A 69,422-nucleotide genomic window follows, 5' to 3' on the forward strand; every position below is an offset into this window, starting at 1 on the left:
CCATGCCGCGAGGAAGCTCAGGACTCCAGGAGAGTCCACACGTGGGTGCTCCGGCCAACAGCTTCAGCTGAACTAGTCTCGATGGCCAGACGTGTAAGGGAAGACGCGTCTAGATGATGCCGGCCCCCGGGGGTGGGGGGTCACCTCTGTCCAGCTGAGGCCCCGGCCACCGTAGAACAGAAGGAAGTCAGGTCCGGTGTGCCTTGTGTGAGTTCCTGACCCCTAAGAATCCGTGAGCCCGGGGAACGTCTTGACAACACTGTGTTTGGGGGGTTGTTACGCATCAGTAAATAGCAGGAACCCCCACACTGCCTCACTGAAACTCTACGACAATAGTAAGCTGTTGTTCCAATCACCTCCATTTCGTAGCTAATGGAATTAAGACCCAAAATGCTTCGGGAAGTTGCCCGAAGTCACAGAGCTCTTTTTAATTTTTTTTCTAATGTCTATTTACTTTTGCAGAGAGAGAGAGAGAGAGAGAGAGAGAGGACATGAGTGGGGGAAGGGCAGAGAGAGGGGGAGACACAGAATCTGCAACAGGCTCCAGGCTCTGCCGAGCTGTCAATTCAGAGCCCGACGCGGGGCTCGAACTCACGGACCGCGAGATCGTGACCTGAGCCGAAGTCGGATGCTTAACCGACTGAGCCACCCAGGCGCCCCCGAAGTCACAGGGCTCTCAAAAGCCGGGATATGTGTGTGTGAATCTGACTTGGAAGCTGTGCCCTGAAGAATCATGCCATGTCCTACAAAACCTGATGGGCCAGAGGTGACTGGATGTTGTCTTGAGGGTCCTGGGGGACTGTGGGAAGGCACTGAGGTGATTTGTGAGATCAAGAGAGGACACTAAGAAGCTCTCTTGGGTCAGGGAGCCTGGGTGGCTCAGTCGGTTAAGCGTCCGACTCTTGATCTCGGCTCAGGTCGTGATCTCACGATTCGTGAGTTTGAGCCTCGTGTCCAGCTCCATGCTGACAGTACGGGGCCTGCCCCTTCCCTGCTCATGCTCTCTCTCTCTCTCTCTCTCTCTCTCTCAAACAACAACAACAAAGCTTCTTTAAAAGCTCTCTTGGGTATCGTGTGGAAGGTGGGTAACAAGGGGCTGGAGGTGGCCCACAAGAATGGACAGTGCCATTCTGCCATGGCCCCTGTCCTCTCTGCCCTGCCCCTCAAGGCTGCGAGGAAAGCAGTAGAAGCCCTGGTCTCAGGCCCGCAGGAGCTCTGCACCTGTCCCAGCTGGGTCCAGCCAGGGACGCCAGCCAATTGGGCTAATCCAGGCAGCCTGGGCCAGGAGCTTCAGGGCTATTGTGAGCAGGACATCGAAGGCCAGCAGAGGGGCACCTGGGTGGCTCAGCTGGTTAAGCATCCAACTTCAGCTCAGGTCATGATCTTGTGGCTTGTGAGTTTGAGCTCTGTGTGGGGCTCTGCACTGACAGGGTGGAACCTGCTTGGGATTCTCCCTCCCTCTTTCTCTCTGCCCCTCCCTTGCTTACACGCTCTCTCTCTCTAAATAAATAAATAAACTTCAAAAAAGAAGACCAGCAGAGTCCTCTCCCCCATTCCCCTGGAGGTAGGCCACAGAGCTCCGAGATCATTGGTGCTAACCGGACCTGTTTGTTTTGGAATTGGCCATAAGTGGCAGAGAGCCCAAAAGAAGAGTGACTTACAGGAGACAAACACTGGTTTCTCTTTCTTATGAATGGTCTGGAGGCAGGCAGCCCTAGGCTGACAAGATGGGTCCTCAATCCCCTGGGACCCAGGCCCTTCTTCTGTCTTGTTCCACCATCCTCAACACCTCGTGGTCCAAAGTGGCTGCACATTCTCCAGCTATCATGTCGACATTCCAGCCAGAGGGAAGGAGGAAGAGGCAAAGAATATCCCCTCTCTCCTTGAGGATCTCTCCCAGAAATTGCAGGTGGGTAGTCTCCTTACTCCTCTTGGCTGGACTGGAGACACACGGCTATACCACTAACTACGAGAGTTAGTGTGGTCTTGATTCTGGGTGTCCACGTGCCCAGCTCTATCTAGGGGTTCTAATACTGGGGGGGGGGGGAGGAAAGGGAGGTAATGAGCATGGGGAGCCGCCTGCCGTACCCGGCAACCTGGCAGCCAGAGCGAGTGTTTTGAAAATCAGACCAGATCATTTTACTCTGCTGCTTAAAATCGTTCCCTAGCTCCGTCTGCTTCCAGGATAAAGGTGACATCTCCATTAAGTTCCCAGGGCTGTCTGCCCAATCTCACCGTAGCCCACTTCTCCAGTCTCACCCCCAATCCGCCTCCGCCGCTGAACTCAAACCGTGCCCACCCCCACCCGCACCTGGGGTTTCCCTTGTGCTCTGGTCATCGGGGAAATCCAAATAACCCGGCAGGATTAGCTACAGAGGCAGTTAATGACTATAGGGCTGTGGTTATAAAACCCCTACCGCGTGCCCAGTGCCTACGTACATTTTCTCATTTTCGTCCTCACAGCGGCCCTGGAATGGGCCACAGTCCTGCTGAAAGTGGCGGGGATTCCACAGTCCAGCTTTCAGATGGGGAGACAGAAGTCTCCGGAGGGAAGGAACCTGCCCAGGGTCCTACACCCCATCAGCGGCACCCCATCTCTGCGAGACCCTTGCACGCTTGGCTCATTCATGCAACAGATATTTACTGAGCACCTACTGGGTACCAGGCACTGTGTTAACTCCTGGGATCACAGCCATGAAGAGAACGGGCATATAAATCCCTGCCTCTCGTGCAGCTGACGCTCTAGGGCAGGGATGGGGGGAGGGCGAGACCAACACGAACCGAACAAATCAGCAGCAGCTACCGGCTTCCCTCCTTTTTCATCCCTCCCACAAATATTTCTTGGGGACCTCTATTTCTGTAAGACACACACAGTCCTGACTCTCCTGGAGTGAGAGTCTAAGGGTGGAGACGGGCACTACATGAGGAGGCACGTAAATAAGCCAGATACATTCAGATTGAAATAACGGCCGAGGAGAAAAGACGGTTAAGTGCCAGGGAGTGGGGGGCGGGCAGGGGGGTGGGGCAGTGGTAGTCAACCTTAGATGGGGTGACTAGGCAACGCAGCAGGGTGTTCCAGGTAGAGGCGCCAGCACATGCAGAGGTGCAGAGGTAGGACAGAGCTCGGGGCATGGGAGGAGCTGAGAGAAGGCCAGGGTGGTCGGAGCAGGGTGGGAGGGGGCAGTTCAGAGGGAGAGGTTGGCAGGAGGGAAGGGGCTTGAGAAAGCCATCGAGGGGCACTGAACAGAGAGAGGGATGACCAGCCCCCTGCAGGGCACCGCTCTGGGAGGCCAGTCATAGCTGCACCTGGGGGCTTCCCAGCCGGATCCCCAAAGGGTGGGGGCTGAACGCCTTGCTGGCCTGGCACGCCTGCCTCTGCAGAGAGAAAGCCCCCCTCCCCCAGCCCCCTGCAGTGGAGTCCCCCTCGGCGGTGCCTCCACCTGCACAGCCGGGCAGGGCATTGTGTGCCGGCTCTGACTGGCATACCTGGTGCTCTCACTAGCCTGCTGGCTGCCTTGATTTAGGGGCTCGTGCTGGCTGGTTCTGGAGACTATTCCGTGAGGTCTAACCAGCTGGCACTAGGGTGGCCGAGGAGGAGGAAGCAAGCTCTGGGGATGGCCAGGGAAGAAACCATCCTTCGTCCTGGCAAGTCCACGGGACCAAGAGAGAAGTGTCTTGAGCATCTTTGAAATCGCGGCTTTCCCTTCTCTGGCCACCCATCCCCTTGACAGAGAGCCTGGGGGCTCAGGCAGGAAGCAAGGTTCAAGTGCCAGTTTAGTGGCTATGCTTAGAAACGCTCTCTCCCTCTCTGAGCCTCAATTTCATCTGTACAATGGCAGAGGTGACCTGGCGAAACCCATGGTGTAAATTCTACAGCCAGACTGACTCTTCACTCTCCCATCCGGTGACTGTTTGAACTTAGCTAAGTTACTCAACCTTTTGGTGCCTCAACTGACCCACCTAGAAAATGGGGGGTATAGTAACGGTATTTATTTCCAGGGTTGCGTGAAGATAGAGTTATGTGTCTCTGTTGCTTGGAACAGGATCTGCCACACGATACGGGCTACATGTTTTAACTCTGATTGTTACTGCTGTTCAAGTCTTTAGAGAAGGTTGTGCTAGAAAGACTTGCCGGAGACAACTAAGTCCGTTTGTTTGTAAACTTTTGGTCTTTGTTTGGAACAGAGAAGCTCTGCATTGCTGAAGAGAAATTTTACTCAGAGCCCCAGCTGTTCGAAAGGGATGGGAGGGGGGCGCCTGCCCCACCTGCTCCCCCGTCTCTGTGTCTGCAGCTCCCAAGGGGGCGACTGGAGCATAATTTGAAAACCCTTGCTCAGTTTGTCTCCTTGAGCTCACAGTCAGGGAAACTGAGACAGAGAGAGGCAGGGACTAGCCTGGGCCCCACAGGGAATAAGTCGCCCAGCCTAGCTCAGAACCCAGATTTTCTGGTTTTCTCAGTGCAAGGCAAGGGGCAGGGGCTAGGAGAAAAGCAAGGACCAGAAGCTGCTTAGGGGACTGGGTGCATTGTGGCATCGAGTCATTAGCATGCAAATGACATGCAAATCGATGCAAAACAGCATGTTTTATGCTAATTTGCAGAGTCGAGAGCTTCGACATTTTTGGTAACAGGGCAGCAGTCCTGGTCCCTGGGCATTGCCGAACACGCGTCCCTTTTTTCTTTCTTTCTTTCATTATTATGATCAGGGGCCCCTATATCTTGGTTTGGTTGTAACCCTGCCTCTTTCCGGCCAGCCTGGCTCCTGTCACCCTCGAGGGCTCTCTCCCTAATCCCCTGATCCTGCCTGGGCCCAGGCACAGGCCTGGGCAGTGGGTCAGAGAACCAGGACTCAGGAGTCGCCAGTCAGTGCCAGGAGGTAAATCCATCCTGGAAGCCACTTTTCCAGGAGTCTGAAGGGGCTGCTGCTCACCTGTGCCAATTGGTCTGTGGACATTTGGGACACAGCCTCCAGGACCCCCAAACTGTCCTTAAACCCTGGTTTGGTGCTTCCCCTGAGCAATCATGGCTGCCGTGGCTCTTGTGCCACTGTCCATTTAGGGCTGGCCTGCCTCACAGTGGGGTGGACTGTCCAGGGTCTCCTTTATTTATCAGATCACCCCGTGCCAGGGACACAGGTTTGGGATGTGTTTGGGAGTTTGAGGACTGAATCAATACATGGAGGTCTGGAAGTAGCGGATGGTAAGCTTGCAGTCTCTGAACCCAGACAGCTTGAATTCAAATCATGACACCACACTTTTTGAGAAAATAGTTGTACTGATGGGTAACATTAATTGAGCACCTACCGTGTTCTAGGTGCTTTGCTTTGTGTTACCGGGCGTGCTGTCTCTGATCTAGTATCCTGTAAGGTGGGATACTATCGCTCCCTTACCTAAGGTCACGTGCCCAGGGAAATGACTAAAAGGGCATATCTATTTGCTGAGGATGAGGTTCCTCACCAGGCAGTGGCTCAAAGCCATCAGGGTGCCAGGCCTCTACCTACACTATCAGCCAACCTTTTGACACTGTTAAACTTGACCCAAGCCCTGTGCTCCTGGAAAACAGTGACGGTTAAGAAATCCCCCCAACCTTTGTTTTCTGAAATTCCACTACTCTTCTCTGTTCAGAGAAATGGTTTACCACAAGCAAGCACTTTCCTCACGTGACTTAGACAAGACCCTTGTCCATCTTTCTCTCCTAAGACTCAGATGACTTCCTTGTTTGCCTGTGACCTTTCTCCTTTTGCCTGAACCTGCTGTTCAAGCCAACCCCCGACTTTCCCATTCTTTGTCTCATGGTTCACTAGCTGAGATTAGAACTGTTTGTCCCATCTGAAAGTGGAAACAAACATTTAACCGTTCAGCTGACCAAGGAGCCTTCCCCCCGCCCCCCCATTGCAAGACAATCCCAGCTCTAAATTCCCCGCCTGTAACCTGTGTGCTCTTCCCTGTAAATCTTTAAAAAAAAAAAATTTTTTTTTTCAACGTTTATTTATTTTTGGGACAGAGAGAGACAGAGCATGAACAGGGGAGGGGCAGAGAGAGAGGGAGACACAGAATCGGAATCGGGCTCCAGGCTCTGAGCCATCAGCCCAGAGCCTGACGCGGGGCTCGAACTCACGGACCGCGAGATCGGACCGCGAGATCGTGACCTGGCTGAAGTCGGACGCTTGACCGACTACGCCACCCAGGCGCCCCGTCTTCCCTGTAAATCTAAGGAGAACCCACCCTGCCTAGACATCCTCCTCTTGGAATCCTGGGTGCCCTCCCTACTTGCAATAGCTTGAATAAAATCACCCCTCCACATTACCGGGTGTATTTGGGCTTTGACACTTTCCACTGCATCATTTTCCACCTACAGCTTCGGCCCGGTAAGGGTCCTGCGTGTGACCTTGGGGCACTTCCTTAGCATGTCTGTGCCCCCGGGCTCCTCCTCTGCAAAACGGGATGCTCAGCTCACTAGCCCTACCTCTCAGGTTGCGAGACCAGAGATCACACCAGGAAGCGCTTGGCGCGGTGCCCGGCCCAGAGCGAGCGCTCCAGAAATGTCAACCATTGTGCGCGCAGGAGAGCGGCCTGGACGGGGCCCGCGGGGGACACACGGCAGGCGGAAGTGGGGGTCTGGGGGTCGAAAGCTCATCTGGAGATCTATGCTTCCCTCACACGCTGGGGTGTGTGTGTCTGGGGGGGGGGGGGTTGCCCGGTTCCTTACCCCCGCCTGCCCCCCCCCTCCATCGCAAGCTGGGGCGGCGGGGGGGGGGGCACACTCCTCACTGCTCCCCTCCTCGCCGCCCGTCTTTGATTGTGGCGAGCAGCGAGTCGCGGAGCAAATTAACTTTTTGCACACTTCATTATGCGTCGCCCGCGTCCCCAGGGGCCGCGGCCCCGCCCCCGCCCCGCGCCGACTACTTGATTGGGCAATTAATCTTCGCGCCCCCCGCCCCCCGCCCCCCGCGCGGCCCCGGGCCTTTGTGCGCCTGCACGCGGGCCGCGGGCGCCCGCCCGGCCGCCCGGTCTGCTCGCGCTGATAAGGCGCCCCGCGCCGCAGGCCCCCGCCTTTGTCAGGGCGCCGGGAGGCCCGGCCGCCGCGCTGCCGTCTCGCACCCCGTCAGCGCGCCCCCGCCCCTTCGGCTCGGTCCATCTGTTTGAGCTGCACAATCCTCCAGCGGCCGGGGGCTGGGGGGAGGGGTCCCGCTCCTGGGCAGGGAGCCAGCACCCCCACTCCACCCGGCCGCCCCATGTGTGAGGAGTGACGCCCCCGAGCCCCCAGACACACACACACACACACACACACACACACACACGCTCGCGGGGCCGCCCAATTAAGCAGTGAGGTAGTGATGAAGAAGGGGGGCCGCGAAGGAATGGGGAGGGGCTTCCCAGCAGTGTCCAAAAGAGGGGACCCGGCCACCCATCCTGTTCCCCAGGTGTGTGTTCCCCAGGTCTGGCTCTTGGCTCGGGGGTCTGCAGGCTCCAATGGCTAGAGTGGTGGTGGAGGCGGATGGAGGGTGGGAGGGAGAGTCCCCGGGAATTTATCTGATACATTGTGCCTCTTTGTGCATTTTCCTGGGGCTTTGCCAACCGTTGACCCAGCCTCAAAAAGGCAGCCTGATTCCGGTAATGTTGAGAACCCGGGTCCTACATGGAGGGTAAATCCGAGGCTATCGTGGAGGCCAATGGCAGGGGGTGCAGAATGGGGTTCCGAAAATCCTCCCTGCCCACTACGTGAGGTTGTGTGTCAGAGAAGGACTCTGTGCCCAGGGGTACAGAGGTGATGGACCAGGTTGGTGCAGCGCTGGGCGCACAGCAAGTGCTCACAGGTGTTGGCTCTTGGTATTTCCTGTGGTTTTTCCTGGATGGGCACAGGGCCACAGTTGAAAACTGATGGCTAATGGGGGGTGGGAGGGAGGAGAGGGTGGGTGATGGGTATTGAGGAGGGCACCTTTTGGGATGAGCACTGGGTGTTGTATGGAAACCAATTTGTCAATAAATTTCAGAAAAAAAAAAAAAAAAAAAAAAAAAAAGAAAACTGATGGCTAAGAGATGGTGCCGGAAAGAGGCCCTTGAGTTTCATCACTCTCCTGCGCGGTGGGGTAGAGCCGTGTCTGGGCATGAGGTCAAAATGTGTGGTGTCTGCAGAGCTTGGGGTTGGGGCTGGGCAGCGTGGGGAGGTGGGTGTCTGAGGTCCTTGGGACGCGCCTGCACCCGCGTGCCGGTCTGTGGGTAGACAATTCACCCACCGTCTTCGCTAGTTCTCATGGAGGGTGTGACCCAGTGTCCAAAGAATCCCTGCACATGGGGCCGGAGAAGCGCCTTGGTCCAGGCAGACCACCGGCAGCACTGACAGAGCCCTTGCTGTGCACAGAGCCCTCAGTCGCACCACCAGATGAGGCCGGCGTGAGCAAAGCAGAAGCTGTTGGCTCTGCCCTCACGGAGTCCCAGTCCGGTTTGGGAGGTGGATGAGAAATAAGAGAAACACATAAGACTTGAGGTTCAGCGGGCGATTAGAGCTGTAGATAAAAACAAAGCAAGGCAGCTGATCATGTGTGGACCCCACCTGCTGGACCCCTCCCTCCCGCCCCCACCAGAACACCCCATTCCTGGAGCAGTGAAGGCTGCAATCCTGGGCTTAGAGAGCTACCCCCTGTGCACCCTATCTCCCACGCCCTAGGACCCAGCTTTCCTAGCTGGTCTGGGGCTGTGGGGCAGGGTTCCCTGGGATGACGGGCAGGCCTCAGTAGGCTGCCGCCTGTCCCCCCATTCCCGTGAAGCTGGTGGTGGTGGTTTCCTCTGATAATGACAGCCTCCAGTCTTGCGTGACTGAAAGACCTCACGGGCCTACCGTCCAGAAGGGGCCCCGTGAGCGGGAGCTGAATAAAAATGGAGAAATAAGAAATACAGCCTCCCTCACCACCCCACCCCCCCTCACTCCCTTCATTGCTACAGCCCCTGAGGCCGAGGGTGGATAGCTTCTCGGTCCTTTGCTGAGCTGAGTTAGTTAGCTGGGTATATACACCTCTGTATGGGTACTAAGGTTAGGGGACACTCAGAACCAACAGAGGAATTACAAAAATTCTGTTTGACTCTGAACAGCCCCCCTCCAATCCAGGCTCCCCCCACCCGCCCAGGTTTAGATCCCTCCTCAGCCCTGGTCCCTGATTCTGATGTTCTGGCTCTAAACATCCCCACAGTCTAACGTTGTAGGCCTTTGAGTTTCTAGACTATTAACATTCTATGCATCTTGCTTGAACATTCTGGATTTCTGCCCCCATGCTCTAGAATTCTGGGCCTCCAAGATTAATTTTGTTGGGTTCTAACCATTGAAATCACAAATAAAGTCTACATGCAAAGTCACATAATACTAGTCATAATAATAGCAATTAACACTCTTTCAATCATGTTTTTATTCAACAGTTTGGTTTTTTTTTTTTGAGAATCTTCTAAGTGTCAGACACTGTTCTAGGCATTATACAAATAAATAAATTGAAATAAATAAATAAATATTTATTTATTCATTTATTTAGAAGGTGATGTGTGCAGGAGAGAGGGATAGGAGTGAGGGGTTGCAGTTAAAAGTGATGATCAAGGTAGGACATACGAAAAAGGTGACATTTGATTTTCTATTTGTTCTTTTTTTTTTTAATGTTTATTTATTTCTTGAGAGAGAGAGACAGAGTGTGAGCAGGGAAGGGGCAGAAAGAGAGGGAGACACAGAATCCGAAGCAGGCTCCAGGCTCTGAGCTGTCAGCCCAGAGTCTGACGCGGGGCTCGAACTCACAAGCCTTGAGATTATGACCTGAGCTGAAGTCAGACGCTTAACTGACTGAGCCACCCAGGAGCCCCTCTATTTGTTCTTTCAATTATTGAGATTTGAAATCTCAGTCTATAATTGTGGATTTCTTTCTCCTTGCAAGTCTATCAGTTTTTGCTTTATGTATTTTGAATTTCTGCCATCAGGGGCATAAACATTTAAAATTGAGATATGTTGGGGCGCCTGGGTGGCGCAGTCGGTTAAGCGTCCGACTTCAGCCAGGTCACGATCTCGCGGTCCGTGAGTTCGAGCCCCGCGTCGGGCTCTGGGCTGATGGCTCAGAGCCTGGAGCCTGTTTCCAATTCTGTGTCTCCCTCTCTCTCTGCCCCTCCCCCATTCATGCTCTGTCTCTCTCTGTCCCAAAAATAAATAAACGTTGAAAAAAAAAAATTTAAAATTGAGATATGTTTTTGATTAACCGCTTACTCATTATAAGATGACTTTATAAAAAAATCACCTTATATCTATCCCTGGTCAGAATCTTTGCTCTGAAATAACTTCTTAACTTTTGTTTAATATTAAATTAGCCACCCAATGTTCTTTCTTTCTTTTTTTTTAAAGTATATATTCTGATCCTTTCAGGAGTTGGATCACTGGAAGGTCACAATGATTTAGTATTGGCTTTCTCTAGACTAGGTATTCAAGTGAACTTTTCTTTTTCAGAGTGTGTGTGTGTGTGTGTGTGTGTGTGTGTGTTGTGTTTTGTTTTGTTTTTGCCATCCTTTCTCCTTTCCCTTTCTGTTATGAGCTGAATTGTGTCCTCCCAGAATTTGTATGTTGAAGGCCTGGCCTCAGAATGTGACTATATTTTGTTGATAGGGCCTTTATTGTGGTAAATAAGTTAAAGTGAGGCCTTTAGGATGGCCCCTAATCCAATCTGACTGGTGTCCTTACAAGAAGAGGGACTTTGGATGCACGAATAGACACAAGGGATGGGTGCACATGAGGAAGGACCATGTTAGGACACAGTGAGAAGGTGGCCATCTGCAAGCCAAGAAGAGAGACCCCAGAAGAAACAAACCTGTTGATATTTTGGTCTTTGATTTCCAGCCTCCATACATGTGACAAAATAAGTTTCTGTTGTTTAAGCCATCTAGTGTTCTTTTGATTAGTGTTAGCATGGTATATAGTTTTCCATCCTTATACTGTTGACTTGTGTCTTTATATTTAAAGTGCTTTTTGTTTTGTTTCCTTTTGGTTTTTGTAGGTGGCACATATTTGGGTCTTTTTAAAAAATCCAATCTGACAATCTCTGCTTTTTAATTGGAGGTGTTTAGACCATTTACATTGAATGTGATTATTGATATGGTTAGATTTAAGTCTATTTGCTCGTCATTTGTCCTATCTGCCCGTTTCCTTTTTCTTATTTTTCTGCCTTATTTTTGATCAATTGATCACTTTTTATTATTCCATCTTACCTCCTTTGCTGGTTTATTAGCTATAATTCTGCAATTTTATCATTTCAGTGGTTACATTAGGATTTATAATATATATCTCTAACTGACCACAATCTATTGTCAAATGATATTATACCATTTCTTGTATACTATAAGAATCTTATAGTAGCACACTTCCCTTTCTTCCTTCCAGATTTTGATTTTATTGTCCTACATTTTACTTATGTAAATGTTACAATGGCACTTGTTGTTCAACCAGTAAATTATCTTCTAAATACTTTAAAATAATAAGGAAAAATCTTATATATTTACTCATGTAATTAACATTTGTGGTGCTCTTTATTCATTTGTGTAGATCCACATTTCCGTGTGGTATCATTTTCCTTCTGTCTAAAGGATTTCATTTATCATTTCTTGTAGTGCAGATCTGTTGGTGAAGAATTCTTTCAACTATGTGTGTCTGAAAAAACATTTTTATCTCACCTTCATTTTTGAAGGATATTTTAACTGGGTATAGAATTTTATGTTGACACATTTTTTTTCTTTCTTTGAGTTCAAAGATTTGCTCCACTACTTTCTCCCTTAGCTCATGTCCAACAAGAAATCTGCCATCATCCTTATCTTTGTTTCTCTGTATTTAAAAAAATATATATATTTATTTTGAGAGAGAGAGAGAGAGGCAGAGAGGGAAGGAGAGAGAGAATCCCGAGCAATCTCTGTGCTGTCAATGTAGAGCCTGAAGTGGGGCTCCATCCCACAAATCGTGAAATCATGACCTGAGCCAAAATCAAGAGTTGGTTGCTTAACCAACTGAGCCACTCAGGTGCCCCTGTATTTTTTTTTTAAGTTGAATTTCATACCCAGCACAGAGCCCAACATGGGGCCCAACTTGGGGCTTGAACTCATGACCCTGAAATCCAGGCCTCAGCTGAGATCAAGAGTCAGATGCTTAACTGACTGAGCCACCCAGGTGGTCCTTTGTATCTCTCTTTTTAAAATATTTTCCTCTTTGTCACTGGTTTTGAGCAATTTGATCATGATGGATAATTTTCTTTCAGTTTCTTGTGCTTGAGATTTATTAAACCTCTTGCATCTGTAGGTTTATACCTTACATCAGATTTGGAACATCTCAGCCATTCTTTTTCAAATATTTCCTTTGGGGACTTCAGTTACACATTAGGCTGCTTGAAGTTGTTCCACAGCTCCTGATGCTTATTCTTCTTCTTCTTATTATTATTATTCCTCTATGTGTTCCATTTTGGATAGTTTCTATCTGCTATCTCTTCAAATTCACTAACCATTTCTTTTGCTGTGTTTGGTCGGCCATTAATCCCAGCATATTTTTCATTTCAGACATTGCAGTTTTCATTTCTAGAAATTCAAGTTGGATCTTTTACTGTCTTCCATGTGTATCTTTAACTTTTAAACATACAGAATACAGTTTTATTAACTGTTTTAATGTTCATAGTCCACTACTTCTGTGTCAGTTCTGGGTCAACTTCAATTGATTCATTATTGTCCTCATTATGGGCCATATTTTTTGTTTCTTTGCATGCCTGGTAACTTTTGTTTGGAGGCCAAATGCTACGAATTTTACCTTTGTTGTCTGCTATATATTTTTATATTTCTATATCTTCTTGAGTTTTGCTCTGAGACTCAGTTAGATTACCTAGAAAACTTAGTTTGATGCTTTCAAATCTTGACTTTATGATTTGCTGAGTGGGTCCAGAGCTGTGCTTTGTTGAGGGCTAATTCATCACCAATACTGAGAAAAGACCTTCCTGAGTACTATAAACAGTGCCCCATGGGTTATTAATTTTTTTTTCTATTTGGCTCTATTTTTGGTCCCGTGTGACTCCTGGACAGTGTTCTCTAGTCTTCTCCCATGTTTTTTTCCCAACCCAGAATAGTTTTATCAGACAAAAGCATCAACCAGTGTTCAGCCTAATACTCCAGGGGGACTTTCTGCAGCTCTCTGGAATTTTCTCTGTGTTCAGCTCTCTCCTTTCTGATACTCTGTCCTGCAAACTCAGATTTCCTTGGTCTTCCTGGATTTGCAGCTGAATTTCCTTAACTCAGGGAATCTTCTGGGTTTCACCTGGGTTCCCTTTCCCTGCGCTAGGATCTGGAAACTCTCCCCAGGCAGTAAACTGGGGACTTCATAGGGCTTTACTTTGTTTGCTTTCCATCTGTTACAGATCACTATCCTTTATTGCCTGGTGTCCAGTGTCTTGAAAACTATCATTTCATATATTTTGCCTCGTTTTGTTTGCTTGTTTCAAATGGGAGAGTAAATCCAGTCCCTGATGTTCCATCTTGGCGGGAGCAGATGTCAAAGGGGACATTTGAACACAAACCGGAGGGGATGGGATGAGCCATGACAAAATGGGGGCTGGGGGAGAAGAGTATTCTAGGCAGTGGGAACAGCAGGTACAACAGCTCTGTGCATGCGTGCCTGAGAGTGTTGGAGGAACAGAAGGAGGCCAGTATAGATGGAGCAGGGATGCTGGGGGGAGGGGGCAAGAGGCGGATGAGATACCAGCTTGTGTAGGACATTACAGGCCACGGTAAGAGCCTTGGCTTTTATACCAAATGAAATGGGAGCTATGGGAAGGTTTGGGGCAGAGGAGGAACATCTTTTGACTTACATTTTACAGCATCTCGGAGTTGACTGAAGTAACTGAATTAATTGAGAGACGCAAGAGTGAAAGCTTGAGACAGCTGGGAGCTGGTGCACTACAGCAGGCAACAGATGATGGTGACTCGGATACACCATTAAGGGGGTTATTAATTAGGAGGAGGCTTGAGGGAGACTTCCGGGGTGCTCTCATGCTTCTCTGTCTTGATCTACGTGGAGGTTACATCATGTGCTCACTGTGTGAAGATAACTGTTAGATGTGAGGGAAAGGAAGGGGTCCAGGATAATGCCATGGGAGGGTCTGAGAATCTTTTTTTCCACGAGTGTAGTTTGTGTGATGGATTCTGGAGCTACGGGTGGCCCACCTGTGCCTCCAGGAGGTCAGAGTCCCTGAGAGTGAAACTAACAATGAAGAAATCAAAGTCAAGATAGAGGGAGAGACGGGGTCCTCACGTTAACATGTCAGCACCTGGATCCAGCCATGCCTGAAGCCATACCTGAAGTACTCTGGCCTTCTCAGTTATATAAATCAATATTTTTTTTCTTTCTCTCATTTGCTAAGGAGTTCAGATGGACATGACTTCCTTGCATGCTTTCCTCTGTGTACACCATCCCAAGGACCCTCCATAGAAGCTATTTCCTGTCTCTTTTCAACACCTGCCCTGTACTTTCTTTCCTTTGGACATTTGCTCCTGGGGGACCCTATTTCTAGAATGCCGTTCTCTCCTTGCCTCCTGCTTTCCAAAACAGTCCTCCTGTTCAAATCCATCCCAATGTCAACAGCTGAAAGCCAGAGCTGGCAGGGTCCTTAGGTACCAACCCTCCACTATTGTATGGATGGGAATATCGAGGTCACTCTGTGAGACATGGGCAGATTTGTGGCCTAATGACGCCAGGGGCCTTCTACGATCCTCTGTTCAGCCTTTTCTGTCCTTACCCTCGCTCAGGGCTGAACAGAACTCTTTTATTTATTTATTTATTTATTTATTTTAATTTATTAAAAAAAATTTTTTTTTAACATTTTTTATTTATTTTTGAGACAGAGAGAGACAGAGCACGAACGGGGGAGGGGCAGAGGGAGAGGGAGACACAGAATCGGAAGCAGGCTCCAGGCTCTGAGCCGTCAGCCCAGAGCCCGACGCGGGGCTCGAACTCACGGACCGCGAGATCGTGACCTGAGCGGAAGTCGGACGCTCAACCGACTGAGCTACCCAGGCGCCCCTGAACAGAACTCTTCATGACAGTTTACATTCTCTCTCGCACTGCTGGACTTTCTACGTGCATTTCCTCAGCTTGGGATGCCTTCTTCCTCCCTATCCTCCTGGATAACTTCCCACTTGAACCTGGAGACTCTACTCAAAGGTCGGACCTCTGGAAATCTTCCCTTATTCCCAGGGTAGGTCAGTGTCCCGCCAGGTGCTCCCATGGCCACCCCTGGTGCCCCCATGAACCTGTTCATCCCTCTGTATTGTGGGTGTCTCTTGTCTTCCTTACCTTTCGGGCAAGGAACCCGCGGTGGTTATTCCTACAAAGAAGGTTCCCAGTCAGCACTTGTAATAAACAAACATGGACTGAGAAAGGACCCTGCTAGGGTGGGGGACCAGTCTTGGGCTGGAGGCAGGAGTCCAGCCCCCCCCCACTAACTAGCCCTGTGGCCTTAGGCAAGTCATGCCCACTCCTGGAGTCACTCAGGTTTGTTTGTTTGTTTGTTTTTGTTTGTTTTTTGTTTCTTTAGCTGTAAAAAGGACAGGACATCGTAGTGTTTAAAACCTCAAGCAGCCTGAATTTGAATCCTGGCTGTGTGACCGCAGGCAGATTACTTAAGCTCCCTGGCCTCAGTTTCCTCGTTTGCAAAATCAGAATAATAAATGTACCTGCCTTGTAAGGTGTTTGTGAGCGTTAAATGAGTGAATATTTATCAATCTTTTAGAACTATATTGGCACATCACAGGAGAATCCCCAAATGATAACCATTAAACAACAGAAACCCTTGCCTTCCTGAGAGGAGAGGAGAGGAGAGTCACAGACCAGAAAGTACTGTATGAATGGACTCTGCTCTCAGTAAGTCAGCTGCCTGAGAAAGCCCCATTCTGACCCTACTTAGGTGTGGGTCCTCTCTGGGCCTCAATTTTCCCGTCTGTAAAATGGAGGGGTGAGTTTAGGACCGTTAGGGGTAAGATGCTTAGCCTCTCTGAGGCCCATGGCCACGTCTCTGGATAAGTGCATTTCTGTCACGGGGTCCTGGCGAGGATTCCATAGGACAAAGTCTGCAGAGCACATGGCAGCCAGGCCTGACGTGGTGAGGGCTCAGCAAGGATGCCTGTCCTCACTGCCACTGTTATTCGGGCCCTTGCATTCCAGCATGCCCTGAGGCAGAGCCGGACAGGGGATACGCTGGGTACCCATAAAGGAAGGTGCTAGCACATCACTGTACTGCCAGTTTAGAAAAGCGAAGGCAGCTCTGTGAGGTGCCCACCTGCCTCCGAACCTTACCCGATGGGCGGTGACATCAGCGAGGACAGGATCATGCCCACTAGAGAAAGAACAGGGTATTACCGAGCCACAGGAGTGGGCTGTGGCTGCTTTTGTGAGCCCACGAAGGCCTTGGGACCGACAATATCCCTGCCACACGTGACCACCTCAGAGTGGTCACCTACCGCCTGCTGGGGCCTGGGAGTGGGGGGCTGAGGTGAAGAGCGAAGACAAGGTCCGTATCCTGGCTGCTCCCCCTTCTTGCTGTGTGACCTCGGGCAAGGCAAGTCCCTGCACCCCTCTGTCTCCCATCTCCTCACTTTGCCACATGGTGAGGGTGTAAGCACCTTAGATGGGAGAGTGTGGCTCCAGATCAAGAGGGGTGACGGTTGGCTTAGGCTGGGGCAGGGAGGCCAGTAGCACGAACCATTCCCAGGCCCTTCCCCAGAGTAAGTGAGAGGCAGTTGGGAGCCCAGGGGCCTCCCTCCAGGTCCTGAGGTGGAGCACAGACTGGCTGGCGGAGGCCCAGGGCTCATCTTGGGATGGAGACAGATTGGCAGACAAAGGCGAGGCAGGCAGGCAGGGCTGGGGTGCCCCTGGGGAGGGAAGGGAGAGGGAGGGGTGGGGAGCACGAGGGAAGAAGCAGGGCTGTCTGCAGCGTCACAAACCCAGGGCCTGTGAAGTCTCCAGCTGGGGACTGGGACAGGACCCTTCCCCTGAGTGGGGTGCGGAGGGGGGGCCCGTTGGCTCACTCCTCTGGATTTTGGGGATCATCCAGGCAGGAACCCGGGGAGCGAGGCTGTGATAAAGCATTCTCGCCTTCCCACAACACACACCTCCGCCCTGGCCACCCTGCTACCGTGGTGTCTTAACCACAGCCCTCCTCGGAGACAGCAGTCCTCGAAGTTCGCGGACGTGCGTGTCGTCCAAGTTCCGGGAGAGGCTGCTGCTGCCGCCTCCGGGATACGCTTTGAGAACCACCACTGTATCGAGTGCCCAGTCAGTTTGGGTGCCCCTAGGTGCAGACACCGGGACGGAGCTAGCATAGTAGGAGGCTGGCTGGGTCACGGTGCTTGCGGAAGAGGGAGAGGGAGAGCTTCAGCCACTGTGCAGGGCTGGCGACGTGAACCCAGCGGAGAGTTGCAGAGAAGAGCTGTCGCCTTACAGGAGCCTGACGTTGGACAGCCGCGGCCAGACCCGGGTTCCCGAGCCGGCTCGGACACCGGCTGGGCTTGCCTGGGAAAAACATGGCCTCGGCTCAAAAGCCGAGGGGGACCCTGAAGGTGCCATAGCTGGAGGCTGTCAGCTCACTGCTGACCTTGCCCCCGAGGGACACGTCCTTCTTGAGGAGAGACTGAGCGCCCCTTCCGTGGCTGCCACAGGCATCTGTGCTGTGCCAGGCTCTGGGCAGAGCATTTTCCTGGATGAATGCAGTTTCAGACCCAACCTGCTAACTCACGTGTAGCTGTCCCCACTTAATAGATGGGAAAAGTGAGGCACTGAAAGGTTAAGTGACCTACGTGCCCTGTAGCAGAGCCAGGATTTGAACCCTTCTCACGCCAGAGGGTTCCTCCCTTGCAACTACCCTGGAAGCTGAAGAACGTTGGCCTCTTTTACCGCTGGGGAGTCTCAAGTATGGAGGGGTCAGTGACTTCCCTGGTCCCGCAAATAAAGGAAGCGGGAGCTCTGGGATTTGAACCGTGCTCTGACCCATCTCGTCTAATTTCAAGGGACCATCTGCTGAATGTTTCCAAGGGGACGTAGTAGCAGAATCTGGGGCTGGAAGGAGCCTCCCTAACAATCTGCCGGTGGGAACACTGAGGCCTAGCCATGTGTCAGTGCTTTTCTGAGCCCTAAAAGGGGCCCCTGTTGTGTGAGGGGTCTATCCACCCATCATCCATGCATTCAGAACACAATGATGGGCACCTGTGGGTCAGCCCTCCAACCCATGGCACTTTTGGTGCAGTGGGGAGGCAGACATGGTACAGGGGGGTCTGTGGAGACATCGGGGCTGCACTGGGGATTGGGCAAGGTGACGGACACATTTAGAGGTACGTTCCGGGAGGCTTCCTGGAGGAGGTGGCCTGAGAGGAGAAGTGAGAAGGGCATTCAAGGCAGGGGAAAGAGCAGAAGCAAGGCTTGCAGGTGAGGAGAATTCATATGACTTTGAGGGAATTGATCAGAAATCAGCAAGTCTTGGGGCGCCTGGGTGGCTCAGTCGGTTAAGCATCTGACTTCGGCTCAGGTTATGATCTCGCGGTCTGTGAATTCGAGCCCCGCGTCGGGCTCTGTGCTGACAGCTCAGAGCCTGGAACCTGTTTCCGATTCTGTGTCTCCCTCTCTCTCTGACCCTCCCCCGTTCATGCTCTGTCTCTGTCTCAAAAATAAATAAACAGTAAAAAAAAGAAAAAAAAAAAAGAAATCAGCAAGTCTGGCATGCTGAGATAATAGGGGAAGGTGTGACCAGGAATGAGGTAGAAAGTGGAAGACTGGCCTGGCCAGTGTGGTCAAGCACTGGACTTGAAACATGACCCCAGCTCTGTGCGGGGTAGGGCCACTCCCTGAGGGAGAGCTGTGAATTCCAGAGTTCTGAATTCCCCAGAGTTTCCTCTCGCTTCTCTGACTCCTCTGTGGGTTCTAGCCCCCATAGGATGGCCCCCATGATCTCTTCTGACTTTGAAGGCCTTGTTGACTACTAATCAAGTTGACCTGTGTAACCAGCAGGGTTTTGTGGAAAGTGGCAGAGTGTGACTTCCAAGGCTAGGTCACAAAATCTCTCGCGGCCTCTATCTTGGTCTTGGGTCTGGTCCCTCCAGGGGAAGCCAGCTGCCATGCCATGAAATTACTCAAGCATCCCATGGAAAGACCTTCATGGAAAGGAACGGAAGCCCCACCTCCAGCTGTCACCAACATGCAGCTCTTAGGAATGAGCCACTTTGGAAGCAGATTCTGCGAGAAGCCCCAGTCAAACCTTCGGATGAGTGCAGCCCCAGGACCAGCCAGCCACACTCGTCCCAAATTCCTGACCCAGAGAAATCACGAGGCCTGTTACTATTGTTATGAGTCACTTAGTTTTGGGGTGATTTGTTCTGCAACATCAGATAAAGAGGGCTTCTCTACATCCTTTGTTGGTTCCTTCTGTTGCTCTGCCTTGTGTAAATTGTTCACCCATTCATTCACAAATACTTACTGAACACCTACTATGTGCCAGGCAATGGAGATTTCAACAGGTTACAACTCATTGGCCCCCCGCCCTCAGAGCTCCAAGATTCAGGCCTTCTATTCTATGATTTTCTAGATTCATTAAGTCACTGTTCAACTGTTTGAGCCGAATCTCTCTGAGTGACCTTTTGGGATACCTAACTTCTTTTGAGAGTCTGATAAAAACCAAAACCTCTCCTCCAAAAAGTTCAGATACACAGAATTAAATTTGGGTGCAATTTCAGAGGGATCCCAGGCCATCTCAAACTGGACCTTAGGTCTCCCAACTCCAAAGTCCCCGGCTGGCCCCCATGGACATGTAGCCCCAGTGAGAAGTCAACAGTGCCTCAGCCTCTGAGTTTCCAGTGGCTTCTGCAGGTAACGCAGGCCATGCAGAGAGCTCGGTGGAGGTTGAATGCTGGGCCTGGGCTCTCTTCCCCTCTCCTCTGTGCTCTCCGAAGGCTGCCCCTGCAGGAGGCTGGCAGGCCTTGGGCTGCCCTGCCTGGGAGGCATGGTTAAAAGGAAGAACGTGGAGAGGGGGCACCTGGGTGGCTCAGTCAGTTAAGTGTCGGATTCTTGGTTTAGGCTCAGCTCACGATCTCACGGTTCATGGGTTCAAGCCCTGCGTCGGGCTCCGTGCTGATGGCACAGAGCGTGCTTGGGATTTCTCTCTCCCGTTCTCTCTGCTCCGCCCCAGCTGGCTCTCTCTCTCTCTCTCAAAACAAACAAACAAACAAAACAAACATAAAAAAAAAGAAAAAAGAGGAAGAGTGTGAGAGCCCTTTGGTTGGGTGCAGGCCCATGTGGGGCCGGCCTGCTGCTGAAACTGAGGGCTCAGCCTTATCATGGAGGACAGAAGCTAGAGGGTACAGAGTCTGAGAACACAGCCTCAGGGCCAGACGGTGGGTTAGAGCCCTGCACCGAGAGCTTCTCAGTCCCGTTCTGACCTGGGCTGCTTCAACTTTGAACTGGAGACAGTCCCCCTGCAGGGTGGCTGTGGGGCAGAAAGAAGCCTTCTGAGGCCAGGCTAACAGCGGGGCGCCATGCCAGGAGGCCCCCCAGTTCTGCGCCTCCCGCCTGCCCCCCCACCCCCACCCCCACCCCCAGCGGCTCTGGGCCGTGGCTGGCTCAGCAGCCCCTCTCAGGGAGGCCACTGTTTCCAGAGGACCAACTGGGTCTGGTGTGGTGGTCAGGGCTGTCCCCAGCCCGGTGTGTGACTCAGGAAGTAGCTCGTGCAGGTGGGAGTTGGGTGCGGGGGAGAGGGGAGGGGAGGGGATGGAGGGACGGAAGGTGGTCTTGTCCAGCCCTCCCCCCCACCCCCCGCCGTGCCTACTTCTCCTTCCTCCTTAATTCTCTCCACTCCATCTTTTCTATGATCTTTTCTTTCCTTCCTTTTCTCTTTTCTTCCTTCCTCTCCCTTTTCTCCTTGTCTCCACTTTTTTTTTGGTCTAGTCTTTCTCCTTCCCCCTGCCTTTCCCACCTCTTCGTCTTCATGATGATTAAGAGCTTGGATTCCTGCTGCCCTGGGCTCGAATCTCAGCTCTGCCACCTACTGGCTGTGTGACCTTGGGCAAGTCACATAATCTCTCTGGGCTTTGGTTTCCTGAGCTATAAAATGGGATACTAACGGTATCTGTCTTGAAGGTTCCTCTGAGGAGTAACTTAGACCAGGGCCCGGCCCCTTGGGTGCTAGGTGGGTGTTAGCTGCTCACCCTTAATGTTCTTCCCTCCCTCCTTTTCTTCTCCTGTCCGCGCTGTCTCCCTCCCTCCCTCTCTCCAGACCCTGTGCCCTGCGCTTACCCCTTCTCCACCAGGCATCCTGGGCTCCTGCCCCTGCCCTCCCTGCTGCCCTGTCCTCTCACTGCCGGGAGGGGAGGGGGGCCCAGGCGCGGGGCCAGGCTGCCCCAGGAGCAGTTGCCAAGCCAGGTGGTTGGAGCTCTTCCCCGGGCCCCGCCCACCACGAGTGCGAGGAGCTGCCTTTGTGCCACCGAGTGACAGCCTCTCTTGGAGCATTTGGCAAAACCATGCATCTGGCCTGGGTACAGCTGAAACACTCAGCCCGGGAGGCAGCGGCCTCAGGAGGCGGGGCGCTCGGGGGTGCCCTTGTCCTCCGCTTGCCCGGCCCTGCATGAAGGGTGTTCCCAGCCCCACAGGGACCCCCGGTGCCCGGCGTGGCGCCCATCACGCGGCAGGAGCGCAGTCAGTGGGTGTGCATGGATAGCCACACCAGCGGCCGGAGTCCTTGCGCCGTTCCAGTCCCTGCTGTAAGTGCAAATTCCTTGCATCCTCACAGCCGCCAGCCACGGCAGGGACCGGTATCCTTCCCCATTTTAGAGATGGGCAATCCGAGTCGCAGAAAAGTGGAGGGAATTGCCGCAGGTTGGACGAGCAAGTGAAAGGGCAGCTGCAGGGGGAAGGCGTCTTGTGGAGGAGGCAACAAGATGAGACCGGCCCACAGCCGTGAACCCGGGAATCGGCCGTCAGGCCCACGGAGCTGGGGCTCAGACGCGGGGTGGGGGACCCGTCCTCCTCCTGCGGGGCTAGGCTAGGAAAAGCAACAGGAACCGCCGTGCCCAGGGCGGTTCAGCGAGTGTCTCAGTCTTCACGGTTGTTTGAGAGCTTCGTCCTTATTTGCCCGGTGAGAAGGCCGAGGCCCAGAGAAGGCAAAGGCCGCGCCCGAAGTCACACAGCCAATAGGCGAGACTCCGAAGTCCCTCTTTTCTGTCTTCCAAGGCGGAGGCCTGGGCTGCGGGGCGAAGAAAGGGCCACGCCCCCTACCACCCCTCCCTTCGGTTATTGCTGTCAAGGCCAGACCCCAGCGCCCTTCTGCCCAGCATTTGCGGAAAGGCCTCTTCGCTTCCTTCTGGAAGCCAGGCCCTGCCAGGGATCACTGTGCTCATCTCTCTTCCTTCCCTTGGCTTCTCTTCCCTCCCGCCTCCCTGCCTTTTAATTAAGATCTGAAATACAGTAAAGTACCCGGAGCACGCGCCTCTAACGTGTGCAATTCAGTGAATTTTTATGCAAGTACACACCTGTGTAACAACCATCCAGATGCAGATAAAGAACATTCGCAGCCACCAGCACACTCCCTCCTGCCCATCCCCCGGGTAACCACTGTTCTGATTTCTGTAAGTTGAGGTAGAGTTGACACACGATGTCACATTAGTTGCAGCTGTATCCTTCGTGTCCGTTAGACGGGTATAGACCAGAGAGGAGAGGTTGGCCTGCTCAGGTCTCAGAGCCCGGCGCCTGTGCACGTGGCTTTGAGCGGAGAGAGGTCGCAATGGGCACTCGCCAGTGCCCCGCCCCCCCGCCCCGCCCCCTGCCCGCTCCCCGCCTGTGCTTTATTTGTCTGATCAGAGGAAATGCCAAGTCCTAGCTCCCTGGGCTACGCCCTAATATTGCTTATCCAGAGGGTCTCACAGGGATCCTGGGATTTTTGCAATCCAGAAAACGTGAGGAGGGTTGACTCCCTGCAGGAGCTCCGGGAGATGCTCGCTGTCTGTCCTGGATTGAGTAACGTGCTCCCCCCAATTCATATCTGCTTGGGAACCTCAGAATGTGACCTTATTAAAATTTTTTTTTAAATGTCTTATTTATTTTTGAGACAGAGAGAGACAGAGCACGAGCAGGGGAGGGGCAGAGAGAGAGGGAGACACATAATCCAAAGCAGGCTCCAGGCTCCAAGCCATCAGCCCAGAGCCCGACGCGGGGCCTGAACCCACAAACTGTGAGATCATGACCTGAGATGAAGTTGGACGCTCAACCAACTGAGCCACCCAGATGCCCCAGAATGTGACCTTATTTAGAAATAGGGTCTTTGCAGATATAATTAAGGTGAAGTCATACCGGATGCGGGTGGATCCAAATCCGACTCATGTCCCTGTAAGAAGAGGAAAATCTGGACACAAGCACAGACATACAGGGAAGAATGCCATGTGGTGACAGGGGCAGAGATTGGAGTGATGGGCCTACAGGCTGAGGAGTACCAAGGATTGTGGGCACCCCCCACAGGGCCCCGCTGACGCCTTGATGTCAGACTTCCGGCTTCTGGAACTTCGAGATAATACATTTCTGCTGTTTTAAGCCAGTTTGTGGCACTTTGTTACAGCTGGCCGCCGCAGAAAACAAATACAGTGTCCAAGCCTGAGGTCTGGGGTCTACTGCCTTTGACCCTCAATCTGAGTGGGGTCCATCTCAGGAAAGAGAAAAAAAAAAAAACCCGAACACACAAAGAAGCTGCCAAGGATGTCCCAACAAGAGCCGAGAGCTCAGGGCACTAAGGCTGGCCTTATTGGGGGTAGAAAACAGAAAAATACCTCTCGGATGACCCTGACATGACACAAGCACATTCCAGAGTGTGACACAACCACAAAATGAACAGTTTGCAGCTGCCACGACGGCCGAACCTTCTGCCAGGCAGATCTGCTTTCTCCTGGCGACAGCTTCTCCTGGTTTTATTGTTCCCATTTTACAGATGTGGAGATGGAGGCTCTGAGATATTAAGCGACTAAAGCAGCAGGAGTGACGGCCCAGGCTTTGGGACCTTGTGACCGTGGGTGCATGACTCCCCCTCCCTGAGCATGCTGTAGCTGAACCACAAGTGACGAGATGCACTCCTGATGGAGCTACGTTTTCTAAATTTTGTTTTTAACGTTTATTTATTTTTGAGACAGAGAGAGACAGAGCATGAACAGGGGAAGGTCAGAGAGAGAGGGAGACACAGAATCTGAAGCAGTCTCCAGGCTCTGAGCTGTCAGCACAGAGCCCGACGCGGGGCTCGAACTCACGGACCGCGAGCTCGTGACCTGAGCCGAAGTCGGACGCTCAACCGACGGAGCCACCCAGGCGCCCCTGGAGCTACGTTTTCAAGCATTGTCACAAGCATCTTCACCCAATCCTGGCAGACAGCTGTTACCAGTGGAGAACCCCGAGGCTCACCGAGGAAACCGACTGCCGCAAACTGGAAGGCGGTAAGCAAATCTCATCCTTGCAGGGTTTTTGAGCAATCTGAGTTGGATACGCGATAACAGCGAGCATGGACGTGATACGCAGTTGGTGCTTAATAAAGGCTTGCTTGAAGTCTCACAGTGGGTCAGTGGCGCAAGGAGAATTCACACCTAGATCTGCCTCACCCCAGAGCCCCTTCCAGCCCCTCCTTCCGCGTGAAGCCATCGGTGTCTGTCACGGAGTGAGCCTTCAAGAAGGTTAACTGAGTCAAAGTATTACTTTCAGAAAGTTGCAAACGTGGGTCTTACGCACATACAGCGAGCCAGTGTCAAGGGTTTACTTAAGTCATTCATGAGGGAACCGGCCCGATGGTCAAGCTGGTTCAAGGGAGGGCAAGACGGCAAAGTCAGGTACAAACCTGGTTAACGTCTTACGGGACGACAACACCGTGAGTGTTAGCATTGTTTTACGTGGGGACAAAAATCATTTGCAGCTGTGTGTCCTTTTTTTTTCTTAAAAAAAATTTTTTTTATTTATTTTTGCAACAGAGAGAGACAGCATGAGCAGGGGAGGGGCAGAGAGAGAGGGAGACACAGACTCCGAAGCAGGCTCCAGGCTCTGAGCTGTCAGGACAGAGCCTGATGCGGGGCTCGAACCCCAGACTGTGAGATCATGACCTGACCCGAAGTCTCCGTGGCTTAACCGACTGAGCCACCCAGGCGCCCCGCAGCTCTGCCTCTTTCACCGGTTAAAGTGTAACTTCATGGAGCAGGAAGTCTGATCAATAATAAACAGCAAAGTCAAACAAAGGTACGTCTCCCGGGGAATCAGGTGACTGGTTCTCTGGGCGGATCAGACAGCGTCTCAGAATGACATTGAAAGGGCACATGAACTTCCTTTTGTCTCACTTCTAGGTTTTGGATATTTTTCTTTGCGGTGGTTACCTCTACTACTGCGACTAGTACTAGTGTTATAAGTTCCCTTCTCTCTGCTGAAAGACAGCTCACCGACCTCACAGGTTGTTCAGGAGGAACACACGGACCCCAGCGCCCCCTTCACCCAGGGACGGAGGGCGGAGCCTTGGCCCCCAAGGGATAGTCAGGGACACACTCAGGCCAGACAGCAGATATCCCCCCAGGCTGAAGCGGGGCGGGGGACCGCCTTGTTGTGTTAACTGTGCCAGGGAAAGATCTGTAGCACGCGCCTTGCCGCCGAGGGGAATAAAGCAGCCCGTATGTGATAGGTAGTGGTGATACCGCGTAGGTTCCTACATGTGCGTATATGCGCTTGTGGCGTAGATACATTTGTAAGTGTGCATGTAGAGAAAGCCCTCCGGAGAAATACCGCCCGCCCCCCCACCCCCCAGCTCGGTCACGGTGTGGGGGGTGTGAGGATGAATGGGGAACAATGAACCCACTGCATTGTTTAAGTTCGTTCCCCCCAACTTGTTTTCCTGTGCGACTCTTTTCCTGTATGTCTTTAAAATGTATTCAGATACTAGTATACTGTGTCTGAGAGATTTCTGGGAGCTTGTCCCGGGGCTTGGAAATGGGGGGTGGGCTTTCCCACCGGTTGGTTCCCCTCCCACTCTCTGGCTTCTCATCATCCTTACTATTCCGGACCGAGAACCCCCTTCCGGCCGCGCTGTCCCTGGGGGACACAGCCCAGGCTTGCAGGCGGGGATCCCGGAGGCCGGCTCCCCCCCCACCCCACCCCCCCGCCCGGGGTCCCGCGGGAGCGAGCGGGAGGAAGGGGTGCGGGCTTCGCAGGACGCTCTCGCCGGCCTCCGGGGCTGGGCCGGGTCCGCAGCTGACGGTGCGGGTGGGGGTGGGGAGCAGATGGACGGGGCGCCCGACGGCTCGGGGTCCCCCGGTCCCGTCCAGGTGGCTCCGACCGACTCCCGGCCAGCTGCGGGGGCCGGGGAGGGGCGGGCAGCCCGGATGGGGAGGGGACCCCGTTTTCCATGACAATGCCAAGGCGGCGCGTACAAAGGCGCCGCAATCAGCGTTTTATTGGTTCGAGTTAATTATCTGAGGCGGGAAGGGGGCGGGCGGGGCCCGGCGATTCCCTCGTGGGGTTGGGGTGGGCTGGGGTGGGGCGGCGAGACCCGAATGGGGGGGGGGGGCGGGGAAGCGGCTTTTCCCAGTCTCTGCAGCCGCCGCCGGGGGCTCCGTGGCAAAGCGCCGTCGCCCCCTGGTGGGTACCTCATTCATTCGTTCCCTCCCTCATTCATTCGTTCACTCTCTCGCCCATTCGCTGTGTTGCCCTGCGGAGCATTGCATGAATTAGCATAAGTGCTGAGAACAGGGCCCAGCAAGTGGGGCGCATTTTATTAAATGCTCCGTCCTGGACTGGGCCCCTCCCGGCTGCCATTTTCACCAGCGAAAGGCTCTCAGCCTAGTGCTGCAGGCAGACTTGTAAACAGACAATTATAATGCAGCCTGGCAAATGCGGGAGTAAGGGCTGCATCGCGGGATGCCCCCCCCCCCCCCAGGAGGACCTTCGGGAGGGAATCCCAGAGGGCTTCCTGGAGGAGGCCCCGTTTCCGGTAAGGCGTGACTGACAAGTGGAAATTAGCCAGGTGAGGGGCTGGACGGGCACAGGAGATGAGGACTTGCCGGAAAAGTGTTCAGCAGGTGCAAAGCGGTTGCAGTAAGAGCAGGTAGGGTGCACTCTGGAAAGAGCAGCTTGCTGGGGGAGGGTCCTGGAGCTCACCTTGCACACGGGGAGGGGGGCAATGAGGTGGATAAATGGGCTGGGGTCAGATGAAAGCGTGGGCTGTGGGTGGGGGTGGGGTGGGGTGGGAACACCTGTCAGATCCTTTCCTGTTTATCATTCTCTCCGTTAGGTTTGGGGAGAGTTTGGCTGCCCCACCCGCATCTGAGTCGCTCCCATATGGATTCATTCAGACCTTATTATCCCCCCTTGACCACTGTCCCCTTGTCTCCCTGACTCCCTTTGACTTGCTCTTCACGCTGCCTGCGCTCTAGCCCCCAAAGTGACCTTTCTAAAAGCAAAACTCACTACTTTTCAAAGTCACTAATGCACGGGATTTATAACCCGGTGGCTGTGAAAGGAAACCCTTCATAGTAGCTGTTGAAAAACAGTAGAGGCATTTCTCTTTCATGTAAATAAAGTCTGAAGGTAGCAGTCTAGGGCTGGCGGGGTGATGGTGCTCCATAGTGTGGGGAACTAGACTCCTATCTTATTATTCCACCATCCTCAGTATGTGGCTGCCACTTCACGGCCCAAGATGGCTGCTCGAACAGTAGCCATCACATCCGCATCCCAGATGGAGAGCCTTCCAGTCATCAGAAAGGAGAAAGGGGTCAAGAAGGGAGGGAAGTCCCTATAAAGACCCTTTCTGGAAGTCACAGATGATACTTTTATTTCTATTCTATTGGTCAGAACTTGGTTGCATGGCCACACTAAGCGCTACAAGAGAGGCTGAGAAATACGGTGTAGATCCAGGCATCATGTGTCCGGGTAAAAGTTGGAGTTCTCTCTCACCGGAAGACACGGAGTGTGGATATTGCAGCCCAACCATCCGTCTCTGTCACACTCAAGACTTCCACACCTAGGAGTGTGCCCTACGGGTGCACGCACCCACGTGCCGTGTCTACAGGGCTAATATTCACGGCAGCATTGTTGATGGCCGCAAACAACTGGAAACAACTTCAACAGGGGACTTGGCAAGCAAATTTTGGGACGTCCATGCAACGGAGCACTCTGCGGCCATGAACACAAATGCACAAGCTCTACGCCCTGATACGGAATGGTATTTCAGACATCCCACTTTGGAAAATAGGCTGGCAGTTTCTCATATGCCTGCTCATGACCCCGCCACTTCACCTCTAGGTTTTTGCCTCCCCCCGCCCAAAATAAAAATACACAGCCCCGGAAGGACTTATACGCACATGTTCGTAAGAGTTGTTTGTAATAGACAACAACTGGAGACAGCTCAGTGTCCGTCAACTAGGGAATGGATAAGCAAACTGGTGAGCCCACGTCTTGGGATACTACTCTGTCGTGAAAATGGGTGAAAGATTGGAAGCATCTCAAAGCATGCGCGGCAAACACAAGCTGACACAAAAAAGAACTTGCTATACTGATGCTATTTGTATCAAATTCTAGAACAGGTGAAATAAATCAACCCATGGTGCTAGAAGCCAGCCCTGTGGCTTCCTCTGGGCATAGAGGGGATCGATTGGGAAGGCATGGACAAACTCGGGGAGCTGGGAATGTTCTGTATCACAGCTGGGTGTTGGTTACACCACCGCATTTCTCTGTATGTCGTTTATACCTCAGGGAGACACAGAGTCCGAAGCAGCTCCAGGCTCTGAGCTGTCAGCACCGAGCCTGACGCCGGGCTCGCGCTCACGAACTGCGAGATCATGACCCGAGCTGAACTCGGACGCTTAACCAACTGAGCCACCCACGTGCCCCTTACCTCGATATTTTTAAAAAAGCAAGGTGCAGAACAGTGAGTAAATTAGGCTATCTTTTATGTTTGAGATGGAAAGAAATTTGCTTGTGTCTGCATAGACTCTGGGACAGGCTGGTAACAGTGATTGCCCACAGGAGGGGAGTCGGGGTCTAGGGTGGCCGGAGGAGGTGGGGTGGGGGGTGGGCAGGCTTTGCCACATCCTGTTGTACCTGTTGACCCTTAAAGACACAGGTGAATGTACTACATAAATAGAAACTAAAAAGGAAGAGATCAGTGATGTGCAAATTTGATGTTGACAAGCCCCAGCTTTAAATCCCCCGGTGGCTCCCCCTTGCCATCAGGGCAAAGTTCAGGCCGAGCTGTCCCCACCTTACCTGGCCCTATCCAGGCACCACTGGCAGACCGCCCAGCGCCAGGCTCTCTCCATCCCTAGTGCCCATGTTGCTCCCTCAGCCGCTCCTTTCCCAGAAGGCTCAGCTGCTGGTGAAGCTCTCCGTGGTCCCCAGTCTGAGTTGGTTCCCTGGCCCCCACGGTCCTGCTGCACTCCCCACTCTTCCTCAGCTGTCCGGACTGCCATGATTATTGGTGCTGACTGTGAGTTGGACCCAAGGGTCCCCAGAAAGAGATGGGAGTCATCTTCAGGGACAAACTTGCTTTCCGTGTCCATTCTCTACCGGACAGAGGGCTTCTCCTGCCCAGAGATTCTGACAGTGGCCCCTGTCCCCAGGCCCAGCTCAGGCTTGGGACAAAGGCTATGATACAATATGTTGTTTTAAAATTAAGTGCCTGCTGCCCAGAGACTATGTTCCATGACAAGACCACCAGGGCCCTGCTCTTTTAGAACATGAAGAATAAAAACACGCCATTGTGGGATTATGTGATATGCCCAAGTCCTAACTCCTGGTTCCTGTGAATGTGACCTTGATAATAGGGTCTTTGCAGGCGTAAGCAAGTATAAGGTTGTGCTGGGTGAGGGTGGACCCTGATCCATGGGCTGGTGTCCTTATAAGAAGAGGGAAATCTGGGGCAGCTGGGTGGCTCAGTCGGTTAAGCGTCCGACTCTTGGTTTCAGCTCAGGTCGTGATCTCACAGTTCGTGAGTTCGAGCCCCGCATCGGGCTCAGTGCTGATGGTGTGGAGGCTGCTTGGGATTCTCTCTCCTTCCCTCTCTCTCTCTCTCTCTCTCTCTCTCTGCACCCCTCCCCGACTTGTGCGCTCTCTCCCAAAAATAAATAAATAAACTTAAAAAAGAAAAGTGTCTGTGATTTCTCAGGCTTCTTTAAAAAAAAAAAAAGGATGGGAATCTGGACACAGACACACAAGGAAGACGCCGTGTGGCAATGGAGGCTGAGACTGGAGAGCGGGGCCTACAGGTCGACAAAACCGAGGATGCGGGCCAACCCCTGCAAGGAGCTGGGAAGCATCCGAGCACCGCCCTGCTGACACCTTAATATTGAACTTGGAGCCGCAGAACCGGGAGAGAATAGGTTTTTGTTGCCCTAAACCACCCGGTTTGTGGGTGTGTGTAACTTCAGCCTTGGGAAACTATATACACAGTAAGCCAGTCAACACCCAAGACAATTATGGGTAGCGACAAACACTTCGGTAAAATAAAACAAAACACGGAAACAGGGCATGTGACGGGGAGCAGCGCCACCTTAGCCCCGGGGGTCAGGGAAGGCCTCTTGGAGGAGGTGATGTTTCAGCGGAGGTGCTGGGGGCAGGTGGGAGGCTTGGCCGGGTCAAACAGCTACAGGATGCAGGCCTGACAATGGCGGACACCTTGTTGGGGTCTTTGGGGGAAGGTCCCGGGAGTGACCAGGAAGGGACTGTCCTGTCTCAGAGCCTGCTGCGTGGCTGATGCGGGTCACCCGTCGTCCTGGGCCGGCTGGCAGCCAATGGAGGAGGCCAGCTTCACAGCTGACACTCTGCGCTGTAATTGTGATTAACTATCGGGCCCTCTTCCCTGCTCAGGCCCGAGGCCGCGGTGTGACAGCTGCAGAGTGAAGCAATGAGGCCAGGAAGGGGTTAATGGGCTGTCCCTCCATCTGAGCCCTTCACACAATGAGGGGAGGGGGGGAGGCTTCTGGTGGGGGTGTGTGTGGCATCAGCTGGGGTGAGTGAATGGAAGGGACAGAGGCCTTGTCCCCGGGGACAGGGCGAGGACTCTATGGGGAGAGGGGTCAGAACCCTCCCCCCTGCTGTTATTTTCATCCGTCCCCCTCCCCCCCTCCCGCCCTCCCCCCTACCAGCCAGAGCATCCCAGAAGACTGCCCTCTGGGTTCCAAAGTGGGCAGCGTCCTCAGCCTCACGGAATTCTGAAGCCTGAAAGCCACAGAATTGCAGAATCGTGAAATGTCACCGCCGAGGGGGACCTCATTTATTCCTGCCGTGTTCAAACTTTTTTTGCTTAATTATTAGCAGTGGAACCCAGAGCCCCCACCCCCACCTCCTTTTCTCCCCCAAATAAGTAAACAGCGTGTTGATTACATCCAGGGCGGCCTGGACGCCAGCCGAAATCATTCGTCCCCAGTGCCGCCGCTTCCAACCGGGGCACACTGGGGCAGCCATGACAGACGTCTCCGTTATGCGACCCCCGTCACCCCTGTCTGCAGCCTTTTGAGTCTGGCTTCCTTCACTCGGCAGAAGGCATTTGGGCTTCAGCCGCGTTACATTTATCGGAAGCCTGTTCCTTTTTATTGCCACCCCGTATTCCAGCCTGCGGTTGCACAGTTGAAAGGCACCAGTTGAAAGGCACTTGGGTCATTTCCAGCTTTTGGTGATTGCAAATAATGCCGCCGTGAACGTGGGCACACAGGCCGTCGCGCGGGCGGAAGGTTTCGTTTTTCCCGGGCAGTGGAGTCACTGGGTCCCGGCCTAAGTATATTTACAACGCTAACAAGGAACCGATGAACTTTTCCAAAGAGGCGGCGCCCTTTCGCATTCCCGCCAGCACCTGGGATTGTCAGGTCAAGAGAAAGTGTGGGTCGAGTGCATGAGTGGGTAATGATCACGGGGTTATTGTGAGGATTAAGTGAGCACGTTGCCCAGAGAAGGAGGCCTCGCACGATAATAGGTTCGCCCCGGAACTGCCAGCTCCTTCCTTTGTTATCACCGCGGGGAAGCCGGGACATAATGGGAGCTACAGAACTGCAAGGCCAGGTGGGCTAGGCGGGGGGGGGCTCTGGGGGGCTGGCAAGCACGTGCCGATCTTGAAGGTCTGAATCTGCAGAAACAGTGCCGTAGAGGTTTGAGGGCAGGTGATTTTCCAGGGAGTGCTCTTGGGATTTGGGGGGGATTGGGGGAAGGGGAGTCAGGCGTTTGCAACAGAAGCCTCGGCCAGGCCCATCAGGAACTCTGGACGGGGGACGGCCCTTTGGAAGAGGTCACACTGTGAGGCAGGGAGGTCAGGCCTCCTCACCCTGCGTCGACCAGTCTTCGGAGAGGAAATCTTAGGGAAAGCAGCCCCTTCCCTTGAACCATCCACAGTCACCACTGAAGGCGAGTCGGGCCCGGGGCCCTGTTCCGGGTGACATCCGCCAGGGGCGAAAGCAGGCCCCAGTGGTCAGAGCTGTCAGGTTTTCAAGCGTGGCTGTAAACCTAGATTTTGAAGTTGTCTCCTTTTTTTCAGCGCTCGGAACTCTTGGGGCGTTGGGGCGGCTCGGTCGGTTAAGTGTCCGACTCTCGGTTTCGGCGCAGGTCGTGATCTCGTGGTTCTTGAGTTCTGGCCATGATGTCACGGTGCTTGAGTTCGAGCCCCGCATCGGGCTCACAGCTGGCGGCTGGAGCCTGCTTGGGATGCTGTCTCTCCCCCTCTCTCTGCCCCTCCCCTGCTCGTGCTCTGTCTCTCTCAGAATAAAGTGGATGGGGCGCCTGAGTGGCTCAGTCGGTTAAGCGTCCGACTTCAGCTCAGGTCACGATCTCGCGGTCTGTGAGTTCGAGCCCCGTGTCGGGCTCTGGGCTGATGGCTCAGAGCCTGGAGCCTGTTTCCGATTCTGTGTCTCCCTCTCTCTCTGCCCCTCCCCCGTTCATGCTCTCTCTCTGTCCCCCAAAAAAATAAATGTTGAAAAAAAAATTTTTTTTAAAAGAATAAATAAAGTGGAAAAACAATGATAAAGAAAGTGCTAGGAACTCTTCCGGACTTTTAGGACATGCTGTGAAGAGCTAACTCGCCAGACCCAAGGGCCTGGAGCAGGGCCCAGGGGCTGTCTGCTGATGTCCCCTGATATGAGAGCTGCTCTGTCACCGTCTGACATCATGTTAGTGTCTGGGTCCCCACAGGGCGAGCTCTACGGGGCAAGAACCTTTGGGCTTTGCTCCCCACAACATCCCCAGTCTGTAGGGCAGGGCTTGGCGGGAACTGAAGAACGAAGGGAGACTTGGAGAGCCCCGCTGGCTGACCTGCCTCAGCCCGCGGGGTGTTTATGTGCAGAGAAAGTCATTAAGTCTTGAGTTCATTTGTTACACGGCATCTGATCATGGAACATAAGTAGTATATCGTATGACACAGAATAACAATTTCATGCACACACATCAGATTCATCAAATTCTGTTACCTCACCCTTCAGAGCATATCCAGAATCCGAACACTCCCTCCCACCTCCAAAGCCACCACCTGGGTCCACAGTCACCATCTGTACTCACCGGGGTCATTGTCAAGCCTCCTCCCTGGTCTCCCTGCTTCCCCCCCCCCGCCCCTCACTACATAGGAGGGGCAGCCTTGGAGAGGTGACCCCATGGCCTTCGTGCAGGTCACTTTGCCTCTCCGGGCTCACTTGTTAAACGGGACCTTATTGGCACTGTCCATAGGGCAGTTGTGAAGGTTCAAGGAAATGCCTCATGGGAAGGCCTCCATCCGGCTCAAGGTTGGTCCTTGGTTATGCAAGATTGGGAGCCTCTGAGTATCTGCCTATGCGGGCATGGGGCAGGCACTCCTGTGGCCTGGACTCCTACATCCACTTTGAATGGCCCGCCCTCTGCAGGACCCCAACAGATCCACCCTTCAGGCACACCGCTTTCTGGCCCCCTTTTTGTGGCTTCTTAGGCTGTAGTGCCACCTGCTGGCTCAAAGCTACATTGCACCCAGAGCCCACCACCTGCTTGAAGGGAAGGGAATATGCCCTTGAGCGCCTGCTGTGTGCATCACACATACATACATATCTACATACATACGTACATATATAGGTAGGTGTCAACCTTTCCCTGTAGAAACTGAGCCTCTCAAGGGAGGTCGCACAGAACCGGCTGGGAAGCGGGGGTTCACATCCGCATCCCCTCTCCCCCCAACTCCACACACCCTCGTGGGGTGAGTTCAAGTTCAAGTTCTGGACTCGCCCCTCCCTTCTTCTCAGAGAGGAGCCAGGAGCTGAGATCGGAGTCGTTGGGAGAATGTCAGGCTGTCCCCCAGGACCCAGTTTAAAAAGAGCACTAGACTGGGAGTCCCCAGCCGGGGGTCTCATTCTGGTCCCCGAAACCACCAGCGGAGCAACCTTGGGAAAATCCTCACCCATTTGTTTATTATCATTTTGAAATATAGTCACTGCAAGGAGGGTATTTAACATGGGCGTCAGGTTCCAATGTGAGGAGCCAATTATAAAAATAAACAATTTTATAGGACTCCAAAAAAATCCTCTAAATCACCCATAAAGTACAGTTTTCTGAATGTAGTCCTTTGCCGTAATAAGTGCATTGGACATAAAGAGGGGTAATGTGTGGCAGCAATTATATAGGTTTGCAAACTCTAATTTTGGATTCAGCTCTCATTCAGATGTGCAGGATTCTGCCCACGCTCCCCGCGTCTTGCTCACTGCTGGGCTTATGTCCAGGCAGAATCGCCCACACTGTGTATATTGTGTCCCCTTCTGTCTCTCTCTCTCTCTCTCTCCCTCTCTGGGCACACACAATGGCATTTCTGAAGTTACATAATAAAACAGCTAATGTTTATTGAACATCTATTATGCATCATAATAAATAAGGTTCTGAGTCCCTTGCCTGCATTAATTCATATCATCCTTCCAGAAATGCCCTGAGATAGGTACTGCTGTTACAGATGAGGAAACTGAGGGACTGAGGGTGTAAGTCGCCCAAGGTCACGCAGCCAGTGAATGGTAGAGCCTGGGCCTGAAGCCAAGGCGTTTAGGACCAGAACCCACACTCCTAACTCTCATGCTACCACTTGAATGGAAGCCCCATGGGAGCCATGGGTACATGTCCGTGTGTCCATTGTCAGCCCACAGGCGCCATCAGGAAGGATGGGACAATGACCTCCTTCAGTTACTTAGAGGGAGGGCTGCTGTTAGCTCTTGAGCTGGGACAGATTTGCGGGGAAGCAGGTGCTCTAACCAATGATTTTCTCTGCTTTCCCTTCTTCTTCCTTCTTGCTAGTGAGCACTCCTAGGAGGATGTTGTGGGGTTGGTGACACATGAGATGTCATGTGTATAACAAGAATTATACAGGGGCGCCTGGGTGGCGCAGTCGGTTAAGCGTCCGACTTCAGCCAGGTCACGATCTCGCGGTCTGTGAGTTCGAGCCCCGCGTCGGGCTCTGGGCTGATGGCTCGGAGCCTGGAGCCTGTTTCCGATTCTGTGTCTCCCTCTCTCTCTGCCCCTCCCCCGTTCATGCTCTGTCTCTCTCTGTCCCCAAAATAAATAAACGTTGAAAAAAAAATTAAAAAAAAAAGAATTATACAAAAAGAGGGAAGGAATACAGCTATATAGGAGTAACATTTCCATATCTCATTGTCATTAAGTTAGTATAAATCTGAAGTCGATTCTGGCCAGTGACGATGTATATGGTAAGCCTAATGCAGTCGTTTTTAAAAAGCAAAAAATATATATATTAAAGAAGCTGCAAGCTTCTAGAAAACTTTCAGGGCATCTGTCTAAGCATGACCTCATATCACCCTGTTGCGAGTGTTCAGTTAACTCATAGGAAGCGGTTGGAAAAGTACTCAGCAAGCAAGTGGTAGGGTTTAGTTGTCCTTATTCTTGCAAAAATTTTATGGGGTAAGCTTCTTTAGTTTCCCTATTTTACGGTAAGGAGACGGAGACTCAGAGATGCACAGGAGATTGCCTGAGGTTACGCAGCAAAGAAGCAGGGGAGTCAGATTAGAACCCATGTTTGTTGGACTTCAGAGCCTCACACAGGTGCTTAGAGAGGCAGGTCTGAGGACTTTGATCACTGTGTTGTTTTCAGTGGCTTCAAATCAGAAACAGTGCAGATGTCCAACAACGGCTGTTCAGTAAATCCTGGCTTGCCCAGCCAGGGAGCGTGTTGGGCTGGTTATAAGAAATGAGGTCACCCTATACACGGGGACATGGGGCCATCTTCGAGACATTTTGTTCAGTAAAAAGAACACCTGAAAAAAAAAAGTTCCATAACCCTCAGGAAACAAAGCGAAATATTCCATAAAATCTGTGTGTGTGTGTGTATGTGTGTGTGACCTATAGAGGCTCATATGAAGCAAATGAGGGTGATTTAAACAATAGGATCTATTTATAGGAGCTTCCCTTTCTTTGGCTTTTATTTTTGTTGAGTTAAAAAAAATTTTTTTAATGTTTATTTATTTTTGAGAGACAGAGAAAGACAGGGTGTGAGCAGGGGAGGGGCAGAGAGCAAGGGAGATGCAGAATCCGAAACAGGCTCCAGGCTCGGAGCTGTCAGCATAGAGCCCAACGTGGGGCCGGAACTCTCGAACCGTGAGATCATGACCTGAGCTGAAGTCGGACGCTTAAGTGACTTAGCCACCCAGGTGCCCCTGTTTTGGTTGAATTTTGAAATAACACATGCCCCGAGAAAAAATTCAGAGTACAGCAAAGTGTCAAGGAGGAAAAAAAAAATCAGCAGAAATCCCTTTCTCCAGAATGAACTAGGCTAATGTGTTGATATACGTCTTTCCAGTCTTCTCCTTGTGTGAGTGCATGTGTGTGTACGTATGCATATATGTACATATATAGAGACAAATATGCATACGAACATGAGCATTTTGCTGCTCTAACAAAATGTCCCCCACATTGTAGAAGCTTAAACAGCATAGAAGTTTATTTCTCTGCCACATTAAATCTGGGTCCCAGGGAGAAGAGTGGCTCCATAATCATCATGGTTTCATCCTCTTTTTTTTTTTGTAAGTTTTACGTTTATTCATTTATTTATTTTGAGAGAGACAGAAGGGCAAGAGAGAGAGAAAGAGGGAGAGAATCCCAAGCAGGCTCCGCACTGTCAGCGTGGAGCCCGACACGGGGCTCGAACCCATGAACTGGGAGATCGTGACCTGAGCCAAAACCAAGAGTCGGACGCTTAACTGACTGAGCCACCCGGGGAACCCCAGTTGCATCCTCCTTCTATACAGTCTTGTTGTATTATCTCATCCTGTAGCTTCCTCCTCAGGGTCTAATACGGCTGGTCCAGATCCGGAGATCACATCTGCATGTCTATGGGCAGGAGGAGGGAAATGGGAAGTACACAACCCGGAAGGTGGGCGCGTTATTCATCCCCTCTGTCCTAATGCGGTCACATGGCCATCCCTTGCTACAAGGCAGCCTGGGAAATGTGGTCTTTCCTCTGGGCTGCCATCCGCCCCGCTAAAAGTCAGGGGTTCTATGGCTATGAGAGAAATGGGAGAATGGACATCATAGAATTCATTCGAATATCTTCCCCCAGCAAGACAGTCCTGTATCTTACATTCTAAGCAGTGAACCCTGCAAGGGGACACTGCCCGTTGTAATGGAGCAGACTTTCTTTCTTAATGGTACACCTGGAAGCCAGCGGCTTCTGCACACAGGGAAATTTCCAACCGAAAGCAATTTCCAAATGAAAGGCAGAGTCCTGGCAACATCAACATTTGCCATGACACTTCCTCCACCCTTTATTCCATGAACATCATGAAGAGAATCAGGAGAGGCCATCCCAGTCCAAAATCAGGAGTCATAAGAGGATGGGTGGCACAGACCCTCTCTGGCACGCGGTTGGCCCCTCTTAAAATGACACCCTTAGTCTGTGTATGTATAAATCATATCCTGCCTACAGAAGCACTAATTTCTCGTCCTTTCTTTCCACTTCCGGAGGAGTTTGAGTGTGTGTGTGAGTGTGTGTGTGTGTGTGTGTGTTTGTGTGTGTGGTGCGTTAAGGGTGATGGAGTAGAGGTCATGGAAATGGATTGGAGTTTTCTACTTCTATTTGAAATATTTCTATTTCAAACCCGGAGACAATAAGCCAGGGAAGCACTTCAGTCCCCATCTGAAGGCAAGGTTTTCTTGACTGGCATGCTTTGAGACTCCTGTCTCTGACGCAGCAAAGGATCATGGGATGCAGAGGCTAGGTGGCCTGGGTCCGGGTCCTGGTTCTGCCACTCGCTGGCAGTGTGACCTCAGCCAAGGTACTTAACCTCTCTGTGCTTCAGTTTCTTCATGTGCAAAATAGCACTGATAATAATAGGGCACGTTTCACAGGGCTTCTATGAGAATTAAATCAGTAAAGCCTCAGGAAGAGCCCAGGGCACTAGGAGGCCCCCAGCAGGTGATTGCAAGAATGGCGCTGTGCCCTGGCATCTGACCAAACCAGAAAGAGTGTGGGTGGGAGGCACTTGAGAGCCATAACGTTGACGGTCACCGTGGTGGACATCAGTGGGGATAGACGGGGTAGATGTTCCCTCTATGGGTATCTGAGGGCTGAGCAGCGCCAAGGAAGTGCGTTAGGGTAATAACTCTCAATTCTCTTTCAGATGACTTTGTGGGTCTCTCCCCAAAGCAGTCCTGGTATGATATTGTGTTTCCAAGTTCCCTGGGGCCACCTTCCCTCAGGATCCCTCTGAAGCGTGGGACTTCAGTATTTACGCCGACAGCTCATTCGAAGGAACCCCGGATTCCCAGCCAGGGCTCTGCGCCCTGACTTTGTGTGGCCCATTTTCTAGGGGACACTGGGGGGCTGTCTTGTGGCCATCACAATGCACGTGAAGGCACCAGACAGGCTTAAGGGGCTGTAAGAGCCAGGGTGGGAGCACTGTTGTCTCAGTTCTCTGCTGCTGTTGTGACTAATTACCTCAAACAGCAGCTTCAAGACGATGCCAGTGTATTTATTATCTCAGTTCTGTAGGTTAGAAGTTGGACACGGGTCCCGCCGGGCTAAAATCAAGTCTGGGGACGAATCTGCTTCTGCGATCATTCAGGTCGTTGGCAGAATCGAGAGCCTTGTGGCTGTCAGCTGGGGCTTCCCTTGAATCCTGGGGAACTCTCTTGCCGCTAACACGTCCATCACCTCGAGTAGTTACCGTTTGTGTGTGGGGGTGGCTGTGGGTGGGTGGGTGGGGACATTTACGATCTACTCTCTTAGTGACTTTCAACTATACAGCCCAGTGTTGTTAACTATAGTCACCCTGCTATAACATTGCATCCCCAGAACGTATCCGTCTTATAACTGTTAAGTCTGTACCCTTTGACCGACAGATCCTCATTCCCCCTGCCCCCACCAGCCCCAGCAACCTCCAGTCTGCTCTCAGTTTCTGGGAGTTCGGTTTTTGTAGATTCCACGTGTAAGGGAGATCAGACGGTATCTTTCTCTGTCTGACTTATTTCACTTAGCATAACGCCCTCAAGGCCCATCCGTGTTGCTACACAGGGCAAGATTTGCTTTGCTTAAAGGCTGAATAAATGTTCCATCGTGTAGGGGCGCCTGGGTGGCTCAGTCAGTTAAGCATCTGACTTCGGCTTAGGTCACGGTCTCGTGGTTCGTGGGTTCGAGCCCCACACCTGGCTCTGTGCTGACAGTGCAGAGCCTGCTTGGGATTCTTTCTCTCTCCCTCTCCCCTGTCGCACTCCGTCTCTCTCAAAATCAATAAATAAACTTAAGAAATATTCCATTGGGTATACCTAATACATTTTCTTTATTGATTCATGTGTCGATGGACACTGAAGTTGTCTCCATGTCTTAGCTATTGTGAATGATGCTGCCATGAACATGGAGGTGCAGATATCTCTTTGATCTAATTATTTTATTTCCTTAAGACATATTCCCAGAAGTGGGAAAGCTGGATCTTAGGGTACTTCTATTTTTATTTTTTTAATGTTTTTTATTTATTTTTGAGAGCGCATGAGTTGGGGAGGGGCAGAGAGAGAGGGAGACACAGAATCAGAAACAGGCTCCAGGCTCTGAGCTGTCCGCACAGAGCCCGACGCGGGGCTCGAACTCACGGACCTTGAGGTCGTGACCTGAGCGGAAGTCGGACGCTTAAACGGCTGAGCCACCGCGGCGCCCTGGTATTTGTGTTTTTAACTTTTGGGGGAACTCCCACAGTGTCTTCCACAGTGGCTGTACCACAGGCCAACACAGCCCTCCGTGCCTTCATAACCTTGGCCTCTAAGGTCCCTCCCTCCACAAGCTGCCCCTGGGATTTCCAGGCTGCCCTCCCTGTGAGTTCTGGAATGCAGGTTGAAGCCTCGCACCCCATGGCTCTTGCCAGTGCAGTTTCCTCTGGCTGGAAGGCATCCTCCTCCTCCTTTTTTTTTTAATTTTTAAAAATTTACATCCAGGGGCGCCTGGGTGGCGCAGTCGGTTAAGCGTCCGACTTCAGCCAGGTCACGATCTCGCGGTCCGTGAGTTCGAGCCCCGCGTCGGGCTCTGGGCTGATGGCTCAGAGCCTGGAGCCTGTTTCCGATTCTGTGTCTCCCTCTCGCTCTGCCCCTCCCCCGTTCATGCTCTGTCTCTCTCTGTCCCCAAAATAAATAAACGTTGAAAAAAAAAAATTTACATCCAAGTTAGTTAGCATCTAGTGCCACAGTGATTTCAGGAGTCAATTCCTGGTGCCCCTTACCCATTTAGCCCATCCCCCTTCCCACAACCCCTCCCGTAACCCTCAGTTTGTTCTCCAGATTTATGAGTCTCTTCTGTTTCGTCCCCCTCCCGGTTTTTATATTATTTTTGCTTCCCTTCCCTTGTGTTCATCTGTTCTGTGTCTTAAAGTCCTCCTATGAGTGAAGCCATGTATTTATCTTCCTCTGACTAATTTGGCCCTAACCCTAACCCTAACCCTCTAGTTCCATCCACGTAGTTGCAAATGGCAAGATTTCATTCTTTTTGACTGCTGAATAATACTCCATTGGATAGATATACCACATCCTCTTTATCCATTCATCCATCAATGGACATTTGGCTCTTTCCATACTTTGGCTGTTGTTGATAGTGCTGCTATAAACATGGGAAGGCATCCTCCTTCTCGCTTTGTCCCCTTCCCCCCAACCTCCTGGAGATACCAGCTAGGGGCATCTTCTGGGAAGCCCACCTGCCGCCAACCCCAGGCCAAACCCGGAGCCCTGAGCTCATGCTTCAGGGAACTTACCTGGTTGGACCACAGAGATGTCGGGTGACTCCATCAGCCTCGAGGTTTAAGCTCCTGGAGGGCGGGGGCAGAAGGGCCGTCCAGGATCCTTCAGAGGTGTTCTCAGAAAGTGGGAACTTTTTTTTTTTTTAATGGTTTTTATTTTATCTTTGAGAGACAGCGTGCATGAGCAGGGGAGGGGCAGAGAGGGATGGGGGACAGAGGATCCGAAGCGCACTCCTCACTGACAGCAGCGAGCCCGATGCGGGGCTCCAACTCAGGAGTTGTGAGATCGTGACCTGAGCGGAAGTCGGACGCTTAACTGACTGAGCCACCCAGGTGCTCAGAAAGTGGGAGCTTCTAGTGGCATTTATTGAGTGCTTGCTGTTTGCGGGTGTGGCGCTAAGCACGTGCACTTCCCGGCTCAACCCTGGTTGAGAGATGTTCTCATTGTCCCCATCGTACAGAGGAGACTGTGGGAGCTGACTCACGCACCTTCACTTAAAGGCCGCTAATGTCAGAAGACCTCCAAGGACGGTGGGTGAAGGCAAAACCATGGGGGGGCAGGGTCAGATGGAGGTGCCTTTTCCAAATGCCAGATCACTTACCCCCTCACCTAGTCCCAGACAGAACGCACTAGCGTGGCTAACTCTGTAGTCTACACATTCTTCCGCATCTCCTTTCTGTGTGCGGAATTAATCTTGGACCATATTTCCGCATCAGTACGGAGAGATCCCATCCTTGCCCATTATCCATTCCAACATCCCTTCTGGGAGGCAACAATTGAAAACAACCCGAATGCCCTTGTGAGGGCAAATACAAATAATTGTCCCTCGTGCCAAAGAGGGAGACACCCCCTCTCCCTTTCCTTAGAGCATTTACTCTAGAAAACTTGCAATTCTTTCCCTGCTCCTTTTAGGTGTACTCAAGTCTTTGAAAAAGCTGAATAAGCCTCTAGTCAGTTTTGCCACTCAGGATCACTTTTCTTACGGATAGGAGAGCATATCCAGAAGGTCAGTGTCCCATCACCCAGTCTCTGTGGGAGGGTAAGAACCTAACATCAGCGTTGGGCTCCAGGTTGCAAAAAGTCTCCTCTTGTAAAGATAGAAATTAAAAAAAAATTTTTTTTTAATGTCCATTTTTTGAGAGAGAGAGAGCAGGGGAGGGGCAGAGAGAGAGGGAGACACAGAATCCGAAACAGGCTCCAGGCTCTGAGCTGTCAGCACAGAGCCCGACGAGGGGCTCGAACTCACAAACTGTGAGATCGTGACCTGAGCCGAAGTCGGACGCTCAACCGACTGAGCCACCCAGGTGCCCCAAGATAAGAATTTCTTTCTCCTGCAGATAAAGACAGCTAGCCCAATTGCCAGGCGAATTCAGGAAGAATTGTGACAAACGGGGCCACCTAGTACCCTTCCTTGAGGACTAGTTATCGTCTGAGAACATGGAGGTCGTAGGCTCGTATCTGCTGGAGGTCATAAAAGAGTGGGGTTCCTGCCTTTGCAATCTCTTCAGCGGATTGTCTGATGTGCGCCAGTCTGTTTTAATGCTTATTCAGTAATATAACTGTTTTCTTTCTCTGCCGCTTTTGTGGAGAGCTTTTCTGATTGGTGGGAGATTTTTAAATAAAAAAAAAAATTCCAATTTTAGGGAGAGAGAGCGAGAGAGCGTGCATGGGTGGGAGAGAGGGGCAGAGAGAGAGAGAGAGAGAGAGAGAGAATCTCAAGCAGGCTCCACACTCAGCATGGAGCCTAATGGTGGGACTCGATTCCACGACCCTGGGATCATGACCTGAACTGAAATCAAGAGTCAGATCCTCAACCCACTGAGCCACCCAGGCATCGCAGTGGGAGATTTTGTTTTAAATGTTGTCTCCAGTACCTTCAAATGTCTTTCTACGGAGGACTGGTTGAATAAATTTCGTACCCCCACACGACGGGATATGATGTGGTCGTAGGAAAGAACCAGAACCTTCTCTCCATTTTCATTGTTGAGTGAAAGGTACAAGGTACACAGTAGTTTAGCACTTTTTCTGTAAAAAGAGTCTGTATTTGCATTTGCATAATCTCTGTAAGAGTGAAAAAGAAAATAAAGCACGTGCGTGTGTGCGTGTGTGCGTGTGTGCGTGTGTGCGTTGAGGGGAACCGGGGCAGATGAAGGAGAGGAGAGATGGGATTTTTTTGCTGAACATCATTTTATATTTTCTGACTTTTGAAACATGCGACTGTATTATCTATTCAAAATAAATTAAAGGGAGGGCCGGTGGCAAGCAAGCAAACCACTGAAGAAAAGAAGTCCCAAGGCCGGACATTCTCTAAGCCTTTGATTCTGTTCGTTTCTGAGCTTAGCCTTGACCTTAGAACTGAAAACTGATTATATTGATTTTAGAGGGCTGATCTTAGTTTAAAAGCAGGGAATGTCTCTCTAAAAAAAGAAAAAAGAAAACAAAATAATAATCGGGTAGCTGATGCACTCCTCCCCAGCTGACAGAGCTGCTTCCCAGGGTTCTCGGGTCCAGTTCTCAGCCTTGGTGGAGGGGGGAGGGGAGGGGACTCACTTGAGAGGTTTGGCATAGCCCCCACCGCCCCCATCTCTCTGCCTCCCAGAAGGTCCCTTGCTTTCCAAGAAGCCGGACTTCTTGAGTCAGGAGCGGTGACGGGAAGGGGTGTGTGGGGCACAGTGTCCATCCACATTGGGAACTGGGGAGTCAAGATGCCCCAAGATCCCACCATTAGCCAGGGGACCTTTTACAAGCTCCTCTGTGAGAATAATAGGAAAAAGGATACCGGGCAGGGGTCGTCTCTCAACCCTCCTGGCCACTTCTCCCTTGTGTTGATGTGCACTTAACTTCCCTTGGGCGTCAGGTCAGGAAATGGCCAATGCTGGGTGCTTCTTCCCTTTATCCCTGTGCTCCGCCTGTGAGGTAGGTGCTATTTATCATGGTCCCCATTTTAGGAAACTGAGGCACAGAGAAATAAGTGACGTCACACCGCTTGTGAGGGCTGGCTCGCCCCCTCTGCGGTTTCCCTTCGGACACCCCTGAGCCTGCCTCCGGCCGGGTGCTGCAAATCCGCTGTCGCTCAAGAGCCCGCGGGAGTTCTGAAACGGAACTGCGGGCACCGCGACCCAGCATTGGGGGCAGGGCTGTGCTTTGCATTTCCAGGCCCCGTGGGAGGCCCGTGGCTTTCTCCCCCGCTCCGGAGCGGAGTCTGCGTGGATGTGTAGGGACTCGGGCTCTGCCCCCGGGCTCCCCGCCACTTGCCCTGTGGCCTGGGCTGCGTGCCTTGCCCAGGTTTCCAGTGTTAGCAACGGGAGCGGGTCAGGGTCATGTAACGGACCGCGCCAAGGGTCCTAGGTGGGGCACTGCAGGCTGCAGAAGTCAGCGGACGAGAAGAGCCTGAACACGTTGACCAGCGGGAACATGAGCACAGCCCCGAGGAGGGAGCCCAGCTGCACCGCCGCCCCACACCACAAGAGGGCGCTGCGGCTGCGGTCGCGCAGGATCACGCCCAGCATCACCTTGACGTAGCTCAGGCAGCCGATGAACAGCACCCAGGAGGCCACCTGTGGGTACAGGGCAGGGGAGATGCAGAGTGAAGGGGGCTTTGGGGGTGAGCCCCAGGGGAGAAGGGTGCTTGTAGGGCGACCTAGCGGGCCTAAGGGAACCCCAGGGAATAACCTCCGAGTTGAGTAGAGCCTTTGGGGGCGACCCTCTAGGGCTAAGGGGGCCCCCTGAGTTGACACACATGCCCAGGGCAAAGGAGAGCCCAATAGCTTTTATGTCCCCCCATAACCAAGTCAAGGGCGTCTGGGAGAAGGCCACTGCTGACAGACGCATGGCCATCCACATGGCAGGAAGGGTGCGGCATTCAGGGGAGAGGCTGGACTGTCACCTTGGACCAGCCACCTCACCTTCCTAAGCCTCTGTTCCCAAATGAGAGGCATCCCTCCCCTGCCCAACCCCACCTGGGGCTTCCTCGGGGAGCAGGCCCAAAGCCTTTGGTCAGTGGAAAGGGCCTTGGCTAGGTGAGGTGGGGGGGGGGGGAGCAGCTCCACAGGCCAGGTACTTACAATGAGGACTTCTCCACCCCAGTGGCCCTGCATGAGGGGGCAGGGGCTCATCACGGCCATGGCCATGTTGTAGGCCCCGAAGCCAGTCCCGAGCACTGTGAGGACACCCAGGAATGGCAGAGACCTAGGGCAGAGTAGGGGAGAAGCACGGAAGAGATGGCAAGCCTGACCCCTGCCACCTCCACCCCGGGGGGGGGGGGGAGGAGGAGGGTCAGCGTCTCCGGGGTTAGAGGTCAGATCCACGTGGAAACTTCCAGGCCACCTGGCTCAAGTGGGTCAGTGAGGTTCCTGAGGGGCAAGACTGGCCTAAGTCACCCTGAACGTTAATAGCAGGGGGAACAGAATGGACTCCGGTGCTACAGGGACCTGAGTCGGATCCCATGTCCCACTTGAGCTGTAAGACTGGTCTCTGAGCCCGTCTCCTCCCCTAGGAGGTGAGTGTCGCAGGCCTGTGGGGGCCTGTGGGGGCCTGTGGGGCAGAGTGTGCCGGGCCTGGCCCTGGGCCCCGCCCGGTATTTTATCTGCTGTCATTTCCTCTGCAACATTCCCAACCTCGGCCAGGAAGCCGGGCCGACTAGAAGGTGGCTTTGATCACAGCACTGGCACAGCAGGGGGTGTTGTGAGACCTCAGCTGACCCCTTCCCTTCCGGCTTCACCTACCCTGGTCTACACCGTGAGGTTGGCCTGATCTAGAGGCCCTGGTGGCCTTCCAGGTAGGCTCCGGGTGTGACAACTGAGGACACTGTCCTTCGTTTGAGGTCGCCCCCCTGCGACCTCCCTGCCTATGCTCTTCACGACACCAAGAACCGTCTGTGGTCCTGAGTGAGAGCGGAGGGTCCGCCCCTGCCTCTGAGGACACTTTCTGCTGGAAGATTCTTGGAGCCCCTGGCTTTCAGATTCGGTATTTCTAACGTTCTGGGTGTCTCTCATCCCGCAGATCTGTGGCTTCTGCTTCATCAGAAATCTCCAGTCTCCCGCCACAGTTGTAAGCCCTAAGGGAGGACACTCAGCTCTCTGGCAATCTGACCTTTTCTGACGCTATTCCCATTCTCCCTTCTTCCTGGGCCAAGGGAGGTGGGTGTGAGCAGGTCGGAGAGGACCGCCAGGATGGCCAGGGCGGAGTGGTGGGTGGGAGGTTGTGGGGCCCTGAAGTTCCCTGACTCCAAAGCCTGTGTCTCCTACCGGCGTCTGAACCCCCCACGGTGGAACCACCGAGGTTGCTTGGCTAAATTTGGCAATCTCAGGCCCCAATCTAGACTGGCTTAATCTGCATTTTATCAATTTGCCTAGCCATTCTTCCAGAACTGCAGCTGTAAAGGAGCCAGCAGGAGCTGGAGGCAGGAGAACAGGGCTGAAATCCTGGGAATTAGACCCTTTCTCTGAGCCCCGGGGCTTCTATTTGTACATGGGAACCTCAGCTCCTGCCTGCCCATTCCTTCTCAAGGGCCAATGTCAAGGCAAGTCAGCACTTACATTGGACCTGGCACGTGCAGACACTGCTCTAAAATCTTTACAAAGTTAGCTTGTCTTATGCTCCCGGCCACCGGAGGAGGTAGAACTATTATCACCCCCATTTTCCAGATAAGTACCCTTGAGGCACAGGGAAGCGGAGTGACTTATCCAGGATCACAGAAGCTAGGACGTGACGGAGTTGGGATCTGAACCCAGGCAGTCAAGCCCTAGAAACCGTGTTCTTAGCCGCTACACGTAGAGCCTGATAGGTGGGGTTTGGAATCCTGACTTCTGGAACGAAATCTGCCCCCACAAGAGTTCCCCAGGAGCAGGTGGGACGGACCTGTGCGGCAGGAACATGGAGAGGAAGCAGGCAAGAGGGTTGGCCATGGAGCTGAGGGTGGCGGACAGGTGGTAGGCGATGGGGCCGTAGGACAGGCAGGAGTAGGTCTGCACGGAGGGCAGCACGCCGTTGGTGAGCGCGTTTACAAAGGCCACCAGGATGTAGATGAAGGTCAGGTGGGCGGGGTGGTGGGGGGCCGTTTTCTCCTCTGGATGCCCCTGGGCCTTGCTGTTGTCCCTTGGCCCTGGGGGGCCCGGGTCCTCCCCTTCCCGTGGCCGGATGGAGTGGAGGGTGACCTGGGAGGTGAGGAGGTCTTCTATGGAAGATTCCCTGGGTCTGGGCTGCCGCTGGAGGACAAAGAAAGCGGCCAGGCAGCAGGCCATCATGAAGGAGAGGAGGAGGAAGAAGACCAAAGGCGAGAAGTTGGCCGGCAGGTGGCGACTTTCCAGATGGACCGCGGAATGTGCCGTCCCGGCAAGGTCAGACGCAAAAGTGCTGTTAGCTCCCTGGGGGAAAGACACAACAAGGCTCAGCCGGGTCCGCGGGGGATGTCAGGGCACCGGTAACAACAATGTTAATAATAATGTACAATAAATAGCATGCATTGTTAATAAGGGATGAATGACATAACACATAACTCCTAAGGTAATGATAATAAATGCTCACGAGGTCTGACGGCTCCCTGGGGACCAGCCCTTTGCCTGGGTCAGAACGGTCTGTGTTACCCGAGGGCCATAGGGAGTGCGTGACAAAACCAGTCCACGTGAGTCCACTTGATTCTGACTTAGGAGCTCCACCTTTTCCCACACTACCGCCTGCCAAGGGCTGCCAGCCACAGATGTGTTCTGAGGAGGGGCAGCGTCACCCAAAGTCGCCCTGTGGGAAGGTGGCCTGGTGTGGCCCAATCCCTCCCTCGCTTTTTCTTTTAAAGCTTTTAAGTCCTCTCCAGGCCCAGCGTGGGGCTCGAACTCACAACCCGGAGATCAGGAGTCGTGTGCCCTACCGACTGAGCCCGCCTGGCGCCCCACGGCCAAATCGCTTTTCGAGAGATAACCTATGGACATCTAGATTTACGCGTGGGACATTTCAAACGTTTAAATGTCTTCAACCAAGTCAAACAGTCAAAGTCAAACGCTTGCAGGATACGGCCGCCTGGGGCCACTGGTCTGCGCCCGGTGATGAACTGCTGTGGTTTGGGCAACACCGGGTGCGTGTGAGGTGTCTAAGACCCAGGGGGAAACAAAGTCTGACATGTGAAACAACACGAAGCCGTGGCTAAAGCCTACGGTTCTTGGCCCTGGCCGTACCTTAGCATCACCCGGGGAATTGTGAGGAAATACACGTTCACAGTCCCGATTTTGCAAGCTGGAAACGCAACACGCTCTGAAAGTGAGCTCCCCCGGGGGCAGGTGATGCGAAAGCGCAGCCGGGTCAAGGACAGCGGTCTGCCCAGCATCTAGGAAGCACGAGCCCCCCGCGCGGCCCGGTCTGTGATCAGTCACAGAGCGCGGCCATGGGAAATGGGTACCTGGGGGAAGACAGTCTTCCTGGTGGTCTCGGCGCTTGGGGTGGTTTCTAACGGCTTAGTGACATTGACACAGGTAGTGAGACCCGAGCCCTGGGCAAGAGCCACCAGCGCAGGCAGGAGGCCGCTGAGCCCTTCGCCCACGAAGAAGGTGGTGAGGTAGTGGGCGGGCAGCCGGCTCATGAAGGGCAGGAAGGTGACCGACGAGGTGCAGTCCACGAGGGCCAGGAAGAAGGTGAGGACCATGAAGGCGATGCTGTGGGGGCCGTCCAGCACCCAGGGAGTGACATTCCAGAGGAAGGCGAAGAGGGTACAGGTGACGGTGCCCACGCCCAGCACGGTAAAGATGATGGGCACCTCCGAGAGGCAGCCAGGCTGGAAGTGATGGAGCAGGGTGACCAGGAGGGGGCCGATGTTGGCCAGCTGGATGATCACCGTGAGGTAGGAGGGGAGATACCACCCCTCGGGCAGCTCCGTCACCAGCAGGGGCAGCTCGACCCAGAGCCCGTTGATGGCCACCCAGGAGCCCAGCCCGAAGGTGCAGACCAGCAGGTGTATCAGGAGGGGCATGGCGATGTCCGCCCCGTGCCGAACGAAGCCGCCACCTCCCGGATCGGCCTGCGGCGGGGCTGCCGGAGAGAAACATCAGGTGAGCGAGACGTCAGGGTCGCCATCGGCGACGAGACAGTGCCGTGGAGCCCAGGTGTTTCCTGATCTTTCCCCTTCTCCTGAACAAGTTGGCTCTCGGTGATAGGAAAACGGGCGCATTCTTTGATGGCTAACCTTTCCAGAGGGGGAAGCCTCCCTAACAGCGGCTCGTCATTCCAGAGGCCGCCAGAGGGAAGTTTGACACATTGAATCGCACAGCTGTTGCACCAAAGCAAGCCAACAACAAACCAAGCACCCTCTTCAAAGAAAAAGGAAAGGAAAGAAAAAGAGAAAAGAAAAAAAAAAGGGAATCGAGGACAGTGACCGTCCCGACCTCCTCGTTGGAATGAGATGCAAATATGTTTTTTTTTTTTTTAAATTTTTTTTTTCAACGTTTATTTATTTTTGGGACAGAGAGAGACAGAGCATGAACGGGGGAGGGGCAGAGAGCCAGGGAGACACAGAATCGGAAACAGGCTCCAGGCTCTGAGCCATCAGCCCAGAGCCTGACGCGGGGCTCGAACTCACGGACCGCGAGATCGTGACCTGGCTGAAGTCGGACGCTTAACCGACTGCGCCACCCAGGCGCCCCAATATGTTAATGAGTTACTGCGTCTTAAACAGTGCCTGGGGCCCAGTAAGGGCATAGGCACCATTTCGGAGAGCAATGTTGACTGGGCCAGTCACCTCCTTTTGCGGATGGGCGGGGTCCGGGGAGGTGGGATTTGGAGCTGGTGCCCTGCAGCACTTGGCCTCCTAACCCCCTTGGGAACCCAGGCCTGATCCCTCAGGCCCTCCCCCTTCACATGTCAGTCTTTCTTGTTCTTCTAGAAGGGGGCAGAAGCGTCTCTGTGGCCATGCCTCCCCCGGGGAAATTCCCCACACCTCAGCGGCTCCTTTCCGGGTTCCCACACACAGATCTGACTCTCGGGCCCCAGATGAACTCTCTTCTTCCTTCCTCCAGTGAGGGAAGCCAATCCTGGAGCAGAGGGCAGTCCGACCTGCTTTCCACCTCACCCCACCACCTCCTTTCTGGAGGCCTGAGGCAGAGGACCCACGGAGAGAAGCTCCAGGCAGCTGTCGCCTGGAGAGGACCTCTCTCACAGGTCTGTTGTGCCCAGCTTCTCGGCCGCTCACTGCCACCTGAGACCAGAATGTGGTCCAGGACGGGCAGGATCTCACTGCGACAAAGCTGCCCTACACCAACTCAGGCAGAATTCTGTCCACGATCGGTGAACCGATATGGAAGGACAAACAGGGAGAGGTTGAATGATACTCCAAGGCAAATGGCTGCTGCCTCCCATGAGTCCCTCTTCCTTTCTTTTGTTGTTACAGAGACCAGATTTTCGGTTGGGCAAACAGCCACCAAGCTACAAGAGTACAGGGGCGCCTGGGTGGCTCAGTCGGTTAAGCGTCCGACTTTGGCTCAGGTCATGATCTCACACTCCGTGAGTTCGAGCCCCGCGTCGGGCTGTGTGCTGACAGCTCCGAGCCTGGAGCCTGCTTCGGATTCTGGGTCTCCCTCTCTCTCTGCCCCTCCCCTGCTCACTCTCTGTCTCTCTCTCAAAAATAAATAAACGTTAGAAATTAAAAAACAAAAAGCTACAAGAGTATACTTCCCAGCCTCCCTTGCAGTGGTGCATGGCCATCTAATCGAGGCCAGACTGATGAGGCTGTGAGGACTTTGAGAAGTCTCCTTAAAGATGAGGGGGTGTACCTTCCCGCTCTTCCTCCATCCTGCTGTCTGGAATTCGGGTGTGATGCCCAGAACTCCAGCAGCTGTTTTGCGCCAAGAGGGATGGTGTGGGGGCTAGAGGGAGACTAGACTTCAAGACTTTGTGGCACAAAGCTGCAGAACCAGTCCTGTTCTGCCTGCGACTGAACTATTTTGTTTGTTCAGTGTTGTTTACATTGTAAGTAAGCTTTCATCTTGTTTAAGCTACTCACATTATTTATAGCAAAACACTGGCCAAGCGGACAGACATAGATGTTCAAGGATATATCAGACTGGTTATAGTAGCCAGAAACTAACATTTATCTCCTTTATTCTGAGTGTCCCAACTCAGAAGCTCAGGTCTTGCCCTAATGGGGATTTGATCAAAAACCAAAACCAAACATTAGTTGTTGAAATACACCTTAAAGAGGCATTGGCAAGTTACGAGTAAACTTGGGGGCAAACATCTTCCAGAGAAATGCAAAGAGATGGATGAATGGAGGGAGAAAGAGAGAGAGAGAGAAAACAAAGAGCCTTAATATGGGATTTGATGCCAAGGGTATAAATTAAGCCGCTGAGTCATTTCATATTGATAGGTACCGCACTCCATAGCGGAGTCAAAACAGTAGCAAACGTCTGTATTCTGAGTAACATTCCCCCCAGAGTCTCAGACACGCCAGGAGAAACGGACAGAAACAGTCAACGGTCAACGGTGCGGTGTTGATTCAGTGCTCTAGGCCTTGACCGCAGAAGGCAGTGTAAAATAAACAAAGGATATAGGGGAGGCAATAAACGATATTTCTAATAAAGAGGAAGAGGTCAATAATTAAAGGGAGGAGGTGGATTTGCTAAGGAAAGACGGTTACTTGTGTCCTCTGAAAAGCTACTAAAATAATGAGAGACTTCAGCAAGCTGTCCAGCTACATGTTCATTCACACCTGTGGTTTTCCTGCATAGAACCAGTCAGAAAATCTGACTTGCTACGGTACTCCTTTGGGAAAAAGAAATAAAGCTAGATCTCTTTCTTACTTCCTATTCCCGACGCCTGAAATTCCAGCCGGATCAAATATTTAAACAGTTTTTAAATGAAAAGTAGAATATTAAGTGTAAAATCACAAAATTCTATTCCTGAAAACATGACCACGCTGTGTTGACTCACTTGGATTTAAATTAAAAAAAAAAAAATTAAATATATGTAACAGGTATAAAATCAGATATATCAGTTTTCCCATTAAGTGCAAAAATCACGAAATTCTTGGATTTAAAGAAAAAAATGTGTTAAAAAAAAAAAAAGAATATAGAAACCCAAAGAAAATATAGGCAGAGGGAACGGCTTGTGCAAATGTCCTGGGGCAGGAACGAGCCTGGGCCAGTGCGGCTGGAGCAGTGGGCTTGATGGGGAGATGAGGGCAGATAGGCAGGTAAGGAGGCTGAATTTCATTCATGTGCACTAGGTTCTATGCACTGAAAGACTGAATCCCTACACCCCAGAGCCGAGTTCTCTGGGTTCTGTAATTTGAGGGAAGTGACTTGGTGCCACAAGTCTCTTCTCTTGGCTAGAAAGCAGTTATGATGGTGGAATGGCCCAGCCTAACCCATCTCCTGCGTGGCTCTCCTGCCCTGGCCTACTTGCAGCACATACCGAGTGCCACATGCTCCTGGACCTGGGAGACACTGATGGGGGATGTGGCCATCACTGAAACGAGTCAGGGGCGGAGTGGGGGAGAATGTCCTAGGCAGAGGGAACTGCACGTGCAGAGTACCCTGTGGTTTCAGAGTACTAAGGAGTGGCTCAGAGGGAGTATGCTGGGGAATTTCTTAAAAGTCCTTATCTCTCTTCTCTCTTTTTCTTATAGTGGCCTTGCAGTGCGGGTGCATTCATTCAACCAGTATTTACTGGGCACTTGCTGTGAAACACTGAGCAAGTCAGCAGTGATGAGGGCTGTGGGAGGGGAGCAGAGCTGGGAGGGCGGCATTCCTATCCGGGATTGTCAGGGGGAACGTGAAGGAAATGTGAGAGTGAGCGCTGCCAGGGGAGAGCAGTGCAGGGGGCGGGAACAGCAAGTGCAAAGGCCCTGGGGTGGGGCCTCACCTGCCAGGTCCCAGAAACAGCTCTTGGTGTTGGGAGAACCAGGAGGCCAGCGTGGGAGGAGATGGGCAGGTCACACAGGGCCCTGGAGGCAAGAGTTTAGGTGGTTTCTCTGAGCCCAAGTCTCCCTTCCTGGGCAGAGGGAGGACCGGCTGTAAATTTCGTTTTACCATAATCACGCTGGCTGTTGTGAAGAGAGTAATGTGGGGCCGGGGCAGGCGTAGGAACGAGACCTGCCAAATAGGTGAATTATCAGGAAGCTGGTGGAGGAATCCAGGCAAAAAGAGACAGTAATGATAACAGTAATGAGAACTGTAACAACAGCCATCATCTACTGGCCAAGCGCTTTACACACACTCTCCATCAAATCCTCTCCACAATCCCGAGGTAGGCAGGATGATCACCCCCATTTCATAAATGAGTTAACCGTGGCTCAGAAGAGCAAAGTAATGGGCCCGGGGTCACCCAGCGGGGTCAGCTGGGAGCTGGGGTTTGAACCGAGGCACGTCTGACCGTCACGGCCTGAGCAGAGAGCCCCGGAGGCAGGGGGATCGTGAAGATGTGGCAGGGGCCACACTGGGCAGGATCCCTTTCCACTCACCCCCGGGCCTCCCCACCGCGTGGGCCGGGCCGGGGAGAAACGGGGTGCCGGCCTGGGAGAACCTGAGACAGACTCCAAGGCCTAGATACTTCCTGGGGCCCCATCAGCGACTGTGGGAGAACAGAACCCCAAGGCTTTGAATGAGACTCTTCAGGCTCAGTCCGCTCCATGACACGTGGGCACACAGGTACAGAAGCCAGGACAGCACCCCCCCCCCCCCGCCCCCAAAGAGGTCTCTTTCCTTCAAAGTTTTGCAGTGGAAGCTGAGAGTCCTAGGCCCAGGGGGTGCAGGGGGTGGGGGTGGAGGGCCAGTGTACCCTCAGTGTGTGGCTGGGCCACCCTCTGCCCCACCAGGAGGGAAAGGCCCTGTCCGACCTTGACCATCGGGAGGCTCTGGTCCCGAACCCTCCCCGGCTCTCTGCTTTGTTCCCTCCTCAGTTCAGTTGTGACGATTTATCTGTGTCTTATCTTTTGAGTGCCGACCTCTCCCACTGTAGTATAATCTTTGTGTGAGCAGGGCCCTGTCTCTCTCTCAGTGCCAAGGTGGCCACCTGGTTTGCCAAGGGCTGGGTCGACAGCCTGCCTCAGCCATGCGGGTTGAGTCGACCTGGCTGGCCTGGGCCATGCCAGCTGGCAGTGTGGGCACGGTCTACACCCGCTCCTGGACAGGGGTCTGAGTCAGTGTTGTCCCAGAGTCCTCGGTGACCCCTGCCTGGGGCCCGGCCCGCCCTCATGAGAGAGGTGGGGAGGTTGTCCGGGCTGGAGCAGGATGGCTTTGAGAGGACAGAGCAGGGAGAGAAAGAACCAAAGCCAGAAGCCAAAATGGGCAGAAAGAGAGACGGAGAGACAGAGGCGGGGCAAAAGGAGGAGGTGGGGCGGAGAGCGCAGGGGGCGGGAGGGGAGGCGATGGAGGTAGGGGAGTAGCAGGGTGTGCTGGAACCCTGGCCTGGCTCAGCCACCGCCCTCACCCCCTCACTCACGTCCACATGTATCAAGGGGCCTTCTCCGCCTCTCATCATCTTGGAGTCCCTGGGCCCTCTCCAACTCAATGTTCCCATCTCACAGATGCGGGGAAACCGAGGCCCAGAGAGGAGGCAGTGCTTGCTCACACCGTGGCCCCCCCCATCCCCCCCATCTCAGGTTGTGGTGGGCGTCCAGGCCTGTGCTCACCCGCTGTGTGTCCTCAGGCCAGCTGCTCACCCTCTCTGGGGCCTGGTTTCTCCATCTAAGAAAGGGGGCGGGGATGGGCCTGTTCTGCGGGTCTTGGCTGACAGGGAGGAAGGGAGGAGATAATGGAAGCCCAGCAGGCCGGCTGGCAGAGACTTCCAGCTCCCTTCCTCCTCCTCCTCCTCCTCCTCCTCCTCCTCCTCCTCCGGGGCCTCCCACGAGGCTGACCTTGGTCAAGCAGCCTCCCCTCCGTGCTCATCCCAACCCCCAGCCCTCCTGCCAGGCTGGTGAGGCTCCAGCGCAACCTGGCAGGAATGGCCGTCTAGACTTCCCCAGCGGCGTGTTCATGCAGCCGGGCAGAGGTCGGTGGGGGGGGCCCAGTCTTTTGGCCCGGGGAGGAGGGGGCTGGAGTCCACCGGGCGTCCCAGCTGGGCTCCCGGCTCTGACGGACCGCAGAGGGAAAGGCCCTTCGTCCCTCCTATCCCTCTGGCCTCCAACCCAGGAGTCTGAAACTGGGCGGGAGGGGGGGGGGGAAGCTACAGGCCACTGGCTGTCCCCCAGATAAGTGCCCCCCCCCCCCCCCCCCCTGCTCAGGGCCCCGTGTCAGCCGGCCCTCGGTAGAGGCAGCCGTGCCCTCAGAGGCCCGAGCCGCCCAGTTTCTGCCGGCTTACCTGCAGGTCCCGGTCCCAAGTGACTCTGCCTGGGAGGGGCGGAGGCGGCCGGGTTAGTATTAACCTGCCCCGCCCAGCCCAGCGGAGGGGGAGGGGCGGGGGGCGGGGCTGTCGGCTGCACCAAGAGCCTACTGTGTGTCTGGAGCCCGGCCCGGCCACCCGGATCCTGAAGATCCCGATGACCCCGCGGGCGCAGCAAAGGGCTCACCTTCTCGGGCGCTTCCCGCCATCCACATTTTACGAGGGTTGACCCCGAGAAGGCAGAAGACCTGCCCAGGCTGCCTCTGGCCTTGCCCCAGGGCCACCGTAATTCCTGTCACTCCAGGGGCAGGGCTCCCTGGAGCCCAAACTCCTGGCGGGAATAGTGGAGTTTAAGCAAGTCACTTGGGAAGTGGGGGTGTTAACAGCGCCCTCCTCCTGGGGCAGAAATCTTCACAGCCTTTTTTTGGGGGGGGGCTACTATCGCAATCCCACTTTACAGATGAGTTAACAGAGGCCCCGAGAAGTCAAGAGCCGCGGCAAAACAACGACCGACAAATAACCGCTTTGCCATATTGCAGTTGTTCATATCTGATGAAACCTTTCAGGAATCCTAGGTCGCGGGCAGGCAATGCTTTCATTTCCTACTTTACAGGTGGGGAAGCTGAGACTCCAAAGAGGTTCAGCGACTGGCTCAAGGTGTCCTGGCTGGTAAGCGTGAGGTCATATTCGAACCCAACTCCCGCGGCCGGTGGCTGGAGTGGGGGGTGGGGCCGGGTGGGGTGGGGAACGTATGGCCCAGGGCTTGGGGCTTGTACATTTGTTCATTGCCTGTTGACTTCTGCTGGGAATTCTGACCTGCTTTCTGCCGTGTTCTTGGAGACATTCAATTGCTCAAGAGAGCAACCACTCTCCAGGCAAAAGCTTGGGAGGAGAGGTGAGCAGACCCCCTCCCTCTCGGCTGGCAGGGGCTAAGGAACCATTTGGGTTGCGAGGACACAAGAATGTGCTTCCTGGGGGGGCCTCCACCGGGACGCTGCTCCTGTCCCCTCCTCTGATGCTCCTTTCTGACTCCAACCATTCTCCCTTCAGTTGGATCCGCATCCCTGCTGGTGTGGTTTCACTTCCTGCCACCTCACCCGGGCCTCTTAGGGTCTTTTTGTTTTCCATTTAAAAATATCTTCAGGGGCACCTGGGTGGCTCAGTCGGTTTAAGCGTCCGACTTCCGCTCAGGTCACGATCTCGTGGTCTGTGAGTTCGAGCCCCGCGTCGGGCTCTGGGCTGATGGCTCAGAGCCTGGAGCCTGTTTCTGATTCTGTCCCTCTCTCTCTCTCTCTCTCTCTCTCTCTCTGCCCCTCCCCCGCTTGTGCTCTGTCTCTCAAAAATAAATAAATGTAAAAAAGAAATTTAAAAATGTCTATATTATCAACCCTCAAGGACTCCCTCTTGCTCGCTAAATTAAGAAAAATGCCCATGCCTCACATTTCTGTCCCTTCTCAGCTGGGACCAATAAACCTTGACAATTTTATCACTTGCTCTTTCTTATATGTAGCCAGAACTGCTTACCATTCTCTAAGTATTTATAGTACATCGAAGCCACCAAAATTTCCATATGAATTCTTCTATTAGAATACCCTTTCTGTCCCATCTCTGGCACAACCCTATCTGTAATTTCAAAGCCAATCTCAAATGTTACCTCCTCCAAAGAAACCTTTCCAGATATCTGTTTCTAATATAACCACTATACATTGGGAGCTTAATAAATGTTTGTTGCATATGTAGCCAGGGCACGGGGGTGCAAAACATATCCGGTTCTGCCACACGGGCTGTTGATAAAATCCAGAGGCAGAGAGACGAGTAGAGGTGAAACAAGAAAGGAATCGATTTCAGCAAGGCCAACACCGGAAAGACAGAGGACTACTGTGTCAGAGACAGTTTCCAAAGTGCCGAAAATACTTCCAGGTCTATATAAGGAAGGTGCGGGACAAAGGGGGTGGGTCCCTGCAGGTGGGCAGTGAAGGTCAAATCGCTCCTCCTCCTGCTAGCTCAGGGTGTCCTTGTGGCTGGAGGGGACAGTTTCTGTTCCCAGCAGGGGATGCTCTGCCCACCAGGCAGAGACCAGCTGGAAAGAACCCTAGTGAAAAGTCTGAGGTCAGGACGGAGACAACTGAAGCCCCTCTTTCACGTGCACGAATGGATGAACCCCAACCAAAATATTCTCCCTTTCCTTGTCAACTCCAGATATTTTTACAGCCTCGGTTGTTTAATTAAGACTGTTATTGGGGCGCCTGGGTGGCTCAGTCAGTTTAGCACCCGACTTCAGCTCAGGTCATGATCTCGTGGTTTGTGAGATTGAGCCCGGAGTCGGGCTCTGTGCTGACAGCTCAGAGCCTGGCTCCTGCTTCGGATTCTGTGTCTTCCTCTCTCTCTGCCCCTCCCCCCACGCATGCGTGCACGCGCTCTCCCTCTCTCTCAAAAATAAACAAACTTAAAAAAAAAAAAGACTTACTACTATCGGGGCACCTGGGTGGCTCAGTCAGTTGTGCTTCCGACTTCGGCTCAGGTCACGATCATCACGGTTGGCGAGTTCGACCCCCTGTTGGGCTCTGTGCTGACAGTGTGGAGCCTACTTGAGATTCTGTCTCTCCTTCTCTGCCCCTCCCCACTCTCTTCCTCTCAAAATAAATACGTAAACTTAAAAAAAAAAAAAAAAGACTGGTAGTATCTTTTGCGGGAGCAATTTTAGGTTTACGGGAAAACGTCCCACCCGCATTCTTTACAGACTGGGGCATACGGCCGACTGCTTTCTGAGGCTTGCCTTTTCTACCAAGTATCTCAGAGATCTTGCTATAGCCTGCACATCCAGACCCTCATTCAGTGGCTTCAGTCACTGAGCAACTTTATTAAGTGCCAGTGAAATCGGCGCTTTCCAATAAAGTCTCCGCTTCTGATCTGAAAACAAGGCTAAGTTATTGTCCTGCGTTCAGAGTAGCTAGAGGGAAGTGAACTGTAACCCAAAGCCTGTTTCTTTCCACAACAGACTGCCTGCTTCTAAAGGGCAATTAGCCTAGGGAATATACCATGGGGCCTTGTCACCGCCTCTCATAGATGAACTCTCTCTGATGCGCAACTCACAAGACATTTGTGTAAGTGGCTTTCCCCGCGCTGAGCGGCCCGCGACCTAAGGAGCGTCCTGATGGACTGCGCCTGCGCGGATCAACAACGCCCTCAACTTTACCTCCCCCTTTGTAGCTTCCAATCACATTGGTGCATGCTCTCCCTAAAATCCGGGAAAGCCTCAAGACCCCTTTTTCAGGGCAGGCAGATTTGAGATCCCACCCCCACCCCCATCTCCCCGTTAGGTGGCCTTGCAAATTCAAATTGTCTTCACTGCAAACCCGGTCTCCGTGTTCGGCTTGGGGGCCCACGGGGCCCTCGTTCCCTCATTCGGTTACACCAACAATGTCAGGCACTGGGAGAGATGCTTGGGACATAAAATTGAACAGAGGAGACAGACGAAGCCCTGGTCTTTGGAGAGCTGACCTTCTAGTGAAGCAAAGGGAGGATAAATGTAGGAAGTGAGGACATTAGTTAGTGTGTTAGTCCGTAGGAAAAAAAAGAGGGCGAGGGGAACCCGGAGTGGCAAGTGCGGGCAGGCTTCGGAGTGGGAGCAGCCAGCAGAGGCACCCTGAGGGGGGGACAGAGTCCCAGGCTGGAGAAGGACAGGCCTACAGGGGTTCCATTACCCGACCGCCCCAGGACGAATTTGGCCCACCCCCGTTGCTGGGCCCCTGTCGTTTGCTGCGGCCGCAAACACTGGCAATACCTGCAGAATCCGCTCCCAGCAGTGAACTACAACGTGCTCAGAGAGAGATCGTCCAGTTCATTGCCTTCCAAAGGCGCTGCACGAGGACCACGAGTTTCCCACAAAGAGCTGCCCTCCGGGGCTCGTCAAACGTGTACATTCTTCTGGCAGGTCACAAGGGCGCTCACATTCCACGAGGAGCCTTTCCAGAGCGGAGATCAGCTAATCCGCCACCGGGCCCCCAGGGCAGGCGCGGGAAGGTTCACGCCTAGGTGGTGGGTGGGCAGGGCTTCCAGAACCGGTTCGTGGGGTGAATGGATGAGGGGGTTGGAGGCGCCGCTGCAGTTACCCACGGGGGCCACCAGAGGGCGCAGGGTGCTACAACCTCCGAAGAGGAACCGTCCTGGGGCGTCTGAGGAATTAGGACCTTCTCTCTGGGGGGCGTACGTGCCGGGGAGGTGGAAAGAAGGAGAGTGGGGGGAAAGGAGACGTAGGCTTCGAGGGGATTAGATAGAGGAGCTTCTGAGAGTGCCTCTAAAGCAATCTGCTGTCTATAAGGGCCAGTCGCGTGGTGCAGCCCCATCAGAGTGAATACGATCTCTTATCTGTGAATTGAATTCAGGAGCCCAGAACAGAGCGGAGAAAAAAGCCACAGGATAAATACGGTATGATTCCATCTTTGGAAAGATTTTTTTCCACAAATAGATGCCACATATTCATTAGGGGTGTGTGTGTGTGTGTGTGTGTGTGTGTGTGTGTGTGGTGTTTATCACATATACATCCATAGGAAAAATCTAGAAGCATGAATTTCAAATTGGCAGCAATGGTTGCCTTTGGAATGGTGTGTGTGTGTGTGGAGGGGGTCAGGGAATGGGAAGGGTGATGGGGGGTGATCAAAGAGGAGTTTAGCTTTGAGGGGCGCCTGGGTGGCGCAGTCGGTTAAGCGTCCGATTTCAGCCAGGTCACGATCTCACAGTTCGTGAGTTCGAGCCCCGCGTCAGGCTCTGGGCTGATGGCTCGGAGCCTGGAGCCTGTTTCCGATTCTGTGTCTCCCTCTCTCTCTGCCCCTCCCCCGTTCATGCTCTGTCTCTCTCCGTCCCAAAAATAAATAAACGTTGAAAAAAAAATTTAAAAAAAAAAAGAGTTTAGCTTTAACTGAAATATTTTAACTTTCTAGGGGTCTAAACCCTGTTAGTTGTGTAACCTAACATTAAAAAATTACTTTAAAAAAAGAAAAATGAAGAAAAAGAACTGAAAGAAACCTCGAATGCCATTTTGTGTTACATTAATAGAGGTCTTACCTGCAGCTCAAGGGAGGTGACGGCCTCCTCTGTTCTCAGAGCACATCTGGGACCTCTTTTCTCTCTCCTCGGCTCTGTCCTGTGTGAAGAGCAGGGAGCACCCAAGTGGAGGAAATTGTGGTGGCATCTGAATGGGGACACATAGGTGAGCGTGGCCTTTACTCGAGCCGGAGTAACTGGGCTGGGAGAGGTATGTGTGACAGATGCTTTCTTGGTAACAGATTTCTGGAAGGTGCTCAGGGCAGGATTCCAGGAGTGAAGGATGGTGGAAATTCCAGCCCGGGTGGAGTAGAGAGTTCCTATCCAGTCAGCAGGGACGGCATGAGCTAATCTGGGGACTTGGGGAGTGCCTCGACCTGGAATGTCTTCAAGCCAAGGCAGCATGATGATTCCTAGGAACTAGGAATACCGAGGATGGCCTCCCAGCACCCTGTGGGAGGGTATGGGGGAGTCCCTGAAAGACGCCTTCGGTTCTGGAAAACGATAGCTGGGAGGCCAGAAGGAGTGGGCGGGCTGAGATTCTTTCTCCCTTTATTTGCTTTTTCTCTTTCAGTAACTGCTGATTGAGATCGGCTCTGTGCCATGCGCTGGGGATACCGCAAGGAGCATGGTCTCTAAAATGGAGGTGCTATCTTCTCTCCCAACTCCTTTTTGCTCCCACACGGCACATACTGATCCCTTAGCAGATCCAGAATCGGGCCACTCTGTACCCCTCCACTGCCACCGTCCCCATCCAGCCCCTTCGTGTCCTGCGTGGCTGTCGTAGTATCTCTTCACTGGCACTCTCCACTCCAGCCACACGGGTCTTCTTGCCAACCTTTCGGGTAGCAAACCGATTCCCTGCCTCAGGGCCTTTGCACTTGCCTTCTTTCCCCAGGTAGCCCCATGGCCCCTCCCTCACTTTATTCAGGTGTCTGCTCAATCTCACCCTTCAGAGGTGACCCTAAATTAGAATTGTCTGATCGCCACCACTCTCTAGCTCCTTGTGCCTCGATAGCTTTGCTAACTGTGCCCTTGATGGTGTGTTATGTGTTCGTTGACTCATCTTGCTTTGTGTCTGTTTCCCACCAGTGTCAGCTCAGCAGTGGGGGGGGGGGGGGGGCGGGCGGGGAGGGGGGAGGGACTGTGTCTCTTTTGTTCACAGTGGAGGTCCTGGTGCCTAATTTGTGCCTGGCATGTGGAAGGAACTTGGAAGATATTTGTTCACTGGCTGAATGGAAGGGGAGGTCTTAAGGAGAGCACTTCGCTGGTTTGGGGGTGAGTGAGAGGGACAGGCTGACAGGGACATTGAGGTTCCTGCTTGAATAGGGAGAGAGGATCCCCTGGCCCCGAGCTGGGGAGACTGGGGCCGTACTGATGCAGGGGGCACAGCTAGGGACGGGAGAGCCCTCTCCACAGGGGCTAGAGGCTCCCGGCCTGCACTGACTTCCTCACACAGAGACCTCACGCTGCCGGGGACGCGTCCCCTGCCCTCTGCCTCTGATGCTGACTTGCTGAGGGCCAGACATCAGCTTCTGACTCTTTTGGTGCCCTGGGCCTCCTTCTCTGCCCTCTTCCTTCTGTAGGATTATATGTCTTGGGTCCTTAAGAAGAGTACAGGTCCCCAAAGTAGGGGACCCAGGTCAGGCCTGGGCCTCAGTTTCCCAGCCAGTCCAATGGGGTAGATGGTGCAAGAGAGCAGGTGCCTAGGCCCAGATCGAAAGGGTGAGATGGGGCTGCGTCCTTCTGTCCATTCCCCAGTCCAGACACTGGCAGATTGGTCTGGCCTCTCGGGCTCGGGGACAGCGAAGCCGTTGGTCTCCTGCCTGACCCCCAACCTGAGAGTCGGTGTCCTGGGGAAGGGGCGCAGAGCCCCCAGTGGCCGAATCCATGAGAGCACCAGACGCAGCACTGGGGCAGAGACTCAGGGTGTCCCAGGGGAACGGGCCCCACACGGGGAGGGACTGCCCAGGGGCCCACACACAGACCTGGTTTTCCCAGTCCAGAATGTTCTCCTAGCTTGCCTTCCAGCCTTCTCAATTCACGTCCACAGCTGTAGCCACACCCGGGGTCTGCCCTCGTGTTTTTCTTTCAGTGGTTTACGCTGAACTACGTCGAGTAATTTTAGACACACAGAAAAACAGAGGATAACATTATGAACTGTATATCCGACATCCAGATGAACTCTGGCATTTTCCATAATGCTTCCTCCATTTCTTTTCGAGGCGGTTTAACGTGCATTATAGAGATCGTGAATCATCACCTCCAACACTTTAGTCTGCATCTCTAAAAAAAGAAGGCCACTTCCTTGTATAACAAAGGAGCGTGGTTTCACTCCAAAATATTAATATTTCTCTCAAAGGGCTGGTAGGGAGGCATGGGGCCGGACAGGAGAGTGGCCCCTTCCCAAGGCTCCAGAAGGTTCCAGGGAAGAAACTGGTATTCCCACACTGATGCAGTGGGAAGAGCACTGGACAGGGAGCCCGGACGGTGTGGGCCTGTCCTCGCTCTGATTTGGGTCTCTTGTGTGTCTGTCTGTAAAACAGGGTAAGTCGTAAGGCCACGACAGGGCCCCTGCTTCGCTCCCGACCACCCCACCACCCCTCCAGGGCCTGTGTGACCTCTGTGACCCGGCTTCCCACCTCCAATCTCTTTCTGTCCTCCTCCTGTTTTCTGGTGAGTTCCCCACTGCTCACTCTTTGGGTTTCAACCCAGAGGCCGCCTCCTCCTGGAAGCCTGCCCTGACCCCCGGCTTGGGTTCAGGGCCCCTCATCGGGACCTCACGGATGACTCAGAACAGTGACCCCTGTGGCTTCTCAGTCTCCCCCACCAGCCGTGGGCCTGGAAAGCCGAGGCAATTTGTCTTGTTCCCCACAGTGTCCCCAGCCCCTACGTCAGTGCCTGGCCCGCACCGTAACTTTGTCGAGTGAACAAATGGTTATTGTCACATTTTCCGCTCCAATCTGTCTGCCTCTTTCGGGGGGCCTCGGTGGGGGCGTTCGGTCCTTCCTTCCTCTCCTTCCCACCCCCCTCCCTTCGCTCACAAATATTTATGGAGCCCCTACTATGTGCCAGGCGGTGTTCTAGGCATGGGAGATACAGGCCAGGCCCCCTGCCCTTGTGGAACCGAGGCGGGCAAAACCAAGAAAACAAATACATAAAATAGTCTCAGGTGTTACGCACGGCGAGTGAGGCAAACCAGAGCTGTTGGAGGGGTGTTCCAGGGCCCGGCTGTGAAGGTACCATGTCTCAGAGCCGGAGGCGTGGGTGACGAGGAGCTGGCCGGGGAAGCACTGGGGGACGTCCCAGTGCTGGTCCCTTTGCCCAACCTCTCCCCCTTTTTCCTCCTATAAGCGAGATCACCCATGGTCTTTCTCTGTCTGAATTACTTCCCTTAGCCAAATGCCCTTCTGGTCCATCCCTGTTGTCACACATGGCGGGCCTTCCTTCTTCCTAGGGCTGAGTACTATTGCATTCTGTCTCTTTCCTTCTCACGTTTTCATCACCCATTCGTCAGTCGCTGGCACTTAGGTTGTTTCCGTGTCTTCCATGGCTCCCGTGGCTTCCATGGCTTTTGTGAGTCGTGCTGCCGTGAACGTTGGGGGTGCCGATAGGTCTTTGAGCTGCTGATTTCATGTTCTTCGGCCACACGCCAGGAGGTGACACAGCTTTTGGCAGAAAAGGAACCTCCGCGCTCTTTTCCATAGTGGCTCGCACCGATGTAGAATTGCACCAGCAGCCCGCAAAGGTTCCCCGTTTCTCCACAGCCGTGCCAGCGTTTGGTGTCTCTTGTCTTTTTGGTAATAGCTGTTTCGACAGGCGTGCAGCGATATCTCATTGTGGTTTTGACTTGCGGTTGCCTGACGATGAGCGATGGTTGGGCCCCTTTTCATGTACTTGTTGGCCAACTGGGTGTCTCCTTTGGAAAAATGTCTACACAAATACTCTTTTTTTTAATGTTTATTTATTTTGGAGAGAGAGCGCGAGAGAGCGAGAGCAAGGGAGGAGCAGAGAGCAAGAGGGAGACACAGAATCCGAAGCAGGCTCCAGGCTCTGAGCTGTCAGCACAGAGCCCGACGCGGGGCTCGAACTCACGGACCTCGAGATCATGACCGGAGCGGAAGTCGGATGCCTAACCGACTCAGCCACCCAGGCGCCCCTACTCTGTGTATTTTTCAATTGGATTTTTTTGTTTGCTATTGTGTTGTAGGAGTTCTTTATGTTTTTTGGATATTAACCCTTTATCAGATACGTGTTTACAAATATTTTCTCCCATCCCAAAGGCTGCCTTTTCATTTTATTATTTTTACTTTATTTTATTTATTATTATTATTATTAATTCCAGTTAGTTAACATACAGTGCTGTGTTAGTTTCAGCTGTGCAATATAGCGATTCAACACGTCCATACAACACCCGGTCCTCATCACAAGTGTGCTCCTTAATCCCCAGTCCCTAGGTCCCCCATTCCCCTACCCCCTTCCCTCTGGTAACCATCAGTTTGTTCTCTATAGTCAAGAGTCTGTTTCTTGGTTTGCCTCTCTCTCTTTCTTTTTCCCTTTGCTCCTTTGTTTTGTTTCTTCAATTCCACACGTAAACTCAATGGTATTTGTCTTTCTCTGACTTTTTTGCTTAACATTATACTCTCTAGCTCCGTGCGTGTCGTTGCAAATGGCAAGATTTAATTCTTTTTTTTTATGGCTGAGTAATATTCCATTGTATATATGGCCCACGTCTTTATCCATTCGCCTATCGATGGACACTTGAGCTGCTGCCTTTTCATTGTGTTGGTTTTCTCTTTTGCTTTGTAGAAGCTTTTTAGTTGGACGTGGTCCTTATTTGTTGATTTTTGCTTTTGTTGCCTGTGTTTTTGTTGTCGCATCTGTTTTGTTAAGTTTATTTATTTATTTTGAGAGAAAGAGTGAGCATGAGCAGGGGAGGGGCCGAGAGAGAGAGAGCGAGCACAAGAGAGAATCCCAAGCAGGCTCCACGCTGTCAGCATGGAGCCCGACCTGAGGCTCGAACTCACAAACCTCGAGATCATGACCTGAGCCGAAATCAAGAGCTGGACGCTTAACCGACTGAGTCACCCAGACGCCCCTGTTGTCATATCTGAATAGTCATTGCCAAGACCAACGTCAAGGAGTTTTCCCCTGTGTTTCCTTCTAGGAGTTTTATGGTTTCAGGTCCTAGGTTTAAGCCTTTAATCAATTTCCAGTTAATTTTTGTGAGTGGTGTAAGGCGAGTGGTCTAATTTCATGCGTTGCATGTGAATATTCAGTTTTCCCAACACCATTTGTTGAAGAGACTGTCTTTCCTCATTGAGTATCCCTGGCTCTTTTGTCAGATATCATTTGGCCATATTTGCGTGGATTTATTTCTGGGCCCTTGATTGTTTTCATACCGGTATCAGACTGGTTTGATCACTATAGCTTTGCAATACTGATGTATGGTGTTAAAAGATCTGCCTGAGCCGGGGGAGGACGGATAGGGGGAGAGACAGCAGGAGTGGCCCAGGTCTGGTGCAGCCTCCAGGCAGAGATGGGTCAGCTGAGCCCATTTCATGCCCAGTCCTGGTGTGAGGGGTCTGAGCGTGTGCTGAGGATGGGCCTGGGGCTTCGGGCGTCTGGACATCCGTGGGTGTCTGGACCTGTGGGGTGGACCTCAGCAAGAGGGAAAGGAAGGCGGGGTTTGCGCAGTGGCTGTAGGCTCATTTGCATTTGATTTGCATGTGGAGTGGAGGGGTCTTGTTGAAAGCTGGAAAGGCCTGCACCAGTCCCTTGGGTGGAGGCGCTTGGGTGTTACGTTTCCACAAAGATTCTGTCTCCGGGCCACGACCTTCCAGTTCAGGAGGGGCCCTACTTCTGGGGCCCTGCCATCTGGGGTTGGGACAAAGGCCCCTCACCCTCTGAACCTTTTTTCCCCTGTAGAATCCCATCTGTCAGGCCCAGCCTCTGACCTGGGGCAGCTCCATTAGCGCAGACCCAAGAGTGGGGGGAGGGGACAGCCCCCTAACCCTAAGGGGACCCAAGCCTCTCCTCCCAGCCTCTGCCATCTGTCCTGAGCAGCACTAGTGTCCTCCTGTTTCTGCCACCTGCTTGATGCGATCCGGGCCAGCCAACCTCCTCCTGGGTCTTGGTTCCCCCCACGTGTCACACGCAGAGGTGGGATTGGGTGTTTTTCCCGAAGAGGAGTAACTCGTGTCTCACTCCTTGTAATTGCTGCCGTATCCGTATCCCACCTGTTCTATTAGTGACTTCCACGTTTTAAAGGAAACGTGTGCTCCTTGGCTTAAACGGATTCCGCGTGAAAGGAAATTTCATACTTTCTCTCTGAGTGGAAACTCAGCATCATTCGCCGTAATTAGAAAACTTCTGGGGGGGAAAGATAACGGAATGGGAATAAAACAATGTTCTTAAACTCTAATCCTGCTTCAAGTGAAAGAAGGCTGACCCATTTGTGTGATAGTCCGGAAAAGACGAAAGTGTAGGGAAAGAAAACAGACCAGTGGCTGCCAGAGCGAGGGGGAGGGACGTGACCGTGAAACACACAAGGGAGGTTGTCCAGGTGACGGAAGCCACTCCTCCACGGCACCAATTGCAGCTAGACACATTTGTCAAAAATCAGCGAAATATACACCGGACGTTGGTGAATTTCCTTTAACAAGACCTTTTTTTTTTTTTTTAACATTTATTTTATTTTTGAGACAGAGAGAGACAGAGCATGAATGGGGGAGGGGCAGAGAGAGAGAGAGAGACACAGAATCGGAAACAGGCTCCAGGCTCTGAGCCATCATCAGCCCAGAGCCTGACGCGGGGCTCGAACTCACAGACCGCGAGATCGTGACCTGAGCCGAAGTCGGACGCTCAACCGACTGAGCCACCCAGGCGCCCCAACAAGACCCATTTTTATAAAGGAACAGATACCCAGTTTGGCCCTGAGTCTGCGGCCCCCTGTCGTGGGCGAAATGGACACGGATGAAGGCTAGAAAGAGTGAAAGAGAATCGAAGAGAAAACAACTTCCACTCTAGAGCCGTGCTAATACGACAGCCACTAGCCTTGTGTGGCCTTTCCATTTAAATAACTAAAACTCGATAAAATGCAAAATTCAGGATTTTTTTTTTTTTTTTAAGTTTACTTATCTAGCTTGAGGTGGGGGTGGAGGGCAGAGAGAGGGAGAGACAGAATCCCAAGCGGGCTCCGCGCTGTGGGCGCAGAGAGCCTGACCCTGGGGTTGGGCTCAATCTCACAGGTTCGTGAGCCGAAATCAAGAGTTGGCTGCCTAACCGACTGAGCCACCCAGGCACCCCGAAGACCTCAGGATTAAAAGAATTCTGGGCTCGGGGAGCCTGGGTGGCTTGGTCGGTTAAGCGTCCAACTTCGGCTCAGGTCATGATCTCGCGTGTGTGAGTTCGAGCCCCGCGTCAGGCTCTGTGCTGACAGCTCAGAGCCTGGAGCCTGCTTACGATTCTGTGTCTCCCTCTTTCTCTGCCCCTCCCCTGTTCATGCTCTGTCTCTTTCTGTCTCAAAAATAAATAAACGTTAAAAAAAACTTTTTTTTTTAAAAAAATAAAAGAATTCTGGGCTCTCCAGATTCACAACTCGACCCTGTTCCTGGGTCGTGAGGATTTGGGAGTGGAGAGCCGATGTGGCTCAGTCTGGGCCAAATCCAGCAGGATCTTCAAGCCTGTCTTCATCTTGCCCTGCTTCCTGCAGCTGCCAGCCTGTCTCTAACCCCCAGGAGACTGCTGCCAGCCCCGATTGTTCTGCGCGGGCACCCTGTTCAGCCCGCTACAGGGTGCAAGCATGTATGCTCTCTGCCAGGGTTTGCGATTTATTGGGAACCCCCATGGTTGTGCGGCATGATCTCTGCTATTGTCATCAGCAATGAGCATAATGCACATTTATTGAGCCATGCTTTGGCCAGGTCCTGTGCTAAGGGTTTTGCGCGCATCATCCTGGGGACTCAAGGTAACTCCTTGCGATGTAGGTGAAATTATTCCCATTAAAGTTAGGGGGCTGAACGCTCAGAGTTTAAGGAACTTTCCCAAGTCTGGCAGCAGGTGGGCGGTAGAGCTGGGATTAGAACTCTGACCGGCTGACCCCAGAATGCTTGATCTTGATCTGAAACTGCCGCTTTTTATCTTTAAACTCTAGACTCTTCTCTGTGGCCTACAGCAATTTCATGTCAGCCTTTTTCCTGTCTCTCCATTCCAGTCGTTGGCCTTTTGGCTCAAATATACCAAACTCAACTCTTGCCCCAGGACCTTTGCACGTGTTTGTTCCTCCCAGCCTTCCCTAGATTTGCACACGGCTGCCTCTTTTTTTACGCTTTAGGCTTCACCTCCGAGAGGCCTCCCTCACTGTGCTATACAAAACAGCCCCTTTTCCATTACGCCCAGTGCTTTACTCTGCTTTATTTTTATTTATAACATGTCTCACTTGTCGGTTCACTTACTCATCTATTGTTCTGTCTCCCTCACTAGAATGTAACTCCCTGTGTTCCCGTCTGTCTTCCTAGTAACCGGCACAGACCAGGGGCTCAGAAAATATTTGTTGAATGAGTAAATACATCCTGAAACAAACCAAGAGGAGATGAAGGGGGGAGGTCTGCAGGGATGAGAGTAACTTGGACAGTCCTCTCTCCAAACTGGAAGCTGCTGTCTCCTAGCTGTCCAGACAGAAAGCCGAGGCAGAGGGGAGGCGGAGGAATGCTGAGCCCGAGCAGCAGCTCAGTGATAACAGCCCCACCTGGAGAGCTCGCTTTTTATGCTCCCCAAGCCCTTTCTCAGGTGACACACCATGGGATTGTCCAGGAGGTCAGCTGGGTGCTATAATCACCTCCACTTACCCGATAAGAGG

General features: G+C 52.9%; 1 protein-coding gene across 1 annotated transcript; it reads right to left on the reverse strand.

Annotated features, from left to right (window-relative positions):
- Nucleotides 1-42,983: 42,983 nt before the first annotated feature.
- SLC52A3 (solute carrier family 52 member 3) lies at nucleotides 42,984-55,029 on the reverse strand. The gene is made up of 5 exons (XM_043602692.1): nucleotides 54,831-55,029; nucleotides 48,612-49,237; nucleotides 47,084-47,589; nucleotides 45,289-45,412; nucleotides 42,984-44,781 (listed from the first exon to the last, which is right to left on the reverse strand). Exons 2-5 carry the CDS (start codon nucleotides 49,176-49,178, stop codon nucleotides 44,569-44,571), a joined length of 1,410 nt encoding a protein of 469 aa, XP_043458627.1. The 5' UTR covers nucleotides 49,179-49,237; nucleotides 54,831-55,029; the 3' UTR covers nucleotides 42,984-44,568.
- Nucleotides 55,030-69,422: the final 14,393 nt, after the last annotated feature.

Source organism: Prionailurus bengalensis, chromosome A3, assembly GCF_016509475.1.
Source record: "Prionailurus bengalensis isolate Pbe53 chromosome A3, Fcat_Pben_1.1_paternal_pri, whole genome shotgun sequence".
NCBI classification, from domain to species: domain Eukaryota; kingdom Metazoa; phylum Chordata; class Mammalia; order Carnivora; family Felidae; genus Prionailurus; species Prionailurus bengalensis.

Coding starts and splice junctions, on each gene's coding strand:
- SLC52A3 (XM_043602692.1), bottom strand. CDS start 49,178: ATGCCCCTCCTGATACACCTGCTGGTCTGCACCTTCGGGCTGGGCTCC. Junction 47,590..48,611: donor GGAAGACTGTCTTCCCCCAG/GTACCCATTTCC, acceptor TCTTTCCCCCAG/GGAGCTAACAGCACTTTTGC. Junction 45,413..47,083: donor TCCATGTTCCTGCCGCACAG/GTCCGTCCCACC, acceptor ACTCTGCCCTAG/GTCTCTGCCATTCCTGGGTG.